This window comes from Piliocolobus tephrosceles, chromosome 15 (genome assembly GCF_002776525.5).
Source record: "Piliocolobus tephrosceles isolate RC106 chromosome 15, ASM277652v3, whole genome shotgun sequence".
Taxonomy (NCBI): domain Eukaryota; kingdom Metazoa; phylum Chordata; class Mammalia; order Primates; family Cercopithecidae; genus Piliocolobus; species Piliocolobus tephrosceles.
The window spans coordinates 103,878,929-103,940,282 of record NC_045448.1 but is presented as its reverse complement, the minus strand read 5'-3'; the positions used below and the strand labels follow the sequence as shown (position 1 = coordinate 103,940,282).

At 45.4% G+C, this 61,354-nt stretch overlaps 1 protein-coding gene and 1 pseudogene across 1 annotated transcript; both read left to right on the top strand.

The window, feature by feature from the left end:
• The first annotated feature begins 21,759 nt into the window (after positions 1 to 21,759).
• PDCL3 (phosducin like 3) lies at positions 21,760 to 35,519 on the top strand. Its single transcript, XM_023211378.2, has 6 exons — positions 21,760 to 21,917; positions 24,920 to 25,046; positions 27,312 to 27,402; positions 27,945 to 28,088; positions 30,232 to 30,440; positions 35,137 to 35,519. Exons 1-6 carry the CDS (start codon positions 21,912 to 21,914, stop codon positions 35,277 to 35,279), a joined length of 720 nt encoding a protein of 239 aa, XP_023067146.1. The 5' UTR covers positions 21,760 to 21,911; the 3' UTR covers positions 35,280 to 35,519.
• Positions 35,520 to 36,237: 718 nt separating this feature from the next.
• LOC111535063 lies at positions 36,238 to 36,328 on the top strand (annotated as a pseudogene).
• Positions 36,329 to 61,354: the final 25,026 nt, after the last annotated feature.

Genomic DNA, 61,354 nt, shown 5'->3' with positions numbered 1-61,354 from the left:
GGCGGGGCGCGGTGGCTCAAGCCTGTAATCCCAGCATTTTGGGAGGCCGAGACAGGCGGATCACGAGGTCAGGAGATCGAGACCATCCTGGCTAACGCGGTGAAACCCCGTCTCTACTAAAAAATACAAAAAACTAGCCGGGCGAGGAGGCGGGCGCCTGTAGTCCCAGCTACTCGGGAGGCTGAGACAGGAGAATGGCGTGAACCCGGGAGGTGGAGCTTGTAGTGAGCTGAGATCCGGCCACTGCACTCCAGCCTGGGCCACAGAGCAAGACTCCATCTCAAAAAAAAATAATAATAAATAAATAAAAAATAAAAAAATAAGAAGTCCAAGATGGGCCTGGAGGACAAAAGGATGATTTACCTCAGTAGCAAGAAATGTAGGCAAGGTTGGCCAGGTGTGGTGGCTCACGCCTATAATCTCAGCACTGTGGGAGGCCAAGGTGGGTGGATCATGAGGTCAGGAGTTCAAGATCAGCCTGGCCAAGATTGTGAAACCCTGTCTCTACTAAAAATACAAAAAAAAAATTAGCCGGGCATGGTGCTGGGTGCCTGTAATCCCAGCTACTCGGGAGGCTGAGGCAGAGAATTGCTTGAACCCGGGATGCAGAGGATGCAGTGAGCTGAGATGGCGCCACTACACTCCAGCCTGGACGACACAGCAAAACTCCATCTCAAAAAAAGAAAAAAAAACAAAAAAACAAAGAAATGTAGGCAGGGTTTTATGCAGGAGAAATGTGAGCTGAGAAGGATGAAGGCCAACTTTTCATTCTAAATGTTAACGCAACTTCTGAGTTGGTCTCAATTTTTAAGCAATTCAGGTTTCAGGTTTTTTTGTTTTCTTTTTTAACATAACTGAAATAATAATATTACATCTTTTAAAGTACCAGTGTTGTGGCCAGGCAAGGTGGCTCATGCCTGTAACCCCAGCCCTTTGGGAGGCCGAGGCATGCGGATCATGGGGTCAGGAGTTTGAGATCAGCCTGGCCAACATGGTGAAACCCTTCTCTACTAAAAATACAAAAAATTAGCTGGGCATGGTGGCAGGCACCTATAATCCCAGCTACTTGGGAGGCTGAGGCAGGAGAATCATTTGAACCTGGGAGGCAGAAGTTGCAGTGAACCAAGACTGTACCACTGCACTCCAGTCTGGGCAATAGAGCAAGACTCCATCTCAAAATAAATAAATAAAATAATGAAGTACCAGTATTTTGGTACATAAAAAATGGTATAAACGGCTGGGCGCGGTGGCTCAAGCCTGTAATCCCAGCACTTTGGGAGGCCGAGATGGGCGGATCACGAGGTCAGGAGATCGAGACCATCCTGGCTAACACGGTGAAACCCTGTCTCTACTAAAAATACAAAAAAAAAAAAAAAAAAAGGTATACACTAAACTGATCTTGCAATCTCTATTAATCCATTCATCCCCTCTTAGAAATATAGTTCCATAAGTTGCTCATAGTTTTTCATCTTAAGATGAAAATTAATTTTGTTTGTTTGCTTTATTTGTAAGTCTTTGGTCATTTGATGAGATGAAATGTTTTTAAAACTCAGATTTGGCAGGGCATGGTGGTTTACACCTATAATCCTAGCACTTTGGGAGGCTGAAGTGAGCAGCTAGCTTGAGCCCAGGAGTTCAAGACCAGCCTGGACAACATATGAGACCCCTGTCTCTACAAAAATTATCTGGGCATGGTGGTACACAACTGTAGTTCCAGCTACTCAAGAAGCTGAGTTGGGAGGATCACCTGAGCCCAAGGAGAAGTGAGGCTGCAGTGAGCCATGATCACACCACTCTACTCAAGTCTGGGTGACAGAGCAAGATCCTGTCTCAAAAATAAATCAATAAATTGGCTGGGTTCAGTGGCTCACACCTGTAATCCAACACTGGGAGGCCAAGGTGGGTGGATCACTTGAGGTCACGAGTTCAAGACCAGCCTGACCAACATAGTGACGCCCTGTCTCTACTAAAAATACAAAACAAACAAACAAAAACTATCTGGGCATGGTGGCGTACGCTTGTAATACCAGCTACTTGGCAGGTTGAGGCAGGAGAATCGCTTCAACCCAGAAGGCAGAGGTTGCAGTAAGCCGAGATAGCGCCATTGCACTCAAGCCTGGGCAACAAGAGTGAAACTCTGTCTCAAAAAAATAAATAAATAAAATAAAAGTAAAATAAAAAGAAATAAAACTCAAATTTGGTTCATACACGTCTTCTGCTAGCCCACCCTCAATATCTCCAGTTGCAGGGCATAGAAGGTTCCCCGTTTCCTGCCCTACCTCTTCAACCATCCCTGAGTTCCCCTCACACCTAGCACATCTGAGTGTGATTAAAAAGCACATAACAGCCTTCTGGCTTGGTTCCTTTGCTCACTGTGCCCACTCCCTCTGCACTGTTGGTGTCTGCCTGGTTGGTACCTCTGATCTTTCACTCTCTTTCTGTAGCAGCACCTCTTCTATGAAATCCCTCCTGCCTCCTGCACTTCCCGCCCCCAACAGGATAGGTTTCTTCATTTCTATCCCCCTACAAATTTCCATGACACTCCATGGCTGGGAGTGCCAAAAGGACCAGAAAATGATTCTCTTTCTTCTGGGCCGATCTCCCTCTCCACCGAGGATTCTGGGCAGGTCCTGTGACTTGCTCTAGCCAATGAAAAATCAAATATGTTACAGAAGATGCTTTCAAAGTGCGTGAGCACTGGGCTTAGTCTCTTGTTGCTTTTCAGAACTCTCCACCTCCCATGTGAAAAAATCCAGGTTAGCCTGCTGGATGATGAGGGACACATGGTCCAGTCACCCACTGTCATATTATTGGTTGAGCCTACCAACCACCAGATATGGGACTGAGGTCATAGGAAATAGTCCAGCCACCAGCCAAGCTGCCAAATGACCATAAGATACATAAGAGAAATCAGCAGAGATCAGTTGAGCTGGCTCAGAACTATCCAACTAATCCTCAGTATCATGAGTTAAATAAAAATGGTTGTTTTAAACCACTAAATTTTGAAGTGTTTGTTACACAGCAAGTGCTAACTGATACACCCTACATAATGTTTGATTAAACTTATTCATTCACTTGTCTTCCTATTCAATAGTGAGTACCTTGAAAGTAGGACTTTTATGTTTCATTCATCTTTGGACCCATAGCATCTACCACTGGGTATAGAACATGGTAGAAGCTCAATAAATGTTAAGCTCAATAGCATTCATTAGGTCCCTAAGTGAATGAACATAAAAATATTTTACTCGACTAGCTTTCTATTGATTAGGTGGGTTATTAGGCAAAGATGAAAGACAGCTCTAATGCTTGCTATTTTTCTCCTAAATTTCTAGATTTTAATTTATTTCCTACACAAGATCTAAGAATTTGAGGGAGAATAGTCTCAGTGATTTTGGTTACGCTTTTGGCCACCCTGCTCCTTATCATTGGGTGTTCCAATGTCACTGGCCAGGGACACCACAGAACAAGCTGCTGCAGTCATTAGTGCATTGGCTCAGAAAGTCCATTCCTCTTCTTGCCTCCTTCAGAGCCCTGGACCCTTCCCAAATACCAGCTCCCCTCAGTTCGCAAGTGCTTCGACTTGGTGCCATTGACCTTGACTCAGACCCAGCCACTCCATAGAGCACTGCCGCCCTGTGTCCCACAGACCATGGAGAGGACTTGATGCAACAGGTCACAAAGTTTGGCCCTGCAGTGCCTCCGATCAAACCTTTGGCTGTTTGGCCCAGCTGGTTAGGACAGGGAAATATGTCACCCCCTTTCTGACTCCCTGGACTTTATTAACTTAAAGAGATGTCAGAAGCAACAAACCCTTGTTTTGAAAATGAGCGATTTTGTTTATTTTATTTATTTATTTATTTTTTGAGACATGGTCTCACTCTGTCACCTAGGCTGGAATACAGTGGTGCCATCATAGCTGACTGAAACCTTGACCTGCCTGGCTCAGGTGACTCTCCCACCTCAGCCCCCCGAGTAGATGGGATTACAGGCGCACACCACTACATCTGCCTGATTTTTGTATTTTTTGTAGAGATGAGGTTTCGCCATGTTGCCCAGGCTGGTCTCAAACTCCTGAGCTCAAGTGATCCCCCGGCCTCAGCCTCCCAAAGTGCTGGGATTACAGGCATGAGCCACCACGCCCGGCTCTTGGTTTTTTTTTATCTTAATCCCTTAGGAGAAAAACTAACTGTTGTTTTGAGTAGTACAGAAATAAGATTTAAGAATATTGCAAAAAGCTTTGAATTTTGATGTGATTAGTTCAAGTGGAGTTTTATTCCTTCATGAAGGGTGCTGAACACATTTTTTTTAAGGACCTGCTATCTGTCATACTGATACTGTATTGTTTGTTCAGTCGTTAGATCTCCGTTTTAATGTGAATGCTGGTCAGCTGTGCCTGAATTTCAAAGGGAGGAGAGAGTAATGAGGCATTCCCAATCCTCCCCCTTTCTTATTGTGGCCTGAGCCAGAATTTCAGATGAACTTTGGAGTGCCCTTGGCCAAAAGGAGCAGTCCATTCGTCGGGTGGGGGACTTAAAATTTTATTTTTGGTTTACAGAGTTTTTCCCAACCACCAAGTAGCAGACAGCAGCTGTGTGCCTTCAATTCAGTCCCCACACTCTCTGCCTAGGGATAGCATCAGATCTTGTTGACAAAAAGAGTCAAACTCTGTACAATATTTGGATAGATTTATTCTGAGCCAAATATGAGTGACCACGGCCCATGACACAGCCCCAGAAAATCCTAAGAACATGTGCCCCCACATTTTTTTATTTGAATCTTTACATATGCTAGAACAAATGAACAAAGATGCTTAAGTGATTTTCCTGGCAACATGTAAATATAAAGCAAAGCAATGGATGTAGTTTATTGAAAATGTTTGCACTAAGTGTGTGTTTTCATTGATTAAAAGTCTTGTCTGAGGTGGTTGGCACGGGGGGAAATAGCTAGGCTATGTTCATCTCAAACATAGTTAACCGCCTCTTCCTTCTTGTCTTGGCCTTCCAAAGTGCTGAGATCAAAGGTGTGAACCACTGCATCCAGCCTAAAATCTCCCTTTGATGGATCACATTAACTCTTTTAAAATGTTTTCTCTAATACATGCTACTTATCTAAATCGGTCTCCAGATTTAGAGAATTCCATTCAAAGAGAAAGGTGTCCCCATAGCCTTACATAGCAAATAGCAAGATTAGACCTGTAAGAATTTCAGTTAATTAAATTATTAACTATAAAATAGCCAGGCGTGGTGGCTCACACCTGTAATCCCAGCACTTTGGGAGGCTGAGGTGGGTGGATCATGAGGTCAAGAGCTCAAGACCAGCCTAGCCAAGATGGCGAAACCCTGTTTCTACTAAAAATACAATAATTAGCAGGGCGTGGTGGCAGGCGCCTGTAATCCCAGCTACTCGGGAGGCTGAGGCACGAGAATTGCTTGAACCCAGGAGGCGGAGGATGCAGTGAGCCAAGATCGAGCCATTGTACTCCAACCTGGGCGACAGAACAGGACTCCGTCTCAAAAAAAAAAAGTTTCTGGAGCTGCTTTAAAATAAACAACTTTCCAAGGACCCCTTTTCTTCTCTGCCTAAAATAATTTCTTAATAACTCATACAACATTACAATAATTGTTGTAACATGATATAAGCTTCAATTATTTTACAACACTGGTCCCATTCTTCTTTCAAAACATCATAGCTGACTCAACACTAGATGGGTAAGAAATGCTATATTTTGGCCGGGCGTGGTGGCTCAAGCCTGTAATCCCAGCACTTTGGGAGGCCGAGACGGGCGGATCACGAGGTTAGGAGATCGAGACCACCCTGGCTAATATGGTGAAACCCCGTCTCTAATAGAAAATACAAAAAAAAAAACTAGCCGGGCGACGAGGCGGGCGCCTGTAGTCCCAGCTACTCGGGAGGCTGAGACAGGAGAATGGCGTGAACCCGGGATGCGGAGCTTGCAGTGAGCTGAGATCCGGCCACTGCACTCCAGCCTGGGCGGCAGAGCAAGACTCCGTCTCAAAAAAAAAAAAAAAAAGAAATGCTATATTTTGCTTCCCTGATTCTCAAAACCATAAAAAAGCTACAATTTTGAAAAGTTTGATAGAGTAGGCTGGGAAACACTGATGTCACGTTGCAGAAAAATCTAGGCTCTGAAATAACACCACGTCCCACCCAACCCAACCCCACCTTGTTTTCCCTTATCTCTGATAGCTGAGCGATTACGTCAGCAAAAAGCAAGAGGATTTTCAAAATGAATGTGCCTCCCAAGAGCTCTCAGTGTACAAGGGTTGATTTTTAATATTATTAAGGCCAGAGTGGTGGCTCATGCCTGTAATCCCAGCACTTTGGGAGGCTGAGGCAGGCAGATCACGAGGTCAAGAGTTCGAGACCAGCCTGGTCAACGTTGTGAAACCTCGTCTCTACTAAAAATACAAAAATTAGTTGGGCATGGTGGTGTGTGCTTGTAGTAATAATATAGACTCCATCACAAAAACCATACATATATATAATTTAAGTATTAATATTTTAATATTAAATTTTCTGAAGATGATTCAGCTCCTTATAGAAAAGGATCCAAGTAAAGCCAGGCTGTTTTCCACCTTCTATTGGGGGACCTCTTAGGAAGACAAAAGATTGTTGTGGGGTTTTGGCTCCATAGTTTGGGGAAGTAGAGTAGGGTGAATGTTTGGCATTGCCCAATTTCACAGATGGTCACAGCTTGTAAGAGCTTGCTCAGATCCTCGTGCATTCAGGTTCTAGCTGGATGTGGCAGAGCATGATTCAGGCTTTCTCCTTCTCACAAACATTATTTTCAGACAAATATAGCAGTTTGGCAACCAGGTATTCACAACTGCTTGATAACTGAAAGGCAAACAGCAGGTTCTCTAAATATGGTTGCCGTTTCTCAAGTGCTTCTGAAACTAGCCCAAAGGAAACTGCAAATCAGCCCTGGTACACTGAGAGCTCTTGGGAGGAGCATTCATTTTGAAAATCCTTTTGCTCTTGCTGACGTAATCGCTCAGCTATCAGAGATAAGGAAAAACAGTTAGGGTGGGGTTGGGATGGGTGGGACGTGGTGTTATTTCAGAGCCTAGATTTTTCCGCAATGTGACATCAGTGTTTCCCAGCCTACTCTATCAAACTTTACAAAGTTGTAGCTTTCTTATCTTTTTGAGAATCGGGGAAGCAAAATATAGCATTTCTTCTTTTTTTTTTTTTTCTGGAGTACAGTCGCCGGATCTCAGCTCACCGCAAGCTCCGCCTCCCAGGTTCACGCCATTCTCCTGCCTCAGCCTCCCGAGTAGCTGGGACTACAGGCGCCCGCCACCTCGCCCGGCTAGCTTTTTGTATTTTTTAGTAGAGACGGGGTTTCACCGTGTTAGCCAGGATGGTCTTGATCTCCTGACCTCGTGATCCACCCGTCTCGGCCTCCCAAAGTGCTGAGATTACAGGCTTGAGCCACCGCGCCTGGCCAAAATATAGCATTTCTTATCCATCTAGTGTTGAGTCAGCTATGATGTCTTGAAAGAAGGACAGGACCAGTGTTATATAGAACCTAACTAGGGTCCGCTTGCCCAGTATGGTAACACCAGATAACTGCACTATGGTTTGCAGCAGAAGAAAGGAGGATAGTTATTTGCAGGGCACCATGCAAGAAGGATGAGGCAGCTAATTCTCAAATCCTGACTTCCTTGATGGCTTGCAGGTGTCCATGTAAAGAGTCAGACTCTGTAAAATATTTAAGGAGGTGTATTCTGAGCCAAGTATGAGTGACCAAAGCCCAAGGCAGAGTCTTGAGAGAACTTGTGCCCAAGGTGATTGGATTACAGCTTGGATTTTATACATTCTATGGAGACAATAAGACACTAATCAATACATATGGGGTAGACATTGCATTGGTTCCATCCAGAAAGGCAGGACAAAGTCTAAGTGGGTAGGGGGAGGGGAGGGTCATAGGTGGATTTAAAGATTTTCTGATTGGCAATTGGTTGAAAGAGTTAAGTTATTGTCTGAAGACCTGGAATCAACAGAAAGAAGTGTCTGGATCAAGATAAGGAGTTGCAGAGGTCAGGGTCATGCTGTCCTTAGACACAATAGATGGCAAATGTTTCCTATGCAGACCCTTAAAAGGTACTAGACTTTCAGTCCATCTCTCTAGGATTTGGAGGGCCTGGAAAGGGGAACAATCTAGTTATATGAACAGAGATTCCTGGGTGGGCATGGTGGCTCACGCCTGTAATCATAGCACTTTGGGAGGCAGGAAGATCACTTGAGCTCAGGAGTTCAAGACCAGCCTGGGCAACATGGTGAAACTCCATCTCTACAAAAAATACAAGAAGTAGCTGGGCATGGTGGCACACACCTGTAGTCCCAGCTATTTGGGGGACTGCAACAGGAGGATCACTTGAACCCAGAAGTCGAGACTGCATTGAGCTGAATTGTGTCACTGCACTCCAGCCTGGGTGAAGAAAAGAAAAAGATTCTTTACAGATGCAATCTTCCCCCACAAAAAAATGACTTTGTAGGTCATTTCAAAATATGGCAAAGAAACATATTTTGGGGTAAAATATTTTTATTACCTTCTTTATCTGTCATGTGATATTATGTAACTGCCCAGTGGGTTCACCCTGTCTGCTGCCTAGACACAGTCAATTTTTCAAGACAGAGGAATTACAACAGAGGAAGAGTATTTCATGCAAAGCCAGCTGAGTGGGAGACCAGAGTTTTATTATTAATCAAATCAGTCTCTCTGAGCATTCGGGGATCAGACTTTTGTCTTTTTTTTGAGATGCAGTCTCGCTCTTGTCACCCAGGCAGGAGTGCAGTGGCACAATCTCAGCTCACTACAATGTCCAACTCCCGAGTTCAAGCGATTCTCGTTACTCAGCCTCCCAAGGAGCTGGGATTACAAGCGCCCGCGACCACGTCCAGCTGATATTCGTATTTTTAGTAGAGACGGGGTTTCCCCAGGTTAGCCAGGCTGGTCTCGAACACCCTACCTCAGGTGATCCACCCGCCTCGGCCTCCCAAAGTGCTGGGATTACCGGCGTGAGCCACCGCGCCCAGCCGGGGATCAGACCTTTTTTTTTTTTTTTTTTTTGAGACGGAGTCTTGCTCTGTCACCCAGGCTGGAGTGTAGTGGCCGGATCTCGGCTCACTGCAAGCTCCGCCTCCCGGGTTCATGCCATTCTCCTGCCTCAGCCTCCCGAGTAGCTGGGACTACAGGCGCCTGCCACCTCGCCAGGCTAGTTTTTTGTATTTTTTTTTAGTAGAGGCGGGGGTTTCACCGTGTTAGCCAGGATGGTCTCGATCTCCTGACCTTGTGATCAGCCCGTCTCGGCCTTCCAAAGTGCTGGGATTACAGGCTTGAGCCACCCCCTGTTCTGGCATTCTTGTTTCATGGTGCATTTGGGGAGGATATGCATGGAGGGGTCAATATTGAGGATTTAAGGACATTTCTTTCTATTTCAGGAACTCTCCTGAAGTCAACCTACAGCTGGTGTTTGGTTAGGACATGGAGGCGAATAGGGGGTGAGAGAATGAAGGTGGCATGATTCAAGTGGGAGAGGGAGAAGTGGGCCAATTTAATGCCGGATTATATGTGGGGTATGAGAGAAACTGAAGCATTCGGGCTGAGCCCCGTGCTATCAGAATGGCAATACTGGAGGGAGTAGATCGGGGTTGAAGTTCCCTGAGCTCTGTGTCTGACATGTTAAACTGACACAGCTGACAGACATCCAAGTAGGCTATTGAGGGGGGAGAGTCCGAGGGTGGAGGCTCCATTTCCAAAGCCTTCAGCATAGTGATGGCACTTATAGCCATAGGGCCTATTGAGATCACTCAAGAAGAGGGTGTAGGGATCAGCGGTATCCAAGGGAGAGAATACAGTCATGGGTTCTTAGTTTCTGTTTCCAGTTGGGCCAATAAAGCCCCTTCCTCATCCTTTTCTTCTGCTTATCACTAGAGACAGAAACTAAAAAGCGTGGTTTCAGGCTGCTAAAACCCTAAAATGAAACAAAACAACAACAACAAAATCAGGCAGGTTGGACAAGCTTGGTAGGCAGAGGAGGGGGCTAAGAACTGAGCCATTGTTCAGTTTAGGAAGAGAAGAAGGATCCAGCTAAGGGGGCAAAGGACCAGCCAGTGAGGTGGGCAAATCGGGAGAACACGATGTTTGGGTAGCCAAGCAAAGAAAGGGTTTCACACAACCTCGGCAAGTCCACTGAGAGTAGAGGAAGATGTGCATAGAGAGTGGGTTATTGCATTTCCCATTGTGGAGGTCAAGAGTGACCTCAACAAAGGCCTATTCGTTGGGTGAACAAAAGCCTAACTCAAATAAGTTGAATAGAATGGGAGGGAGGAGGTGCAGACAATGAGCTCACTGGGATCTTGCTGGAAAGGGGCTGGAAAGGGGGCTAGAGGAATGTATGTGTAACTGCAAGAGAATGTGAAATCAAGGAATGGTTTTTTGTCTTTACCATTGAAAATATTTTAGTATATTCATATGTTGATGAGAATGATCTCCTAGAGAGGAGAAAACCTACAGCGGGCACAGGAGTGGGAGGAGGAATTGCTAGAACAAAGTTTAGCTGTGATAAAAGAGACAGGGGAGGGTGGGTGCAATGGCTCATGCCTTTAATCCCAGCACTTTAGGAGGTCGAGGCGGGTGGATCACGAGGTCAGGAGATCGAGACCATCCTGGCCAACATGGTGAAACCCCATCTCTACTAAAAATACAAAAATTAAGCTGAGTGTGGTGGTGCGTGCTTGTAATCCCAATTACTTGGGAGGCTGAGACACAAGAATCACTTGAACCCATGAGGCGGAGGTTGCAGTGAGCCGAGATTGTGCCACTGTACTCCAGCCTAGTGATAGAGCGACACTCAGTCTAAAAAAAAAAAAAGGCCAGGCAAGGTGGCTCATGCCTGTAATCCCAGCACTTTGGGAGGCCGAGGCGGGCTGATCACGAGGTCAGGAGATCGAGATCATTCTGGCTAACACGCTGAAACCCCATCTCCACTAAAAAAAACACAAAAAATTAGCTGGGCGTGGTGGCGAGCACCTGTAGTCCCAGCTACTTGGGAGGCTGAGGCAGGAGAATGGCATGAACCCAGGAGGCAGAGCTTTCAGTGAGCTGAGATCATGCCACTGCTCTCCAGCCTGGGCGATAAAGCAAGACTCCGTCTCAAAAAAAAAAAAAAAAAGAGAGACAGGGGAGAGCTCCAGTGTGCAAAGAGGGTGCTGCCCTTTCTCAGAAGCACAGACAGGACAAGCACAGGGCTGGAAGACAGTCCAGTCAATGGGTTCAAGTGCAAGGTGATCTGAGGAGCTGGTGGTTGCAGCATGGGGAGGTGATCTGGTAATCTTCTGAGTGCTTTGGTTTTCTCTGTGTATTAATATGCAAGATTCTTTTCTGAGCATGGGGAGAAGGAGAGGCACTGGGATTTTGAGAAGACAGGAGAAGGTGTAAAATAGTTACTTAGGACAGAGCGAGAGTGAATAGAGTAGGGAAGTGTAGTTTGGGGAGCCCGCTGGAGACGTGTGGTCATAAATGTAAAGCAAGACTAGTCAGATTGGTTACGCGTGTTTCTATGGCCATGCTGGGGGCATCCTAAAAGTAAGTGAGGCCTTTTTGGTTGCTGCAGTGATGGGTGGGGTCAGGTGGGTACTACTGGCATTCATTGGCCAGGAAAGGTCAGGATACTAAATGTCCTATAAGACACAGGCCCTTTACTAGGTGTAAAGCCTGCTTACATTTAAATATAAATTTTGTCTAGTTTTAACTGAATTTGTCTAGGTATACACCAAATTTTCTAGGAAAACAATTTTCTTTTACATTGAGGGTAAATTGTACTGTGATTAGAATTTTACCAAGTTGTTCACAATCTTAGAAAATCAAGTCATTCTGTCATATTTCAGTTACCAAAGCAACATAGTGTTAGTCTGCATTAGTACCAGTGGTAGTCACAGTGATTCTACTTGTGTATAGACAAATGTGCTTATTTAGCTCTTATTTCAAAGTATTTGAAGTAAAGAAAAATGAATATTTTCCCTTAGAAATTTATATAATCTCCTGATGACTTAATTGTGTATTCTAGTATAGTTGTGCTATAGGATTTCCATACTGAAAATTTACCATTCTACCTTATAGTTAAGGCAGTATGTTGATTTTTTGCTTTTTTTTTTTTTTTTGACAGAGTCTCACTCTGTTGCTCAGGCTGGAGTACAGAGGCGCAATCTCCATTCACTGCAACCTCCGCCTCCCAGGTTCAAGTGATTCTCCTGCCTCAGCCTCCCAAGTAGCTGGGATTACAGGTGCCCACCACCATGCCTGGCTAATTTTTTGTATTTTTAGTAGAGACAGGGTTTCACTGTGTTGGCCAGGCTGGTCTTGAACTCCTGATCTCGTGATCCGCCTGCCTTGGCCTCCCAAAGTGCTGGGATTACAGGTGTGAGCCACCATGCCCAGCAGCAGTATGTTGATTTTTTAAAAAATGTTTTGCATGTAATTATGGTATCTTTAGACTTCATTTCAGATTAGGATGGAGGGCATACATATTTGTTACCTAGCAGGCAGGAGGTCTGTAGAGTTGAGAACCATGGTGCAAAAGGAAAACCAGGAAGAAAGAGATTCTTGTCATAATTGAGCTGAAGTGGAAGAGTGGTCTGGGAGTTTGCTGGCACAGAGAATCAAGTATGTGATTCAGAGCAAAAGAGAGTACCATGCGAGGGAGGAACCCCTGGAAAAAGATGGGCAAGACAGCTGGGATGCACAGTTGGAAGCCACGACCAAGGAAGCCACGATAATAGAGACAGGTAACACTGTCTTCCATAGAATCTTGTAGGGTTGTTAAAGGCTTGCACGAATGTATGTATTTATTTAATTTCAATAGGTTCTGGGGGAACAGGTGGTGTTTGGTGACATGAATAAGTTCTTCAGTGGTGATTTCTGAGATTTTGATGCACCCATCACCCGAGCAGTGTACACTGTACCCAATGTGTAGTCTTTCATCCCTCACCTGCCTCCTGCTCCTGAGTCCCCAAAGTCTATTGTATTGTTCTTTGGGGCCTCATAGCTTAGCCCCCACTTATGAGTGAGAATATACAATGTTTGATTTTCCATTCCTGAGTTACTTCACTTGTCTCAAAAAATATATACATATCCCAGCACTTTGGGGGGCCGAGGCGGGCGGATCATGAGGTCAAGAGATGGAGATATCCTGGCTAACACGGTGAAACCTCGTCTCTACTAAAAATACTAAAAATACAAAAACTGACAGGCTCACATCTGAAATTCCAGCACTTTGGGTGGCCGAGGCGAGTGGATCACTTGAGATCGGGAGTTCAAGACCAGCCTGACTGACATGGTGAAACCAGATCTCTACTAAAAATAAAATTAGCCGGGTGTGGTGGCGGGCGCCTGTAGTCCCAGCCTCGGGAGGCTGAGGCAGGAGAATGGCGTGAACCCAGGAGGCAGAGCTAAATATACACACACACACACACACACACACACACATACAAACACACACATATATATATATATATATATACACGCACACACATATATATATAGAGAGAGGGAGACAGAGTTTTAAAATATATTCTGGATAGTAGTCCTTCATGAGATAAATGATTTGCAAAAATTTTCTACCATTTTGTGGAATTTCTTTTCAATTTCTCTCCTTTGAAGCATGAAATATTTTGATTTTGTGAGTGTGTTTTGAGATGGAGTCTTGCTCTGTCACCCAGGCTGGAGTGCAGTGGTGCAATCTCAGCTCACTGCAGCCTCCACCTCCCAGGTTTAAGTAATTCTCCTGCCTCAGCCTCCCGAGTCGCTGGGATTACAGGTGCCCACCACCACATCCAGTTAATTTTACTTTTAGTAGAGACTGGGTTTCACCATGTCAGCCAGGCTGGTCTTGAACTCCTGACCTCAAGTGATCCACTCGCCTCAGCCACCCAAAGTGCTAGAATTACAGGTGTGAGCCACTGTGCCCCGCCAATCTTTTAATTTTGATGATCCCCAGTTTACCTAATTTTGGACGAGATCGGGCACATTCAGGTGGTATGGCCGCAGTTTACCTAATTTTGTTGTTGTTGTTGCTTGCGCATTCAATATCATATCTAGGAAACTCTTACCTAACCCAAGGTCATAAATATTTACACCTACATTTTCTTCTAAGAGTTTTATAGCTTTAGCTCTTACTTTTAGGATTGTGATCTAAGTTAGTTTTTATATACTGTATGAGGCAGGAATCTAACTTTATTCTTTTGCATGTGTCTCAGCCTCCCAAGTAGCTGGGATTACAGGCACCTGCCACCATGCCTGGCTAATTTTTTTGTATTTTTAATAGAGACGGGTTTTCACTATGTTGGCCAGGTTGGTCTCGAACTCCTGACCTTGTGATCTGCCTGCCTTGGCCTCCCAAAGGTTCTGGGATTACAGGCGTGAGCCACTGCGCCTTGCCTAGGCTCAAAACTCTTATGATTCAATATGAAAAGTCAAATAACTCAATGTTAAAATGGGCAAAAGATTGCAAAAGACATTATTCTAAAAAAAGATATTCATATGGCCACTGAGCACATGAAAAGATGCTCAGCATCATTATTCAGTGAGGAAATGCAAATCAAAACTATAATGAAATGCCACTTCCCACCCACCAGGACAGCTATACTCAAAAAGATGGACAGTAACCAGTACTGACACAGATGTGGAGAAATTGAAACCCTGATACAATGTTGGTGGGAATGTAAAATGGGGCTTCAGATTTAGGAAACAAAACTCCTCAAAAAGTTACACAGAATTACCACATGACCCAACAATTCCACTTCTAGGCATATACCCAAAAGGATTAAAAACATGTATTCACACAAAAACTTTTTTTTTTTTGAGATGGAGTCTCGCTCTGTCACACAGGCCGGAGTGCAGTGGGACGATCTCGGCACCAGCCATCACATCCAGCTAATTTTTGCATTTTTAGTAAAACAGGCTTTCACTGTGTTGGCCAGGCTGGTCTCGAACTCCAGACCTCAGGTGATCCACCTGCCTCAGCCTCCCAAAGTGCTGGGATTACAGACGTGAGCCACCATGCCTGGCCTCACACAAAAACTTTTACCTGAATGTTCATAGCAACATTATTCATAACAGCCAAAATGCCCATCAACTGACAAATGGATAAGCAAAACATGGCCTATCCAGACAATGGAATGTCATTTGGCTATAAAAAGAAATGAAGTACTGAAACATGCCGCAACATGAGTGAACCTCAAAATATTATTTTAAATCAAAGAAGCCGGATACAAAAAGCCACATATGTATGATTCCATTTTACACAGGATAGGCAAATCCACAGAGACAGAAAGTAGAATAATGGCTGCCGGGGGGAATAATGGCTGTCGTGAGGAAAGGATACATGGGGAGGTGAGATTGCCATGGCAGTCCCCTAGTACAGTTCTGCTGGTTGGAAATTGGGAAGGAGAACAAATGGGTCCATGATTGTCCACCACAAATCTGACACAAGTGAGGTAATGTTTTGTATACTGATTTCATTTGAAGGAGAGACTGTTTTAGGTGTTGTAGTAATACTGTAGCACATCTCCTACTTATACCTGCTTTTTTCTACTTGACGTTATATAATGACATGAACAATGCTTACGATAGATAGTCTTGACTATTTTTAAAAGATCAAATAGAATTCCAGTGAAACAATGAAGTAGTATTAAACATAATGTGGTCTAAAGACCACCAATACCTGAATTACCTGAAATAGATATCCAAGAGGCAGTTGCTGGGCTGTACCCCAGCAACCTGCAGAGTCAGAAACTCTGGGAAAAGGACTTGGAATCTACATTTTTAACACTCTAAGTAATTTTTACATACACCAAGGTTGGTGAACCACTCCTTATGAAAGCTACAAAAGCCTAAATAGTAAACTGCTCTTAAAATCAAAAGCTGGACTGTATTTTCATTTTGTTTCTTTTCCTAGAGGCGCAATCTCAGCTCACTGCAAGCTCTGCCTCCCGGGTTCACGCCATTCTCCTGGCTCAGCCTCCCGAGTAGCTGGGACTACAGGCTACAGGTGCCTGCCACCACACCCGGCTAATTTTCTTTTTTTGCATTTTCAGTAGAGACGGGATTTCACCATACTAGCCAGGATGGTCTTGATCTCCTGACCATGTGATCCGTCCGCTTTGGCCCCCCAAAGAGCTGGGATTATAGGCATGAGCCACTGCGCCCAGCCCAATTTTGTATTCTTAAAGAGGACATTTGTCTTAGTCTGTTAGTGTTGCTGCAAATGAATACCTGAGGCTGAGTAATTTGTAAAGGAAAGAGGTTTACTTGACTCACGGTTCTGCAGGCTGTACAAGAAGCATGGCACCAGCATTTGCTTCTGGTGAGGCCTCAGACTGCTTCCACTCATCGTGGAAGGTGAAGGGGAGCTGGTATGTGCAGAGATCACGTGGCGAGAGCACAGAAGAAAGAGAGAGGACGGAGGTGTTAGGCTCTTTTTAACAACCAGCTGTCTTGCAAACTGATAGACGGAGAACTCACTCTTTCCCACCAGAACAGCATCAAGCCATTCATGAAGAAATCTGCCCTATGACCCAAACATCTCCCATTAGGCCCCATCTCCAACACTGAGGATCAAAATTCAACATGAGGTTTGGGGGTCAAACATCCGAACTATAGCAGCATTCAGGATTGAAAGTGCTTGAAGTCTATTTGCTCCTAAATAAAAGTTTATCAGAAGAATCTCATTTCTATCTCTGTCTTCACCACTTCATCAGATCCCTCCTCAAATAGTCAACCATTTCCAAAAATTCCTGGTTTCCTCTTCTTCTTATGATCCTTTTTATAAAATTAAGCAAATATGAATATACACATAAATGTTTTTTTTTTTTCTTTTGAGACTGGGTCTTGCTCTGTCTCCCAGGCCCAAGTGCAGTGGCACAGTATTGGCTCACTGCAACCTCTACCTCCCTGGTTCAAATTATTCTCCTGCCTCAGCCTCCCCAGTAGCTGGGATTACAGGCATGTGCCACCAGGCCAGGCTAATTTTTTGTATTTTTGGTAGAGACAGGGTTTCACCACGTTGGTCAGGCTGGTCTTGAACTCCTGACCTCATGTGATCCAGCCTCCTTGGCCTCCCAAAGTGTTGGGATTACAGGCATGAGCCACCGTGCCCGGCCGACATAAATGTATTTTATTTCACCTTTTACACAAAAGGCAGCATGCTTATATACATTATTCCTATACAAAAAAACTAAGTAATAGAATCTATCATTGTTTTAATTTTATTTCTTTTAGACTTTGAGTAATTAAAGTTTTTTTCCATTTTTAGGTTATAAAGAAATTATGCCATGTGTTCTCCTAGTACTTTTAGTTTTTACTTTTTATTCTGATATACACTGTGAAGTATGTATCTAATTTTATCTATTTCCAAATGGTTATCCAATTGTCCCAACACCATTTATTTAAAGTCCATCCCAGCAGATTGAGATGCCGTCTCATCTAAGCAAACACTAATGTTTATATGTACTAGGCTCTATTTCTGGACTTGTTCTGAACTTGCTATGCTGCTCCCTTGATCTCTTTGTCTATTTATGTACTAACACCACATTGTTTTAAGGTTTAGTAGGGCTAGCTCTCCCTCCTGCCTTGTGCTATTCTTGATAAAAACTTTGGAGTCAAGCTGCCTAGCCTCAAAAAATAATTTGTTGGATTTTTGACATTGTGTTACATTTCACATATTGACTTGGAGAAAATTGACATCTCTATGATGTTGAGTCATACTATCCAAAAATAAAGGATGTTTGTCCATTTGTTCTGGTCTACTTTTGTATCTTCAGAAAAGTTTTTCAATTTAATTCATGCAGGTTTTGCCTACTTCTTTATTTCCAAGAGCTTTTTCTTTTCTGTTGTTATTGTAATTGGAGTCCATTATATCTTGTAGTTTGTTATTGTAAACACGGATGAAGACTATTTTTATGTTAATTTTATATCCTGCTCCTTTACTGAATTCTCATATTGTTAGTATGAATTTAAGACTCGGTTCCCCTGAGTTTTCCAGGTTTGCTATATCATCCATAAATAGAAATCTTTTTTTTTTTCTAATTCGTATGTCTGTAATCTGTTCTCATAAGCTGTAATTATTTTCTCCACAGCCACAAAGGATGGAAAGATGGAAGAAGTCCCTGAGGAAGGTGAGAGGATTTGGAGCACAGGTGGAAAGAACAACAAAAGAATAATTTTGACAAAGTAAGAGGGATGGGGCCGGGCGCGGTGGCTCACGCCTGTAATCCCAGCACTTTGGGAGGCTGAGGTGGGCGGATCACGAGGTCAGGAGATGGAGACCATCCTGGCTAACACGGTGAAACCCCGTCTCTACTAAAAATACAAAAAATTAGCCGGGCGTGGTGGCGGGCGCCCATAGTCCCAGCTACACGGGAGGCTGAGGCAGAAGAATGGTGTGAACCTGGGAGGCGGAGGTTGCAGTGATCCGAGATCTCCCCACTGCACTCCAGCCTGGGTAACAGAGCGAGACTCCTTCTCAAAAAAAAAAAAAAAAGTAAGAGAGACACCTTTCAAACCGCTGATAGGGCAGTAGGGTGTGGGCGTTTGGTTTGTTAATCCCTGCAGAGGGATTGTTAGCAGAAAGAGGGTCCCAACCCAGACCCCAGGAGAAGGTTCTTGGATCTCTGGCAAGAAAGAATTTGGGACGAGTTCACAGAGTAAAGTGAAAGCAAGCTTATTAAGAAAGTAAAGGAATGAAAGAACGGGTACTCCATAGACAGACAGGGGCATTCCGGAAAGCAAGAGGAGGAATGCATCCACCTTAGGTACAGTGCTTGTGTAGATACAACAGCGAAAATCATGGGCACACGTGCTGTGCTACCAAGGCTTGTGACAAAGGACTTTGGGTGACTGTTACCAAAACACCAGGAGTTAGGTCTAGGTCCTGCTGCTGGCCACAACAAAAGCCAATCACTGAGATGACAAGTATTGCCAAGGAAGAAGCCTTTAACTGGGTGCTGCAGCCCAGGAGACAATGAGATGAGACAGGAGATAAGTCTGGAATCCATTTTCCCGGCTAAAACTAGGGGTTTATACAGCAGGGAAGAAAGGCAACACTGTGTAAGAAAACAAGAGGAGGGAGCGGCAAGGAGGCATCTGGTGCTGGTGATCTGCTGAATTTCAGTTCTTTGATACTTTTTCTGAGAGGCCTGAAGGTCCTTTCCTGAGGAAGAAACTCAGATAAAACAGATACAAGTTTCAAGCTTTAACAGCAGAAGGGTCAATGTCTATGTTTATCCAAAAACAATTGTCTATAGGACTATTGAGCCTTTTTACTGGGAAAACTACTGCCTTTCCCAGTAATCTATATTACTATTAAAACAAAACTTTTAAGAATACTCTTGTTCTTGGCCGGGTGTGGTAGCTCACGCCTGTAATCCCATCACTCTGGTTTATGCCTGTAATCCCAGCATTCTGGCTCATGCCTGTAATCCCAGCACTTTGGGAGGCGGAGCTCAGGAGTTGGAGACCAGCCTGACCAAAATTGCAAAACCCTGTCTCTACTAAAAATACAAAAATTAGCCCAGCATGGTGGTGCACACCTGTAATCCCAGGTACTTGGGAAGCTGAGGCAGGAGAATCACTTGAACCCAGAGAGGTGGAGGCTGCAGTGAGCTGAGATCTTGCCATTTTGCACTCCAGGGTGGGCACGAAAGTGAGACTCTCTCAAAAAAAAAAAAAAAAACAAACAAACAAACAAAACAAAGCCAGGTGCGGTGGCTCACGCCTTTAATCCCAGCACTTTGGGATGCCAAGGCAGGTGGATCACCTGAGGTCAGGAGTTCGAGACCAGCCTGGCTAACATAGTGAAACCCCGTCTCTACTACAAATACAAAAAAAAAAAAAAAAATTAGCCAGGCGTGGTGGCACACACCTGTAATCCCAGCTATTCAGGAGGCTGAAGCAGGAGAATCACTTGAACCCAGAAGTGGAAATTGCAGTGAGCTGAGATCACGCCATTGCACTCCAACTTGGGCAATGAGAGTGAAACTCCATCTCAAAAGAAAGAAAGAAATCTTTCAGGACACCAGGACATTTCCTGGGTCTGTTAAGTGTTAGGTCTGTTTGGTAAACATTATTAATTTTTTCTCTTAAGTGTAAATATTCTGTGACTAAGCATGCGTAACCTTCTGGGAATACAGCCCAGTAGGTCTCAGCCTCATTTTCCCCATCCCATATTCAAGATGGAGTCGCTTTGGTTGGAATGCCTCTGACCGGATCATGTGGGGAAAAGCAACTATGGAATAGTTGAGCCCTGGAAAACAGGCCTCAGGGAAGAGCAAAGGCTGGGGATGAGGAAAGGACAAAACACCACCCGCTCTGTAGCTGTGCAGGACTGAGCAAGAAGCACAGGATCAAACTCAAAGTCCGAGTCCTGATGTTGGTGGTGAGACCCAAGGAAAATTCATTAACAAACATTGTGCTGCCAGATACATTAATAAACAAATCCCTAAAAGGGCCTGTAATTCAGTTGAAATGAGTTAGAAAAATCTTAAGGATCCTTATAAATTAAATAAAAACTCCTTGCTCTCAAGCAATCATTTGATTCACTCTATATCAACGATTGTGCACTTTAGCATCACCTGAGGATCTTTAAGAAAATAGCTGTGCCAGGCCTCATTTCCAAGGATTTAATATGCTGGGGATGGAGCCCCAGGACAGCCGTAGTTTTTGAGGGCTTCCAGGTGACTCTCATGCGTAGCCACAGTTGGAAGCACTGCGCCTATCTCACAGGTGTGTGGGTCTCTACTAGCTGTGTCCGCTTAGTTGCCAGGAAGCAGCAAGTTAGCCCATGTGTACAAGATGCTTCCTTCCATACCAGGTAGGAACAGTGCTCTCTTAAACTTGGAGGGTGCCTGGGCAGAAGCTCTGGAGCCCAATACCTGCATTTTACAAGTCAGATTGCTGCTTTTTGCTCAGTGCCTGTGTGCCTGCATACACGGGTCTCCTGATACTCAGGCACGGCAGATGACTTTCACCTTTTAGTGTTTTGCTCACGGCTGCATCTGCAGAGCCTAGAATGGTGCCTGGTACACAGTAGGCTCTCGGTGTCTTACTAATGAGTTCCCTTTCCCAATACTGAAGTGATCGTGGGCGAATTCCAGAAAACCCTGCATCATTTTAATTAATTAATTAATTAATTAATTAATTAATTTGAGACGGAGTCTCGCTCTGTCACCCAGGCTGGAGTGCAGTGGAGCCATCTCAGCTCACTGCAACCTTCGCCTCCCGCGTTCAAGCAATTCTCCTGCCTCAGCCGCCCGAGTAGCTGGGATTACAGGCAACCGCCACCACGCCCGACTAATTTTTTTGGATTTTTAGTAGACGGGGCGTCACCATGTTGGTCAGGCTCCTGACCTCAAGCGATCCGCCCGCCTCGGCCTGGGATTACAGGCGTGTGCCACCGCGCCCGGCCTAGAGGCAATTTTCTATTTCTGACTTGCTAGGCTAGTCAGAGCAAGACGTCTTTACAGGTCTGGGCAAGCAGCTGGAAAAGGCCCAGGGCCCAGGGCTCCTCCTCCACCCAGCCCCACCCCTCCTCGGCTGAAGACCAGCCCTAATAAGGCAGCGACCGACCAGAATCAGCACCAGGTCAAGTGCACTCCGGGCGGGACGGTGAGCAGATCCACCTCGCGCATGCGAACAGCTTCTGTGCCGGCTCCTTGAAGAGCGGGCGCAGACTCAAAGCTGTTGCTTCCGCCCTTACTCCGCTCAACTCGTCCCTGGGCGGGGCGGAGGCAGGGCTGGGGGAAGAGGCGTGACGGCGCTGTGCGCGTGCACAAAAGGGAACTGTGGTGGGCGCGCCGCGGCACAGCTGGCTTGAGCAACTGGAAACAAGATGCAGGTGAGCTGGGACGGGGCTCGGGTCTGGGGTCTGCGGCCCGTTCGTTTGTCTCATTGGGCTGAGGCCGGCGGTGGACGCCTGCCCTCTGGGAAACTCCGGCGCTGCAGGCACGAGGGAAGCCCGGCGCGTCCAGGCCCCGCGCAGGCGCAGTGCGGGAGGGCGGGCGTGGTCCCACCAGGACCCACGGCCTGGGCTTCCCCGCTTCGGTGTGTCTTGTCCCCCAAACCTCGTCTCCTCCAGGTCTCTCCCCACCCGGGCTTGTTGTGCAGGTCTTGCCGGATCCCGGCTGACAAAAGTTACCTCCTCTCCTGAACTCCCCTAAGGCACACCTGGGCAGAGGAAGCGGCGGGTCCGGCCCAGGGTCCCCCACGTAAAGCGGCGGCGCAGCCCTTGTTCCTGGGCCCGCTGAGGGTTTAGTTACATCCTCTTCCCCCGAGCCCTGGGGTCCATTTGGGGCCCGCTCCCTATCTGACCGCTCGGGTTCCAGAGCCCCTCCCCTCGCGAGGGTCCCTCTGTTTCGTGTTTTTTTTTTTTTTAAATTAAAATAGGTAAAATTATTTTTCTGTAGCTGCAATTTACTAGCGGAATTTGGTTAAAGCCTAAAGAGAATGAATGAAAACACCATGGAAATGGGCACCATTGTCGGCAGAAATCTGTGCCAACTAAATTTTGTCACTGTCCAAGGATCCCGCTGTGGTCAGAAATTCTAACCTCTGTTCAGTGGCAGACGGAGAGGAGATGGTGGGGGTTTTGCTGGGGAGGGAGGCATTGGGGTCTGGAGGGGAGGGCGTACCTGCCAGGAGCCAGACTCTTCTTTTTTTTTTTTTTTTTTTTTTGAGACCGGGTCTTGCTCTGTTGCCCAGGTTGGAATGCAGTGACACTATTCCAGCTCACTGCAACCTCGACCTCCCGGGGCTAAGCCATCCTCCCTTGTCAGCCTCCGGAGTAGGTGGGTCCACAGGCTTGCACCCACCACTCCATGCTAATTTTTTGTACAGATGGGGTCTCCCCGTGTTGCTCAGCCTCAGCCTCCCAAAGATTACGGGATGAGCCACCTCGACTGGCCTAGACACTCTAAATCCCCTGCCCTTCAGGTCCCGTGAGACCTTCCCTGACCACCCAGTGGAAAGGATTCTGCTCTTTTTTTTTTTTTTTTGAGACGGAGTCTCCTCTGTCGCCCAGGCTGGAGTGCAGTTTGCGCGATCTCAGCTCACTGCAAGCTCCGTCTCCCGGGTTCACGCCATTCTCCTGCCTCAGCCTCCCGAGTAGCTGGGACTACAGGCGCCGCCACCACGCCCGGTTAATTTTTTGTATTTTTAGTAGAGACAAGGTTTCACCGTGTTAGCCAGGATGGTTTCGATTTCCTGACGTGATCCGCCCTCCTCGCCCTCCCAAAGTACTGGGATTACAGGCGTGAGCCACCGCGCCCGGCCTCAGTTTTCTTTTGATGTATCTCAGAATTGTTACACAGGGTTGGTGTTGGAGGCCGATTATCCCAGTGCCCTTTTCACAGTGCTCCTGATTTCATATTCCAAAGCAAGCCTGAGCTCCATTAGCTGCACCATGCAAACCGGTGCTTGGGCAGCTTGGTTCTGGATCCAAGAGCCACTTTTACATCAGTCTTTGTGACATTGATCCTTGGTGATTTTGATCCTGGTTGATTTGGCCAGCCGTTCTAGCACGGCAGTGCCTCTGAATGTCGTGCCTCTCCTAGGCTTGTGAAGATTCGGTGACGAGGTACAGGAAAAAGGGCTTAGAAGAGTGCCCTGCATTTTATGAGCTACTCTGAGAAGTCTCAGCTTTTCCTCTCAGGTTTGGCCGTTAGAGAGTTGTCAGCCAAGCCTCATCTGCAGCCTGAGATCCTCAAAATATCACAGTCTCTTTGCTTTTGGGCCCTATGCATGCCGCAGGCCGCTCTGCCTGGAAGATTTTGTTGATTACGGGCGCCTACCTGGCTAATTTTTGTGTTTTTAGTGGAGATGGGGTTTCACTATATTGGCCAGTCTGGTCTTTAATTCCTGACTTCAGATGTTCTGCCTGCCTTGGCCTCCCAAATAGCTGGGATTACAGGCGTGAGCCACTGAACCCAGCCTGGAAGATTATTTTTAAGTCCCCAGACTCCTGTCACAGGTTGCTTCCCACCCTCAGGTGGAATGTCACCTCCTCTATAGGGAACATCCCTGTCTACTCTGTGGAATGTGGGTCCTGGGTAATTCTCTAAAACAGCTTGTTTGTCATTGCACTTGCCACAATTTTATCGATGTATAGTTTGTATATGCACTTGTTTGTTGCCTGTCTCTTCCTCTTGACTGTAACACAGGTGACTCTTGCATTCACCACTCTTCCCCATGGCCTACAGGAATTTACATGTGGTAGATACTTAAATTTTATCTGTTGAATGAATCACTCAGTCATTATTATTATTGAGACTGTCTCGCTCTGTCGCCCAGGCTGGAATGCAGTGGCATGATCTCGGCTCACTGCAAGCTCCGCCTCCCGGGTTCATGCCATTTTTCCTGCCTCAGCCTCCCAAGTAGCTGGGACTACAGGTGCCTGCCACCACGCCCGGCTAATTTTTTGTATTTTTAGTAGAGATGGTGTTTCACCCTGTTAGCCAGGGTGGTCTCGATCTCCTGACCTCAGCCTCCCGAAGTGCTGGGATTACAGGCGTGAGCCACCGTGCCCGGCACTCTCAGCCATTATTAAAAATATTGAACACATTCCACGTCAGAGCCTTGGTATCGGTATTAATGCTGATCTGCACATCCCATCCTAATTTTTACCCCAAGAATAGCTCCTCCATTGGGGGGGGGGGGGGGGGGGGGTAGACAGCAAGAACAAAACAGGGGCTGTGGATCTTTTGACACTTTCTCGGAAATAGTTCACAGACTGTGGTGTGAATTCTTCCCTTCCTGTCACTTTTCCCATTTGGCCCCGTGCTCAGTGTGGCTCCCTGTATGCTAGACTTAGCACTCATGGTAACCTTGGTCCCGCTGTTCTAGGACCCCAACGCAGACACTGAGTGGAATGACATCTTACGCAAAAAGGGTATCTTACCCCCCAAGGAAAGTCTGAAAGAACTGGAAGAGGAGTCAGATGAGGAGCAGCACATCCTCCAGCAGTCAGTGGGTGAGTTCACTGCCTTTCCTCTGCATCTGTCTGGGTTAGGAGATGGCTCCCTAAGCCTCTTGACTGCCCTGCCAGGAGACAGGTTGGAGTGCCAGCATGGACACTGTGTGTGTGGGACCTCAGACGAGACACAGGGCATCTCTCACCTTCACCTTCCTGAGCCACAGACTTAGGGGACTTCAGATGTGTCCCACAAGTCCGTGTCCATGTCACATGAGAACTGCAGAAAATACTTCTTTCTGCTTTCTAGTCTGTGATTCCCTTTGATAATGTCGTGGAAATTTGTTCAAGATTTTAGTATTTGTATTTTTTCCTGAGCATATACTTGATTCTCTGGTTTCATTGAGGATATTAACTAAAAATAGCTTTATCTGGGGAGGCATAAGATGTTTGCAATGTGTAGGAGTCTGAGGGGGTTTTTTTCTCAAAGGCAGTCATACTGTCTGAATTGGAGTCCCTTGGAGTGTTTACTGAAGCAGTCTCTGGAATGAGGCCCAGGAATCTGCATTTTAAATAAGTGCCTTAAAGGATTCTGAGGCTTGTCATAGTTTGAGAAGCATTGGTCACAGGGACTGGTACTTTTGTCCTCTGTTGACACATTAGAGCTAATTTAGAGAAGGATTTATTAGAAAGTATCCAGCGAGTGGTTACTGCATGATTATCATTGTCAGCTGCTTTTCTGGGTTTGGGGATGTAGCTATGCATAAGCCAGACACAATTCTCTGCCCTCAGAGAACCAACATTCTAGTGGGGGAGACAGACAGTAAACAATAAAGAAAATAAGGCAATAAAAGGGACTCGAAAGGGTTGGAGGAGAAGCAGGGTCAGAGAGGGCCTCACCGAGAAGACATTTGCGTGGACCTGAAGGAGGTGAAGCTGGCATTTGGGTAAAGACCTGAAGGAGCTGAAGAACACATTTGAATAGACCTGAGGGAGTTGTTGACCTGAAGAAGACATCTGGGTATTCCTGAAGGGGGTGATATGAGCGAGTGAAACGTGGGCCCTGGCATGGCTGGGAATCCCTGACGAGGCTGGAGGCGCTGGGGGAGAGTGAGTTCAGAGCAGCCTCAGCAGACCCAGTAGCTTCTAGTAAGGACCTTGGCCTTTACACCTAATGAGGCAGGAAGCTTTTGGAAGTTTAAACAGAGGAGTGACATTTTCTTTTTTTTTTTGCTTTTTGTTTGTTTGAGATGGAGTCTCGCTCTCTTACCCAGGCTGGAGCGCAGTGGCGCAGTCTTGACTCACTGCAACCTCCACCTCCCAGGTTCAAGCGATTCTCCTGCAGCAGCCTCCTGAGTAGCTGGGATTACAGACATGTGCCACCATGCCTGGCTAATATTTTTGTATTTTTAGTAGAGATGAGGTTTCACCATGTTGGCCAGGCTGGTCTAAAACTCCTGACCTCAAGTGATCCACCCACCTTGGCCTCCCAAAGAGCTGGGATTATAGGCCACTGCACCCGGCCAAGGGATGCATTCACTTTGAGATCCCTATTAGACAAATAGCCACATTAAGAGGGCGCTTGGGTATGTTTTTCTCCACATTAGAGAAGTCTGGGCTGGAGGCCAATCCTTTGTCAGCATATTGATAGCATTGAACGCCATGAGATGAGATGCAATCACCAAGGGAGTGGGTGTGGATGAAGAAGGAAAGTAGTCAAAGGTTTGAGCCTGGGGAATTTTAATCAGCAAAGGGTTCCAAAGCGTGGCGGTGGCTCACTCCTGTAATCCCAGCACTTTGAGGTGGGCAGATCACTTGAGGTCAGGAGTTCAAGACCAGCTTGGCCAACATGGTGAAACCCTGTCTCTATTAATGATACAAAAATTAGCTGGGCATGGTGGCACATGCCCGTAATCCCAGCAACTCAGGAGGCTGAGGCAGGAGAATTGCTTGAATTTGGGAGGCGGAGGTTCTCAGTGAGTCGAGATCGCACCATTGCACTCCAGCCTGGATGACAAGAGTGAAACTCTGTCTCAAAAAAAAAAAAAAAGCAGGGGGCAGGGTGGGGTGGGTAGGAGAAGAGAGGGGAGGAGGATCTGAGGGCTTGGGAAAGATGCTGTCAGTCAAGAAATTGGGATTACAGGTGTGAGCCACCATGCCCGGCCTCTCAGCTTCTAATGTAGTGTGGTGCCTTAAGTAATTTTCGCTTAGGTGGGCTAAGGATCTAGTGTTGTGTGCATATCTTTAGGAGAAAAGAGGGGACAAAAGAAAAATGTTTGTTCATCTTTTTAAATTTTTGCTTTTTGCCGATGTAACTAAATTCAGTGAAAACATATGAAGATATGACTTTGGAAGAGCTGGAGGATCATGAAGACGAGTTTAATGAGGAGGATGAACGTGCTATTGAAATGTACAGGTAAGTGCCACCCAGGGGTCTGGGTTTTTTTGTTGTTGTTTTGTTTTGTTTTGGCGTGGCAATAAAATGTGTGGGCTGAGCACGGTGACTCATACCTGTAGTCCGAACACTTTGGGAGGATGAGGCAGGCGGATCGCTTGAGCTCAGAAGTTTGAGACCAGCCTGTGAAACCCCGTCTCTACAAATACAAAAATTAGCTGGGTGTGGTGGCGAATGCCTATAGATCCAGCTGCTCAGGAGCCCGGGAAGTGGAGGTTGCAGTGAGCTGAGACTGCCACTGCTCTCCAGCCTGGGCGACAGAGCCCAGACTCTGTCTCAAAAAATAAAAAGAAATGTGTGTCCTTCAAAAAATTTTCAGCTGAAACATTTGGGAGCGACTATTGTTAAATAATAATATTGTGAATTTTAGCAAACTGATCTTAGATTTTTGCCATGAGACCGATAAATAAACCTGGGCTTTTACAAGGATTGCTTTCTAGAAGATGTGTGTGTGCATGTGTTTGTGTGTGGATGTAAGATGTTTCTTTCCTTGTTTTGTGCAGACGGCAGAGACTGGCTGAGTGGAAAGCAACTAAACTGAAGAATAAATTTGGAGAAGTTTTAGAGATCTCAGGGAAGGATTATGTTCAAGAAGTTACCAAAGCTGGCGAGGGCTTGTGGGTCGTCTTGCACCTTTACAAGCAAGGGTGAGCTGATCTTCCACTCCATCTATCAAATGTTAATTTGAATTTATGTCTTCAGGATCTCAGGCCTTACCGATATCAGAGAGTTTAAAAAAATTTTTTCTGGGCCAGGCGTGGTGGCTCACACCTGTAATCCCAGCACTTTGGGAGGCCGAGGCAGGTGGATCACGAGGTCAGGAGATTGAGACCATCCTGGCTACGATGAAACCACATCTCTACTAAAAATACAAAAAAAAAAAAAAAAATCAGCCAGGCGTGCTGGCGGGCACCTGTAGTCCCAGCTACTCAGGAGGCTGAGGCAGGAGAATGGTGTGAACCCGGGAGGCAGAGCTTGCAGTGAGCTGAGATCACACCACTGCACTCCAGCCTGGGCGACAGAGCAAGACTCCATCTCAAAAAGAAAAAAAATTTTTTCTGGTACTGAGTTTTTTGTGTTTTTATTGCTGGTTTGCCCAAACCTTATTACTTAATTTTTTATCTTAAGACTTTCAAATTAATATTTGTGACTAATACGTATGCCTTTGTTAAAGTATAGCAATGGAGACTGTGCTTTTCTGTTTTTGAAAAGGAATTCCTAAGTTATTTATTCCTTTACAGGAACTCTGACATTTCAACATTCTATGTAATGAATTTATTGCATAGATGGCAAGGCTGGCTTTTATAGTAGTGCCTGAACTGTGTGATACTGAGGTCTTCCAATGTTTCTCAGCTCTCCAGTCTTGTCTTAAACTGTAGAGTTCAGTGCTTATTTAGGAATTTCTTTTCTTTTTTTCTTTTTTTTTGAGATGCAGTGTCACTCTGTCGACCAGGCTGAAGTGCAGTGGTGTGATCTGGGCTCACTGCAACCTCCATCTCCTGGGTTCAAGTGATTCTCCTGCCTCTGCCTCCCAAGTAGCTGGGATTACAGGCACCTGCCACCACACCCAGCTATTTTTTTTGTATTTTCATTAGAGACGGGGTTTCACCATCTTGGCCAGACTGGTCTTGAACTCCTGACCTCGTGATCCACTCACTTTGGCCTCCCAAAGTGCTGGGATTACAGACGTGAGCCACTGTGCCTGGCCAGGAATTTCTTTAAAAGCAGGAAACATTTTCTGACATTACATACTTTCTAAACCTTCAGAAGTTAGACCAGCCTGTGAAACCCCATCTCTACAAATACAAAAATTAGCTGGGTGTGGTAATCCCCACCCAGTTTTAGAAAACTTCATGTTTTCTAAACCTTTCTGACATTACATACTTTCTAAACCTTTCTAAACTTTTCTCATTCAACCTTATACGAAAGGTATAGCAATTATCTTTTACATTGAAGCTGTTTTTCTGACTTGTTTTGTCAAATAAATTGGACTTTGGATTTGTGTTCTTCAGTATCCCTCAGCATATTAGGAAGTTTTTAAAAAACGTTAATTCAGCTGGGCATGGTGGCTTACACCTGTAATCCCAGCACTTTGGGAGGCCATTGCAGCTGGATCTTGAGCTCAAGTTTAAGAGCAACCTGGGCAATGTGGTGAAACCCTGTCTTTACAAAAAAAAAAAAATTAGCTGGGCATGGTGGTGTATGCCTGTACCCCCAGCTGCTTGGGCGGCTGAGGTGGGAGGATTGCTTGTGAGCCGAGATCACACCACTTCACTCCATTTAGCCTGGGTGACAAACAAGACCCTATGTCAAAAAAAACAAAACAAAACAAAAAAACAAAGTTGATTCATCTTAGCTAGCAGCAGAATTACTTGGCGGGGCGCGGTGGCTCAAGCCTGTAATCCCAGCACTTTGGAAGGCCGAGACGGGCGGATCAAGAGGTCAGGAGATCGAGACCATCCTGGCTAACACGGTGAAACCCCGTCTCTACTAAAAATACGAAGAAAAACTAGCCGGGCGAGGTGGCGGGCGCCTGTAGTCCCAGCTACACGGGAGGCTGAGGCAGGAGAATGGCGTAAACCTGGGAGGCGGAGCTGGCAGTGAGCTGAGATCCGACCACTGCACTCCAGCCTGGGTGACAGAGCGAGACTCCGTCTCAAAAAAAAAAAAAAAAAAAGAATTACTTGTGAAACTGTTACAAGGTTTTACATAGGGTAGAAGGGTCATTGAGCTTTGTTCTGCATAAATGTGGGCTCCTAATTGCTTCTGTTTTCTATGTGTGTTTTACAGAATTCCCCTCTGTGCCCTGATAAATCAGCACCTCAGTGGACTTGCCAGGAAGTTTCCTGATGTCAAATTTATCAAAGCCATTTCAACAACCTGCATACCCAATTATCCTGATAGGAATCTGCCCACGATATTCGTTTACCTGGAAGGAGATATCAAGGCTCAGTTTATTGGTCCTCTGGTGTTTGGCGGCATGAACCTGACAAGGGATGGTAAGGGCTCTGGGAGCCAGGCGGGGCTGTGAGAGATGGGAGGCGCGTTTCTGTTGGAGAGAGTGTCTGTTTCCTGGACTCCTGTTACGATGGTGGGTCAAGTTCACCTCAGCCTGTGTATGAGTGACTGTTAGGAGGACAGAAGCACATTTAATCTCTCATCTTAGTTGCGTAATCAAGAACAGTTACAACTGGGCTCTACCGATTCATAGTTAAAGGAAGATATGATAGACTTAAATATGAACATTTCTTATTTTGGTGTGGAATATATTTTGTCTCTACAGTTGGATGTTTTTGTAGCTTGAGATCACAACATTCACTTTGCTTTAATTCACATGAACAGAGGGAGATGTTAATGTATATATTTGTATTTTTCTATAGAAATATTCTCAGTTGAGTATCTTAGTAGCTTTTAAATTTATTTACTCATTTATTTATTTATTGTTTGAGACTGAGTCTTGCTTTGTCACCCAGGCTAGAGTGCAATGGTACGATCTTGCCTCACTGCAACCTCTGCCTCCCAGGTTCATGTGATTCTCCTGCCTCTGCCTCCCAAATAACTGGGATTACAGGCGCCCATCACCACACCCAGCTAATTTTTGTATTTTTAGTGGAGACGGGGTTTCACCATGTTGGCCAGGCTGGTCGCGAACTCCTGGCCTCAAGTGATCTACCCACTTCAGCCTCCCAAAGTGCTGGGATTACAGACGTGAGCCACTGCGCCCGGCTAGTAGCTTTTATTTATTTATTTTTTGAGATGGAATTTCACTCTTATTGCCCGGGCTGGAGTGCGATCACGTGATCTCGGCTCACTGCAACCTCAGCCCCCCAGGTTCAAGCAATTCACCTGCCTCAGCCTCCCTAGTACCTGGGATTACAGGCATGCGCCAACATGCCCGGCAAAGTTTTTTGTATTTTTAGTAGAGACGGGGTTTCTCCATGTGGTCAGGCTGGTCTCGAACGCCTGACCTCAGGTGATCCACCCGCCTTGGCCTACCAAAGTGCTGGGATTACAGGCGTGAGCCGCTGCTTCCGGCCAGCTTTTAAATTAAATTAAAATTTTATTTAATTCTGCCTGTTAGCCCGGAAGGATGTGGGGTTTTTTGTTTGTTTTTTTGAGATGGAGTTTTGCTCTTTCACTCAGGCTGGAGTGCAGTGGTGTGATCTCGCTTGCTTCACTGGAACCTCCTCCGCCTTCTGGTTTCAAGCAATTCTCCTGCCTCAACCTCCCAAGTAGCTGGGATTGCAGGTGCCCACCACCACGCCTGGCTAATTTTTGTATTTTTAGTAGAGACAGGTTTTCACCATGTTGGCCAGGCTGGTCTTAAACTCCTGACCTTGTGATCTGCCCGCCACAGCCTCCCAAAGTGCTAGGATTACAGGCATGAGCCACTGTGCCCGGCTGTATTTTTTAATTCCTTTTTACCGGTTAAACATGGAGGTATCAAAGTACATATCCTCACAGAACCTTAGCCCAGCAGCATTCTTGCCAAGTGAAACTCTCTATCTCATTATTAAAATAATATTTCCAACTATGCTTTACTAGAAAAACATTTTTAAACGTGACTTTATATACTGTACCACTAAGATACTCATCTGGCAGCCGGGTGCGGTGGCTCACGCCTGTAATCCCAGCACTTTGGGAGGCCGAGGTGGGCGGATTGCCTGAGGTCAGGGGTTCGAAACCAGCCTGGCCAACATAGTGAAACCCCGTCTCTACTGAAAATACAGAAAATTAGCTCGGCGTGGTGGCAGGCACCTATAATCCCAGCTACTTGGAAGGCTGAGGCAGGAGAATCACTTGAACCTGGGAGGCAGAGGTTGCAGTGAGCCGAGATCGTGCCATTGCACTCCAGCCTGGGTGACGAGCGAAACTGTCTCAAAAAAAAAAAAAAAGATGCTCAACTGGAAAGTATAAATATATAAACACACACATATAAGAGATACATCAGTTACATATCCAGTGTTCAGAGGTGTACAGCATTTCAAACTACATGTTTACATCTTATTTTGACCTTTTTTGAATGTAACAGGGGAGAAAGAAGTGTGCAATTGTCTTTATTTCTAAAAAAAAAAAAGTCTTGAAGTCTAGTGAACTTACATATGATTGTGTAAGTGAACAGTAACATTAAATACACTTATGTACGTATGTGTGGATATATAAAGATATATATATATATTTTTTATTGATTGATTTTTTTAAAATTTTTGAGACAGGGTCTTGCTCTGTCACCCAGGCTGGAGTGCAGTGGTGTAATCTTGGCTCACTCCGGCCTCTGCCTCCCAGGTTCAAGTGATTCTCGTGCCTCAGCCTCCTGAGTAGCTGGGACTACAGGCATGCACCACCATGCCCAGCTAAGTTTTGTATTTTTAGTAGAGATGGGGTTTCACCATGTTGCCCAGGCTGGTCGTGAACTCCTGACCCCAAGTGAGAAGTGATCCAGCCGCCTCCCAAAGTTCTGGGATTACAGGTGTGAGCCACCACGTCCGGCCGAATATAAATTCTTGAGTCAGGAATTCGAAGTCTTTTTTTTTTTTTTTTTTTTTTTAAAGAAACAGGTTGAATTTCCATAACATTCAACCAAAGTACCTAGAGCTGCAAATACTGGTGTTACTCATCTTCATGGAGCACTTTTTTTTAAACCCAGCATGACTGAGGTATGATTGACCAAAACAATTGAATATATTTAAGATATACAACATGGAGATTTAATATAGGTACAATGTGAAATGATTACCACAATCCAATTAATTAACCACTCATCATTTCACGTGGCTACCCTTACTGTGGTAAGAATCCTTAAGATCTACTTTCCTCGCAAATTTCAGGTATACATTATTATTCACTGGAGTTACCATGTTCTACATTAGGTCTTCAGAACTTACCCATCTTATAACTGAAAGTTTGTATCCTTGGCTAACATCTCCTATTTCCACTCCTGCCCCCGATAACCACCATTCTATTCTCTGTTTCATGGATCACTTTAAGTTAATAAGACAAGTAAAATTCGACTGAGCACATTGGCTCAAGCCTGTAATCCTAGCATGTTGGGAGGTTAAGGCTGGAGGATCACATGAGGCCAGGAGTTTGAGACCAGCCTGGGCAACATAGCGAGATCCCATCTCTACAAAAAAGAAATTAGCCAGGTGTGGTGGTGCACACCTGTAATCTCAGCTACTAGGGAGATGGGCGGGAGGATCATTTGAACCCAGGAGTTCAAGGTTACAGTGAGCTATGATTGCACCACAGCACTCTAGCCTGGGTGACAAGTGAGAGCCTGTCTTTTTTTTTTTTTGAGACAGAGTCTTCGCTTTGTTGCCCAGGCTGTAGTGCAGTGGCACGATCTCAAGGCACCCGCTACCACGCCCGACTAATTTTTTGTATTTTTAGTAGAGATGGGGTTTGACCATCTTAGCCAGGATGATCTCGATCTCCTGACTTCATGATCCACCTGCCTCGGCCTCCCAAAGTGCTGGGATTACAGGCGTGAGCCACCACACCCGGCCTGGTTTTCAAATTTTAATTATGTGTCCAATTATAGAACTCTCTGCCTTGATGTTCTTTAAGCAAAGCCATTTGTTGTAGAATCTCTTGGGTAGTCCTTTGGTTCTGCCTGGGCTCTTCTCTGAAGTAGGCAAATACGTCACTTGATTTTGCTTCACTTGGTCTCAGACCACAGGAATTTCACTGATTTTAAGAGTGAAGTATTAGAGCTGAGTCTTCAGTTACTGATTGTTTATTATCTGGTGCTTTACTTTTTTTTATTAGTTGGAACAAATGTGTAAGTTCTAGGGTATTCACCATTTATTCTTTGACCCCAATAGATTGAGATACTGGACATGAGGCTGAAGAGTTTATTAAAATTGGATTTAATGGTTAGATTGCCAGCAGGTTTGTGGAAATTATTTCCTTCAAATTTTTCATGCTGATTTCCTTCCTGGGAAATTGTCCAAACTGGGAAATTGGAGTCATCAGAGGATAGGTTTATTCTTTGTATTTTTGAGACAAGGTCTTGCTCTGTCTTGTAGGCCGGAGTGCAGTGACATGATCGTGGTTCGCTGCAACCTTGAACTCCTGGGCTCAAGCGATCCTGCCACTTCAGCCTCCCAAAGAGCTGGGATTATAGGCACACACCACGACTGTACCCAGCAAATTTTTATTTTTTAGTTTTATTTTTATTGTTGAGACAGTCTCACTGTTGCCCAGGCTGGAGTGCAGTGGCGTGATCTTAGCTGTCTGCAACCTCTGCCTCGCAGACTCAGGTGATCCTTACACCCCAGCCTCCTAAGTAGCTGGGACCACAGGCACATGCCACCATGCCTGGCTGGTTTTTCATCATGTTGCCCAGGCTGGTCTGGAACTGCCGGGCTTAAGCAATCCACCCGCGTTAGCTTCCCAAAGTGCTGGGATTACAAGCGTGAGCCACAGCACTTGGCGTACCCAGTTTAAAAATTTAAAAATTTTTTGAGATGAGGGTCTCACTGTATTGCCCAGGCTGATCTTCAACTCCTAGCCTCAAGTGATCCTCCTGCCTCAGCCTCCCAAAGTGTTGGGATTACAGGCGTGATACATTGTGCTGGGCCAAATTTTGATAATTATATTTTCTACTTAGAATAAACTAGCTTGATGGCCTTAGGGTGAGGGGACCTTTGCAGCACAATGCCCTAGGTGATTTGCTTTTTCTTTACCACGTAGAATTGGAATGGAAACTGTCTGAATCTGGAGCAATTATGACGGACCTGGAGGAAAACCCCAAGAAGCCGATTGAAGACGTGTTGCTGTCCTCAGTGCGGCGCTCTGTCCCCCTGAGGAGGGGCAGCAGTTCCGAGGGTGACTGAGGCTACAGCTGCTCTCACATGCCGAACTTTCTTGTGACACATTGTCTGGATTTTTTAAAAAAAGAAAAAGCAAGAATGAATCCTTCTGTTTTTTAGTTTTGTATAAATTATGTTTCAAATCTTTACATTTTAGAAATAATCATTGCTGGAAATTCTGTTAAATATTTTGGAACTCTTTTTTTTTTTTTTAATTACAGTATTTCCTCTAAAAAAATTAAAACCAGCCATTTGTATGGCAAATGTCTGTTTTCCTCATTTATATTTTAAGCCATAAAACCTAGTCACTATTTTTTGACATATAACTATAAAAAAATATAGTTTTAAATGTGAATAAATTATGCAGTGGAAAATTGCAAACTAAGCCTTATAGATACAATGTTTATTTTTATTTTATAAAGAGAGCAATGAGATTCTTAACGCAAAATACAGGAATGGTCTCTAGGACAAAAGAATCTTAGTATTTATTGAAGAAACAGACAATTTTTGTGAAACATTCCTGTATCGAAGCAATAACTGAAAGGTTCCAGTTTACTGCCATATTTGGTTAAACGTGTTCTCTTGCTAAAATAGTTCATCTCAGACTGTTAACTAATTTTTTTTTGAGATAGAGCTTTGCTGTGTTGCTGAGGCTCGAGTGCAGTGGCACAATCTCAGCTCACTGCAACCTCCGACTCCTGGGTTCAAGCAATTTTCCTGCCTCAGCCTCCTGAGGAGCTGGGATTACAGACGTGCACCACTATGCCCGGCTGATTTTGTACTTTTAGTAGAGTTTCATCATGTTGGCCGGGCTGGTCTCAAACTCCTAACCCCAAACTCGGCTTCCCAAACTGTTGGGATTACAGGTGTGAACCACCGTGCCTGCCCTGTTAACTAATTATGATTACTGTAAGAGGACATTGAATTAATTTTTGGAAATATATAAGCATACATATAAATAAACTGTATCTCAATCAATAAACTCATTTTGTGGCTCATTAGCATGATCACGTGTGTGTGAGATGTGCCCCCCTCAAATATTGTTAGGCTGTTGGCACATTACCCATATAACATGAGAAAAACCACATACCAAGATGTTTTGTGAACCAGTATTTCTCACTTAACGAACATTGATACTGAACAATTAGAGGAAATATTTTCTGATATTTGTGTTGAATGATGTAGTGCTGGTTTGAATCTTAAATAAGAATCAGCATGGAGTTCTTTTAGATTATGTTGTAAAATTTATTTTTGCTCTAATTCAATGAATGACAAGCAACTTGGACCCATTTTATCTGTCAGAAGTGTCTGAGATATTTGGATTCCTGACCCCCTCCTTTTTTTCTTTTTATAGAGATGGAGTCTCCCTGTGTTGCCCAGGCTGGTCTGGAGCTCATGGGCTCAAGTAATCCTCCCATCTCCGCCTCCCAAAATGTGGATTACAGGTGTGAGTCACTGCACCCGGCCCACATACGCAAGAGCCAGCACTGCCAATAACATATTCCCTGGTGGTGTACTTTGAAAGTGCTTCATGGAATTTTAATTGCAGGGTTGGAGCAAATTTGGTCAGTCCTCTTACTTGGATGCTGGTTCCGTGGGGTTTGTAGGAGAGCCACCTTCTTAGATTTTGGTCTTGGTAGCTGACATTATGAGATCTTGAGGGAAGAACAAAGGTGGAAAGTTGAATGCTGCATTTGCCTGACAGCCTTAATGTGCATATTTACAAGGAAAAAAAGGTGGTGCTTGAACATGGGGCAGCGTCCACAGTGACAGATAACAGCTTGAGTCCACTGAAGCCCACACAGGATCTAATTCTAAATTATTAGCTCTGCCACTTCAATCAAAGTGTGAAAGCTGCGCCTCATAATTTAGCCTGCACAGCAGATGAAGGCATTTAGTTTGAGCGCAGCAAAAGCTCAGGTGCCTGTGGCATTGGCAGATGAGCCCTGATTAATTCTTGAGACTTCCCTGTAATACTATTATCTTTCTAATTCCTTTGGCACATTAGTGATGTGACAGAGGTGATAAGACTTGGTGCTTAAGCACTGAGTTCCCCCAGTTCCACAGCAGGAACACAGCAGTGACCGGGAGGGGGGACACAAGGACACCTGGAAGCTGTCTTCTGTGCTTGGAGGAAAGGGTTGTGGGGAAAGGTTAAGCAGGTGCTAAGTAGCCCCCCACTCGCCCCCACTGTGTTTTTTTTTTTTTGAGACAGGGTCTCCAGTTGCCCAGGCTGGAAGGCAGTGGCTTGATCTCATCTCACTGCAGCCTCAACTTCCCAGGCTCAAGCAATTCTCCTACCTCATCCTCCTGAGTAGCTGGGACTACAGGTGAGCACCACCACCCAGGCTGGAAGGCAGTGGCTTGATCTCATCTCACTGCAGCCCCAACTTCCCGGGCTCAAGCGATTCTCCCACCTCATCCTCCTGAGTAGCTGAGACTACAGGTGAGCACCATCATACCAGGCTATTTTTTTTTTGTATTTTATGTTGAGATGGAGTTTGACCATGTTGGCTGCCTGGTCTCGAACTCCTGGGCTCAAGTGATCCACCCACCTCAGCCTTCCAAAGTGCTGGGATTACAGTTGTGAGCCACTGTGCCTGGCCTAGGTAGCCCTTTCTTGAGTGATTGGTGGGAAATGATTCCAGAAAATTGGGATAATAAATGATTGGGAATATGAAATTGATAAGATTATATAATCAAATACTTCCTTCTTTTGTGGAGGAGAGAAAGAATGTGGATGGATGACATACACCTCCTTCATTGCACACCTAACTTCACCTTCTCACACCCTGAAGGGGCAGTCATTGCTTCTGCAGAGACCTACAGGAGAGCTGCTTCCTGGTGGTTCAGAAGGACTTCAGAAAGTTGTGCTGGACTGGGCGAGGTGGCTCATGCTTGTAATCCCAGCACTTTGTGGGGCCAAGATGGGCAGGTCACCTGAGGTCAGGAGTTTGAGACCAGCCTGGCCAACATAGTGAAACCCCATCTCTACTAAAAATACAAAAAATTAGCAGGGCGTGATGGCACAACGCCTGTAATCCCAGCTACTTGGGAGGCTGAGGCAGGAGAATCACTTGAACTCGGGAGGTGGAGGTTGCAGTGAGCCAAGCACGCCACTGAACACTCCAGCCTAGGTGACAGAGTGAGACTCCATCTCAAAAAAAAAAAAAATAGTTGTGCTGGCTATGAAAGGCATCTATGAGAGAGATGGAAGGGCAATTTAGAAGGGTGTCCCTCTGTCATCACGGAGGGCCAAAAGTTGTTTTTTGTTTTTTTTTTTTTTCGCATTTATTACCTCCAGCTTTAAACTCAACCTTCTCATGTAATCCCAAATCTTGACCAACTACTTTTTAGGTATGGCAGGCAACAAGTGTGACTGCAGCGCCTGCCTGAGAAACATGCTCCCATGAAAGGGGCCGGGTGTGGTGGCTCACACCTGTAATCCCAGCACTTTGGGAGGCTGAGGCTGGTGGATCACCTGAGGTCAGGAGTTCCAGACCAGCCTGACAAACCCCATCTCTACTAAATAAAAAATTAGCCGGGCATGGTGGCGTGCTATAATCCCAGCTACTTGGGAGGCTGAGGCAGGAGAATTGCTTGAATCTGGGAGGCGGAGATTGCAGTGAGCCAAGAATGCACCACTGTACTCCAGCCTGGGCAACAAGAGTGAAACTTTGTCTCAAAAAAAAAGGAAGTGCTTTTGTCCTACTTAACAGAAACCAGCTATTACTCACAGATATAACCTTGGAGACAGGTGGCTTTCAGTCTCAAGTGAAGATGTGCCTGTTTCCAAGTTCCCTCCCTCCCTCTCTGCTTTTGACCACATTCTCTACCCCATTCTTTGCTCCAGTCATCATCCATCTTGACTTCCGCTTCTCCCTGGACATGGGCCTTCAGGTAGTAACAGTGTTAAGGTCCTGTGGCAGAGGCTGCTGGTTGCCCACCAGTATCCAGGATTCTAGCCCCCCTGCTCCAGTAGTGGCAATGGGACCAGCTGAAAGAGTAAACCCCGGCGTCTCTTGAGCTGTGGGTGGTTGGCTGGGAGTTCAGCTCTGGGCAAGCTGCCACAAGGGACAGACAACTGTCATGTGCCCTTTGTGGGCTTAACCCCCTTCCTTCTACTTTCTTTTTTTTTTTTTTTTTGAGACGGAGTCTTGCTCTGCCGCCTGGGCTGGAGTGCAGTGGCCGGATCTCAGCTCACTGCAAGCTCCGCCTCCCGGGTTTCCGCCATTCTCCTGCCTCAGCCTCCGGAGTAGCTGGGACTACAGGTGCCGCCACCTCGCCCGGCTAGTTTTTTGTATTTTTAGTAGAGACGGGGTTTCACCGTGTTAGCCAGGATGATCTCGATCTCCTGACCTTGTGATTCGCCCGTCTCGGCCTCCCAAAGTGCTGGGATTACAGGCTTGAGCCACCGCGCCCGGCCTCCTTCTACTTTCTGACAGAAGTGTGGGTGCCACTGCAGCCTACATGGGCCGTGAGGCATTTATATACAGAGACAAAGCAGTAAGGACAATATTCCCGAAGATGTTGTGGAGCCCCTGTATCCCACCCTTGACTGTCCTCTCTGGACTTGTGTCATTCGGAAAGACATAACTTCCATCTTGGTCTCTGTTAGTAGCAGCTGATGCATTTCCTGACCAAACCACCGGTCAAAGAAAACCTCAACCAAAACCTTCATTCTAGCTTTCTACTGCCCAATGCTGAATTACTTGACATAGCACAAGAGGACCTGTATTCCCTGCCACTAGCTGTCACTATTGCCTTTCAGTAACTTCACGAGCTCGGCTTTTGGACTTGGGTTTCCAATGCTTGAAGAACACTGAACAACCCACCTGATGATGACTCAAGCTGTTGGATAAAACTTATTTTTAAATTTTATGTTCGTAACTGTCTCACTGAGTTGGTAAGAAAGGAAAACACTCTGAGAGGCCAAAACCAAAGTGAAAGCAGGACTCCAGAAAGGTAAGAGGGTGTTCCACTTTCCCCCTAGGGACACACGCCAAATCTTAGTGATGCTGTGCTTCTGTTAGGACGGACTTGTGCGGCCCAGGTGACAGGGGGTTAGCCTGGGGAGTGTCCACGTTGGGGGTTCTGAATAGGAGGTCTCCCTGCAAACAGCTGGAATCCCAGAAGATTGCATTCAGTGTTACGGGAAACTGGCACTAGTTGGAAGAGAACATAATTGTCCCTGAGATGCCAACTACAAGCCTTCCTTCATGCAGGTTTGTAGTTTGAATTCTCATGCTACATCAAGTCTAAAAACCTCTCAAACCATGTTCTCAGAGGCCCTAGGCTGGGTGTGGTGGCTTACACCTGTAATCCCAACACTTTGGGAGGCCGAGGAGGGAGGATCACCTGATGTCAGGAGTTCGAGACCAGCCTGGCCAACATGGTGAAACCCCATCTCTACTAAAAATAAAAAATTAGCTAGGTGTGGTGGTGGGCGCCTCTAATCCCAGCTACTTAGAAGGCTGAGGCAGGAGAATCGCTTGAACCTGGGAGGCAGAGGTTGCAGTGAGCCGAAATCGTGCCATTGTACTCCAGCTTGCCCCCCACCCCACCAAAAAAGGCCGGGTATAGTGGCTCACACCTGTAATCCCAGGACTTTGGGAGGCCGAGGCAGGCGGATCACGAGGTCAGGAGATCGAGACCATCCCGGTTAACACGGTGAAACCCTGTCTCTACTAAAAATACAAAAATTAGCCAGGCGTGGTGGCGGGCACCTGTGGTCCCAGCTGCTCCGGAGGCTGAGGCAGGAGAATGGCATGAACCTGGGAGGCGGAGCTTGGAGCTTGAAGTGAGCTGAGACTCCATCTCAAACAAAAAAAGAAAAAAAAAGGGTGCGCTAAGCTGGTAGTACCTCTGAGCTCAGGGCCAAAACAACTGCATTATCTATGCTAGAACACACCTTTGATTTAGCCTCAAACTCTCTCCACTGATAAAGCTCCAAGGAACATGAGCTTCTAGTAAAAATATCACAAACCCACAAAATCACAGGATGCCGCAGATAAGGCATCCTGAATGAAAGCCAGCAGAAAACAGCACAGCCAGACCTGCAAAGACAGGAGAGTGGAATTTTCAGACATAAAATATACGATGAATGTTTTTTATATGTTATATAAAAGTGTAAAAGAAAAAGCAGAGTACCTTATATAAAAATGAATTCCTTTAAAAAAAAACAGAAGAGCGAATTAATGAACTAGAAAGCAGAGCCAGTTCCCCCGAAGCACAGGGACAAATGGGTGGAAATACAAAAGTTACATTAAAATACGTGATCCTGGCTGGGTGCAGTAGCTCACACCTGTAATCCCAGCACTTTGAGAGGCTGAGGCAGGTGGATCACTTGAGGTCAGGAGTTCGAGACCAGCCTGGCCAACATGGTGAAAGCCCGTCTACTAAAAATACAAAAATTAGCCAGGTGTGGTGGTACACACCTGTAGTCCCAGCTACTCTGGAGGCTGAGGCAGGAGAACTGCTTGAACCTGGGAGGCAGAGGTTGCACTGAGCTGAGATAATCGTGCCACTGCACTCCAACGTGGGCACAGAATGAGATTCCATCTCAAAAAAAAAAAAAAAAAAAAGTGGTCTTGTGTTAATTTGCTTAAGAAATACAAAGATGTGGAAGACTGAGGTGGTCTGGCATGTCTCAAAGAAATTTAGGAGAGAACTGGAAGTAGAAAGTATTTGAAAAGATAAAGACATTTTCCAGAATTGATGCAAGACACCGATTTGCATATTTGGAAACTTACACAAATCCCAAATGAGTTAAATAAAATAAATCCATACCTCCATATATATTGAAGCTGCAGGATATCAGGGAAATTTGTAAAGACAGCGCCGAAAGTCAGATGACCTATGAGATAGTATCGATGAGGCTTACCGACCTCCCAACAGCAGCAAGGAAAGCCAGAAGACAGTGAAATAGTGTCATCAATGGCTTAAGGAAAAAAGCACCTCTTAATCCAAAGTTGTTTACAGCCAGTGAAGCTGTACTGTAAGAATGAACTAGAATGAACTAGATGAAATAGACATTTCCGACATAGAATAGATGTGTTTGTCACCAGTGGACATTCACTAAAGGAAAGTTAAGGAATTTGCAGCCAGGAGCTGTGGCTCACACCTGTAATCTCAGCACTTTGGGAGGCCAAGGTGGGCAGATCACCTGAGGTCAGGAGTTCGAGACCAGCCTGGCCAACATGGTGAAACCTCATCTCTACTAAAAGTACAAAAATTAGCCGGGTGTGGTGGCGGGCACCTGTAATCCCAGGTAATCTGTAACCTGTAATCCTAGACTGAGGCAGGAGAATCGCTTGGACCCAGGAGGTGGAGGTTGCAGTGAGCTGAGATTGTGCCACTGCATTCGAGCGTGGGTGATAAGAATGAAGCTCCATTCAAAAAAAAGGAATTTGCTTTGTGCAGAAGGATGATGAACTGATGAAAGTTCTAAGGTTCAAGAAAACATGTTGACCTAAAAAAGGGGAGTGGAAATCTGAATGAACATTGACTTCACGTAGTAATGCAAAGAATGTCTAGTTTGGGACATAAAGAACAAAATACAACTAAAAAACAGGACACAGAGTACACAAGCTGAAGGAGGATACATTGGAGTTCAAGCATTCTTAGACCTTTACAAAGTATTCAAGAAGTTGGCAAACTTATGCATGTTAAAAATATTTTATTCAAGGTCACAGTAAAAGAAAAAAATTTGAGTGTGTAACTTTTAAAGTAATGGGGGAAAAAAATCTCAGTTAATTCAAAAGAAGACCAGATGGAAGGATAAAAAGAAACAGAAAAGCAGGTCTTAGAAAGTCCAACATAAGATTTTAGAAGGAAATCTAAAACAGTCATCACAGTAAACATAAATAGATAACACTCTTAATAGTCTTACCATATGATCCAGCAATCATGCTCCTAGGTGTTTCCCCAACTACTTGAAAACTTATGTTCACACAAAACCTGCACACAAATGTTCATAGCATCTTTATTCATTATCACTCAAAACTGGAAACAATCAAAACATTCACCTATTGATGAATGTATAAACACACTGTGGTATATCAAGACAATGGTATATTTTTCAGCAACAGAAGGAAATGTGCTATCAAGCCACAAAAAACACCAGGGATGTTAAGTGAAATGAGCCAGTCTGAAAGGGGAGGTGGATATTTATCTCCCGATCCTCATGATGAAACTCGACCCCAATGTTGGAAGTGGGCCCAATACGAGGAATTTAAGTCACGGGAGTGGACCCCACATAGATAGATTAATACCCTCTGATATGGTCTGGATCTGTGTCCCCACCCAGATCCCATGATGTTCAATTGTAATCTCCAGTGTGGGAGTTGGGGACTGGTAGGAGGTGATTATATCACGAGGGTGGATTTCTCATGAATGGTTTAGCACTATCCGCCTTGGTACTGTCCTCACAATTGATAGTGAGTGAGTCCTTGTAAGATCTGGTTGTTTAAAAGTGCATAGCACCTCTCCCTTCACTCTTGCTTGCTCCTACTCCTACCATGTGAGGCGCCTCACTCCCCCTTTGCCTTCTGCCATGATTGGAAGCTTCCTAAGGCCTCCCCAGAAGCAGATGCCAGCATCATGCTTCCTGTACAGCCTGCAGAACCGAACTATGAGCCAATTAAACCTCTTTTCTTTATAAACTACCCAGTCTCAGGTATTTCTTTGTAGCAATGTGAGAACAGACTAACACCCTCCCTGAAAGGGAAGGGGGTATGTGCAGTGGAACAAGTACTCACTCTATTAATTTCCGTGACAGCTGGTTGTGAAAAAGAGCCTGGCACTTCCCTCCCCACTCTCTTGCCCTGTGATCTTCACACATTGGGCCCTTTCACCTTTCACCATGAGCGGAAGCAGGCTGAAGCCGTCGCCAGAAGCAGAAGCTGGTGCCATGCTTCTCATACAGCCTGCAGAACTGTAAACCTCTTCATAAATCACCCAGCCTCTGGTATTTCTTTCTAGCAACACTAAATGGACTAAGACATAACATTTTGGAAAAGGCAAAACTATAGAGACATTAAAAAGATCAGTAGTTGCCAGAGATTCAGGGGAGAGTGGAAGGGTTGAATAGGTAAAGCACATGGCACTTTTAGGGAGTCAAACTATTCTGAATGATACAATAATGTTGGAGAGATGATAATAGGGGTTTGTCAAAACTCATAGAACGTAATGGCACAGAGTGATTTTTTTTTTCTTTGAAACGGAGTCTCACTCTGTCGCCCAGGCTGGAGTGCAGTGGTGCAATCTCAGCTCACTGCAAGCTCCACCTCCTGGGATCACGTCATTCTCCTGCCTCAGCTTCCCGAGTAGCTGGGACTATGGGCGCCCACCACCACGCCTGGCTAATTTTTTGTATTTTTTGTAGAGATGGGGTTTCACCGTGTTAGCCAGGATGGTCTCAATCTCCTGACCTTGTGATCCATCAGCCTCAGCCTCCCGAAGTGCTGGGATTACAGGCATGAGCCACTGCGCCCAGCCGAGTGAATCTTAATATATGCAAATTTTAAATCTTTAGAGGGTTGGGGACCCCCGGGATGAATGCAGAATGGGACAAGACAATCTAACTGCATTACAAATGTATGAAACAACCTCACAGAAGGGGTTGCAGGAAATGTGCTAATCTAAGCAGCACTGGAAATGAGTGGCGTCCATGAGGGGAAGGGCAAGAGAAGCTGTACACAAGCACTGTCTCTAGTTGATAAAGTCATTTATCACATGGGTTTGAATTAACAGTTTTAACACTGCTATACATATACAGAGAATCAAACAATTAAATACATAGATGGCAGATGGTGGGAGCCAGGTTTGTCACTGTTAGCGTGAGAGGTTACAGATAAGTGGGGGGCAAAGGCGAGTGTAAGTGAGAATAATCCATGTGGTAATAGATTAGAGTTGGAGTCATCACCATGAACTCCTGTTTAGGTTTTGTTTTGTTTTGTTTTTTGTTTTTGTTTTTGTCTTTGAGACAGAGTCTCACTCTGTCACCCAGGCTGGAGTACAGTGGAGCGATCTCAACTCACTGCAACCTCCACCTCCTGGTTCAAGCAATTCTCCTGCCTCAGCCTCCCAAGTAGCTGGGATTACAGGTGCCCACCACCATGCCCGGCTATTTTTTGTATTTTTGGTAGAGACAGGGTTTCACCATGTTGGCCAGGCTGGTCTCAAACCCCTGATTTCAGGTGATCCACCTACCTCTGCCTCCCGAAGTGCTGGGATTACGGGCATAAGCCACCATACTTGGCCACTCCTGTTTAGTTTAATATAGATACAGATGCTTATGAACAGAATTATTTAGGTAATGTATATGCATGGAGTAGTATATACACACATATTTCCTTGTTCTGTCAGTTGAGGGAGGCTTAAAAAGAATGCCACCCCAGTAGCAAAGAATACACCTGCCACTCAGATCTTGATTTCTATTCTCATTCTCCAAAAAAAGAACCAATGCTGTTTGAAGAAATGGCTGATTCTAAAACTGGAGCAGGAAATACACAGGATAAGCCTGGAGCATCTTGTATTTCCAGAAAGCAAAACACTGCTAAACAAATAAACACAAAACCAAAATGATGCGAGGTCCAGGAGCCAATTGACAGATCTCCCAAAAGCTAATGCTGGAACAATTTGAGCAACTAAACAAATGATGGATTATTACCCAAAATATAAAGTACATATCTATGAGTTCATACTGATAAAGAAATGATTGAATAAATAAGTTGCCAGGCACGGTGGCTCACACCTGTAATCCCAGCACTTTAGGAGGCTGAGGCAGGCAGATCACCTGAAGTCAGGAGTTCAAGACCAGCCTGGCCAACATGGTAAAACCCCGTCTCTACTAAAAATATGAAAATTAGCCAGGTGTGGTGGCAGACGCCTGTAATCCCAGTTACTCAGGAGACTGAGGCAGGAGAATTGCTTGAGCCCGGGAGGCGGAGGTTGCTGTGAGCCGAGATCATGCCTTTGCACTCCAGCCTGGGTGACAAGAACGAAACTTCCTCTCAAAAAACAAAACAAAACAAAACACACACACACAACATATATATATATATATATGAATGAAAATAAATAAATAAATAAATGGAGGAGAAGAGACCATCACCCAGGCAACATTCCAAATAACGTATACTCTGTACTTAAAATATTCCACTCTTGAAGGAGTGGTTGTCCACAGTAACTTCCTTCCAAAGTGTACAGTATGAAAAGGAAGGTGGGAAGAGTACCTTTTTTTTTTTGAGTTGGAGTCTCACTCTGTCGCCCAGGTTGGAGTGCAGTGGCTTGACCTCAGCTCACTGCAAACTCTGCCTCCTGGGTTCAAGTGATTCTCTTGCCTCAGCCTCCCCAGTAGCTGTGATTACAGGCACCCAACACCACCCCCACCTATTTTTTTTTCTTTTTAATTTTTAGTAGAGATGGAGTTTCACTATGTTGGCCAGGCTGGTCTGGAACTCCTTACCTCAAATGACTCACCCACCTTGGCCTCCCAAAGTTCTGGGATTATAGGCATGAGCCACCGCGCCCCACTGGGAAGAGCATCTTTACAGTGTAGAATCCTAACACTATCTCAGCTGGGTGATCAAGGTAAAAATCAACAGTGATGAGTCATATTAGTAGTATGGACCCTGGGTATGATGTAATGAAAATGATGCTTTACTTCTTTGGTCTTCCTCCAAAAAGCCAAACCACAATTAAGACAAAAACATCTGACAAGTCCAAACTGAAGAACATTCTACAGAATAGCTGACCAGAAAAACTATCAAGGTCGTCAAAAACAAGGAAAATCTGAGAAACTTTTATAGCCAAGAGGTGCCTAAGGAGACCTGACTAGTAAGTGGAATGTGGTGTCCTGGATAAGGTCCTAGAGCAGAAAAAGAACCTCAGTCAGAAACAACAGAACTCTGAAAGCAGATAGACTTTAGTTACTAATTATGTATCAATACTGATTCATTAATTGTGACAGGTGTACCATGCTTATGTAAGATGTTAAGAGGAGAGAAAACTGATGCAGGATATATGAACACTCACTGGACTAGCTTCTGAATTTTTCTGCAAATCTAAAACTATACTAAAAAATAAATTTATTTTAAAATATGGCAGTTCATGAATCACATCAAAATGGAAATTGTGCCAGGCATGGTGGCTCACCCCTGTAATCCAAGCAGTTTGGGAGGCTGAGGCAGGTGGTGGATCACTTGAGGTCAGGAGTTCGAGACCAGCCTGGCCAACATGGTGAAACCCTGTCTCTACTAAAAATACAAAAAGTAGCCAGGTGTGGTGGCATACACCTGTAATCCCAGCTACTTGGGAGATTGAGGAAGGATAATTGATTGAACCCAGGAGGCGGAGGTTGCAATGAGATGAGATCACACCTCTGCACTCCAGCCTGGCTGAGAGAGAGAGACTCTGCCTCGAAAAAAAAAAAAGAAGAAGAAGAAATTGTAACTCCTGTAAGAAAGGTGGTACTCCGTTCTTGACTGTCATGTGTCTATAGTAAAGTGCCAGAACTAAAGGGACACATAGGTGTTAGTTTGGGTTTGCCCAGATGCAGAGCCTGAGTGGGGACTTGGGTACAGTTTGTTCGAGAGGAGATCCAAAGATGCAGGCATGTGGCTGGGTGTGGTAGCTCACGCCTGTAATTCCAGCATTTTGAGAGGTTGAGGCAGGCAGATCACCTGAGGTCAGAAGTTCGAGACCAGCCTGTCCAACATATAGTGAAACTCCATCTCTACTAAAAAATACAAAAGTTACCTGGGTGTGGTGGCACACGTCCGTAGCCTCAGCTACTTGGGAAGCTGAGGCAGGAGAATCCCTTGAACCCGGAAGGTGGAGGTTGCAGTGAGCCGAGTTTGCACCACTGCACTCCTGCCTGAGTAACAGACCAAGACTCTGTGTCTCAAGACAAAACAAAACAAAAAAACAAAGATGAAGGCATGAAGGCTTTGAGAGACAGGCAGGGAAAGGGAAGAGCTGACAGAAGGGTGGGAATGTGAGGTCAACGCTGGTGGCAGTGGAAACTCAATCCCTTTGAGACTTCTAAGAAGCATGGAGATGACCTCCCAGAGTTGTCCACCCACGGATAGGATCTGGCTTTATCACCCAACCCTGGCCTCCACCACTTGAGGGTGCCCCAAGGGAGTGAACTGTCTTGCACTTCTGGGCTGTCCTTACTCAAAGGCTGAGCAAGTGTCTGTGCCTTGGAGAAGGACTTCACAGATGACCCAGTGTGGATGCTGGTGGTGCAGCATGAGTCCGAACTTGCATGGAGCTTGGTTTTTTGTTTTTTGTTTTTCTCAAGCCAAACTGTATGCAGCTTTATTAAAGATACTTTCCATAAACAATCATGATACTTCAGGCAGGACATAGGTAGACAATTGTTAACAGTATACAACAACTTTCAAACTCCCTTCTTCAAAGGACTACCAGAAATCAGAAAGACACTGTGAAGCCCAATGAAGTCTTCAGCTGATGCTCTAAACAGGGAAAGTGTGGAGTGAGGGTTGACATTTCACATTTAGCATGCTGTTTAACAACTTTTCACAAGCCCACCCTGACTTTCTGGAAGTGAAATGAAAATGGTAGAATGTATCTGAAGATCCACACTCTAGAAGTGGAACCACTGCTCTTTTGACAGGTGCCATCTCAGTGGCATCACTGGAAAGTCCACATTGCCTGACACACTGGTAACCAATGACTAGGGGTCAGGTCCCAACAGATGTCTGGGCTTAAGGGGGTTAAGTGTATGCTGAAAGGTGGAAAGGGAGAAGAGGACGTAAAAACGAATTTGTTTTCCATACCACAAGGCTTTTGTGCCAAGGTGGCCATGTGTGTCAAAGTCAGGGACTCCCTCCTGCTGGGAGCCAAGAGGAAGTCTCTCAGAACTGGAAAGGAAAGATGTTTTCCCCACATTAATCCAGCTTCGGAGACATCCTACTAGTGACATACGCCCCTTCCCCGAAAAGCAACAATGAAGTGTTCTGTGTGCTAACAACATAGCTTAAAAACAACAACAGGCCGGGCGCGGTGGCTCAAGCCTGTAATCCCAGCACTTTGGGAGGCCGAGACGGGCGGATCACGAGGTCAGGAGATCGAGACCATCCTGGCTAACACGGTGAAACCCCGTCTCTACTAAAAAATACAAAAAACTAGCTGGGCGAGGTGGCGGGCGCCTGTAGTCCCAGCTACTCGGGAGGCTGAGGCAGGAGAATGGCGTAAACCCGGGAGGCGGAGCTTGCAGTGAGCTGAGATCCGGCCACTGCACTCCAGCCCGGGCGACAAAGCGAGACTCCGTCTCAAAAACAACAACAACAACAACAACAACAACAACAAAATTCTGCATTTTTCTAAAACATGGTAAAAAATAGTATTTCAAACTGTACAGTCACCAGAAGTACACAGTTATCAAAAATGTACACGCTTCATTTGGCATCTGCAGCACCTTCAGCTTTCTGTGCCTGCTCCGTTTTGGCATCTCCATTTCCTGCAGGGTTATTCCCCTCCTCGCCAGCATCCGCTTTTCCCTTTTTCCCTTGGGTATCTTCTCTCCCTTCTTTGCAGAGGCCTTTTTAGGCTTGGGCTCTGGCTTTGGAGGAGCAGGTTTAACAGACAACCTCGTGGATCTTCTCTGTGGTTCGTCCTTTACCTTGGCTTTATCTCCTTTAGCATCTCCTTCAGCCTTTCTCTTGGGCGTGGTGGTGAGGGCAGCAGCAGTGGCAGGACACAGGCGCTGGGCGCAGGATGCAGCAGCACGTGGGCTTGGTCGGTCGGGAGTTGTTCTCGCCTCTTCTTCACACTGCTCCCTTGGTTCTATTTTATATGTTTAAAAGATCTTGCTTGGACAAAATGAAGTGTAGATTTTTGTTATATATCCCTCTTGTGCATACATTTTTTTAAAGGTAAAATACAGGCATAAGAGAGAGATTGTAGGCTCAGTCCCGGACTCATTATTACAATAAAGCAAGTCACACAAAGTTTTAGGTTTCTCAGTATGTGTGACAAATATGTTTACATTATATGATTACTGTAGACTATTAAGTGTGTGTAAAAAAGTGTATACCCTAACTAAAAAACACATTATTGATTTAAAAATGCTAACAATCATCTTGCCTTCAGCAAGTTGTAATATTTTTTCTGGTAGAGGGTCTTGCCTCAATTTGTGTGTATATGTGGTGTGGTGGGGGGGGTGGGGGACAGAATCTTGCTTTGTCACCCAGGCTGTAGTTCAGTGGCGCGATCTCAGCTCACTGCAACCTCAACTTCCCGGGCTCAAGCGATTCTCCCACCTCATCCTCCCGAGTAGCTGGGACTACAGGTGCGCACTACCATGCCTGGCTAATTTTTTTTTTTTTTTTTTTTTGTAGACATGGGGTTTTGCCATTTTTGCCAGGCTGGTCTTGAACTCCTGACCTCAGGCAGTCTGCCCACCTTGGCCTTCCAAAATGCTTGGATTACAGGCATGAGCCACTGCACCCAGCCCCTGCCTCACTGTTGATGGCTGCTGACTGATCAGGGTGGTGGTTGCTGAACGTTGGGGTGGCTAGGGCAATTTCTTAAAATAGACAACAATGAAATTTTCCTCATTGATTCCTTTCATGACAGATTTCTCTGTAGCATGAAAGGCTGTTTGATAGAATTTTAGCCACAGTAGAACTTCTTTCAAAATTGGAGTGAATCCTCTCAAACCCTGCTGCTGCTTTATCAAATACATTTACGGAATATTCAACAGCAGAATGTGTCATTTCAGCAATGCTCACCGCATCTTCGACAGGAGTACATTCCATCTCTCAAGAAACCACTTTCTTGGCTCATCTGTAAAAAGCAACTTCCTGTTTATTAAAGTTTGATCATGAGATTGTAGCAATTCAGTCCCATCCTCAGGCTCCACTTCTAACTCGAGTTCTCTTGCTGTTTCCACCACATCTGCAGTGACTCCCTCTACTGAAGTCTCGAAGCCCTCAAAGCCATTCAGGAGAATTGGTATCAACTTTTTTCACACTCCTATTGATGTTGGTGTTTTGACCTCCTCACATCAATCATGAGTGTCCTCATGGCATTTAGAATGATGAATCTGGCTGGGCACGGTGGCTCATGTCTGTAATCCCAGCACTTTGGGAGGCCGAGGCAGACAGATCAGTTGAGGTCAGGAGTTCGAGACCAGCTTGGCCAACATGGCGAAACCTCGTCTCTACTAAAAATACAAAAACTAGCCGGGCGTGGCGGTGGGCACCTGTAATCCCAGCCACTCACATGACTGAGGCAGGAAAATTGGTTGAAACCCGGAGGCGGAGGTTGCAGTAAGCCGAGATCATACCACTGCACTCCAGCCTGGGTGACAAAGAGAGACTCGGTATCCAAATATATATATATATTTGGATATATAATGAAGAGCATCCTTTCCAGAAAGTTTTCAATTTACTTTGCCCAGACGCATCAGAGGAAACACTATCCATGGCAAGTATAGCCTTATGAAATAAATGTCTTAAATGATAAGACTTGAACATCAGAATCGCTCCTTGACCCTGCGCTGCTGAACGGATGTTGTGTTGGCAGGCGTGAATACAGCATTCATGTCCTTGTACATCTTCAGAACTCTTCGGTAACCAGTGCACTGTCAACAAGCAGTAATACTTCAAAAGGAATCTTTTTATCCTGAGCAGTAGGGCTTCACATATTTTGTAAACTATGCTGTAAACAGATACACTATTATCTGGGCTTTGGTTTTCCATTTATAGAGCACAAACAGAGTACATTTAACCTAATTCTTAAGGGCCCTGGGATCTTTGGAATGGTCAATGAGCATTGGTTTCAACTTAAAGTCAGTAGCTGCTTTAGCTGCTAACAAGAGAATTTGTCTCCAAATAAAAGAGTATGTCCTTTGAAGTTCGAAGCAAGGCATTGACTTCCCCTCTTTAGCTATGCAAGTCCTATATAGTGTCTTCTTCCTACAGAAGGCTGTTTCGTGTACACTGAATATCTGTTGTGTAACGTAACCACCTTCATCAATGACCTTAGCTAGCTCTTCTGGATAACTCGCTGTAGCTTCCACATCAGCACTTGCTGCTTTATCTTGCACTTTTGTGTTATGGAGATGGCTTGCTTATTTATTTATTTATTTATTTATTTATTTATTTATTTATTTAAGACAGTTTCACTCTGTCTCCCAGGCTGGAGTGCAGTGGTATGATCTCGGCTCGCTGCAACCTCTGCCTCCTGGGTTCAAGTGATTCTCCTGCCTCAGTCTCAAGAGTAGCTGGGATTACAGGTGCCTGCCACCACACCCAGCTAATTTTGTATTATTAGTAGAGACAGGGTTTCTCCATGTTGGTCAGGCTGATCTCAAACTCCTGATTTCAAGTGATCCACTCACCAAGGCCTCCCAAAGTGCTGGGATTACAGGTGCGAGCCACCATGCCCAGCCAAGATGGCTTCTTTGCTTACACTTCACGAACCAACTTCTGCTACCTCAAACATTTCTTTTGCAGCTTTCTCACCTTTCAGACTTCAAAGAATTGGAGAGAGTTAGAGCCTTGCTGTGGATTAGGCTTTGATTTAAAGGAATCTTGTGGCTAGTTTGATTTTCTATCCAGACCACTAAAACTTTCTCCATATCAGCAATAAGACTGCTTGCTTTCTTATCCATCACGTGTTCACTGGAGTAGCACTTTTAATTTCCTTCAATAACTTAACCTTTGCATTTACAATTTGGCTGACTGTTTGGTGCAAGAGGCCTAGCTTTGAGCCTATTTCAGCTGTTGACATGCCTTTCTCACAAAGCTTAATCATTTCTAAATCGTGATTTAAAGTGAGAGATGTCTACTACTTCCTTTCACTTGAACACTTAGAGGTCGTTGTAGGGTTACCAATTAGCCTAATTTCAATATTGCTGTGTCTCAGGCAGTAGGGAGGCTCAAGGAGAGGGGGAGAGATAGGCAAACAGCCCATCTGTGCCGCAGCCAGAACATACAACATGTATGGAGTTAGTTTGTTTATCTTCTATAGGTGTGGTTTGTGGCGCCCCAAACCATTGCAGCAGTAACATCAAAGATCACTGATCAGATCATCCTAACAGATATAACAATAATGAAAAATTTGGAAATAGTGCAAGAATTATCAAAATGTGACAGAGACATGAAGTGAGCACAAGCTGTTGGAAAAATGGCCCTGATAGACCTGCTTGATTCAGGGTTGCTGCAACCCTTCAATTTGAAAAAAAAAAAAAAAAAATACAGTATATGTAACGTGCAATAACGCAAGGTCTTTCTGTAAGTTGGTGAAGGTATTCCTAAAAATGTCCTTCCATTAAGAGTCCAGCTCTAGTGTCTTTTCTGCTAGTTTTGATGCTGGTGCTTTCTTGATCCCACCAGAAGGTGGCATGCAGTGACAACTTTTTATTTTATTTTATTTTATTTTATTTTTTTGAGACAGAGTCTCGCTCTGTCACCAGGCTGGAGTGCAGTGGTACTATCTCGGCTCACTGCAACCTCTGACTGCCCAGTTCAAGCGATTCTCCTGCCTCAGCCTCCCAAGTAGCTGGGATTACAGGCATGCATCGTCACGCCTGGCTAATTTTTGTATTTTTAGTAGAGACAGAGTTTCACCACATTGACCAGGATGGTCTGGATCTCCTGACCTTGTGATCCACCCACCTTGGCCTCCCAAAGTGCTGGGATTCAGGCGTGAGCCACCACGCCCGGCCTGTGACAACTTGATCACAGCTGCCACCTGCCACAGTAACCATAAGATGCACACTGACCTCAGAGATATTAATAATGAGGGGAGGATGCTTAGAACCCATGAAATGTTGTAGTTTTATCCCACAATGGATGAAGGTATGTTAGGTTATTTTAACTTGACCATTCTAGCTTTCAATTTTGAAGGCAGATCTTCAACTCTCTGAATCTGTTTATTGACATTTAAAATATTGAATATACTAACTTCCTGAAAAGAAAAAGGCTAATATCCCTGGAATATATATAAAATACATTTAATTTATTTAAATAAAAATTAAAAACCAATACTTTTCTTTGGTAAGTAACTTTCTCTGAGATGACAATTAGAAAAATTTAAAGAAACATTGCAAAATACATCTACATGTTTTACATGAAAATTATAGTTAATAAAAAGTTGAATAATTAACAAATCAATCCTTTATCTTTTAGCAAATGTTACAGAAAAACATCACAAACTTGCAACTTTTATTTATTATTTACTTATTTGAGACAGAGTCTCACTCTGTCACCCAGGCTGGAGTGCAGTGGCGCAATCTCGGCTCACTGCAACCTCTCTCTCCTAGGTTCAAGCAAATTTCCTCCCTCAGACTTGCAGGTAGCTGGGATTACAGGTGCACACCACCACACTCTGCTAATTTGTGTATTTTTAATAGAGATGGGATTTCGCCATGTTGGCCAAGCTGGTTTCAAACTCTTGACCTCAGTTAATCCACCCATCTTAGCCTCCCAAAGTGCTGAGATTACAAGCATGAGTCCCTGCATCTGGCCCTAAAAGGTCTTGTAGGCAGGTTTTACATCCAGAGAATACTGGTTTTTTTTTGAGATGGAGTCTCGCTCTGTTGTCTAGGCTGGAGTGCAGTGGCACGATCTCAGCTTACTGCAAGCTCCATCTCCCGGGTTCACGCCATTCTCCTGCCTCAGCCTCCCGAGTAGCTGGGATTACAGGCTCCCACCACCATGCCCAGCTAATTTTTTGTATTTTTTTAGTAGAGATGGGTTTCACCGTGTTAGCCAGGGTGGTCTTGGTCTCCTGACCTCGTGATCCGCCCACCTTGGCCTCCCAAAGTGCTGGGATTACAGGCGTCAGCTACTGCACCCGGCCTGAATATTGTATTTTCAATTGGCATTTGATTGAACAAAAGTCACATGTAAGTGGATCCAGGCAGTTCAAACCCCTGTTGTTCAAGGGTCAACTGTATTTCTTTTGACTTAGGGGCACAATGAAAAAAATACTGAGCCATGAACCAATGGAAGTTTAGGAACTGCTGAATTAAAAATTTGGTATTCTGATTTATAATTAAATCTGAACCTATGTTAATTGGTACAATTCTCGAGACTCGATTACCTCTGAATTAACAAAGGAGCTTGTTGAATATGTCAGGCTGAGGACTAGAGCCTGAAACCCAGGGTGACTCCAAATTACCCCGAAAGGACCCATATTCCTGGAGAAGATGGCTTCATCTTTGTCTTTATGATCACCTACAGCAGAGCTTGGCAGCTTCTCATAGTGCCAGGTGAGTGTGTTTAACCTCACTATGTCTCAATTTTCTCATCTGCAAAAACAATCCAACTTCTATGATTGTGTGTGGATTAAATGAGTAAAGATTTCTCAGTACTTAGCTGCGGTTTCGTTTACTTAGAAGAGTTTTATTGTTGTTGCTCTTGTAATAATAGTGACCATCGTCGTCATCACTGTCATTAGCAGCAGTGTCTTACTATTTGAAAGCATTGAAGCTTTGACATCATGAAAGATTTGCTAATTCGAGATTAATTGCTTGGCCTCGAACTTGCAGTTACAAATGGACTTACATGACTCATAACTCTTAAGGTAGGTTTTTAGTACAATTTGGGGAGACTCTTAAATGACATCTTTTAATGCTCTTATTTAGAGAATTTCATATACTTTTCTTCCTTTTATGTTTCCACCATTACACCATCCTCCCTGTATAATCTATTTTTTCTAATAGTACTCTCACAGTTTTCTTAGGATGTTAAAAAACACCCATCTCTGCCTCTAGATCATCCTTTTACCTTTTTGGTCTCTTAGCCAGAGGTGGGTCTTGCAGTATAAAGCAGAGGAGGGCTTTGTGTTGTCACAGTGGGACCTTTATCACTTTCCAAGATAACTCTCCTCCACCTGTATTAAATTCTGGGTTCTTTGACTTTTTAAAATCTACAACCTCTACTGCATCACACTCAACCAGGTTATCTCAGAGTATTCATAAACTCGTGTAATGGACCCACCCTCTAAGTTACAGGCAGAGCATCAACATGGAAAGAGGCGTTTGGAGCCACGTTAGTCCACGTGCTGAGCTGTGTTGCGTCTGAGTTACTCTTTATCCTCAGAGATCCCAAGAGGTGAATTATTTTAGAATAATGTCCAGCCCATAGAGGCATGTGACCACATTCAAAGAGAGCGGATGAAGGTCACTGGAGTTCAAGGTACATTTTCCACTTCTTGTGGGGCTAGAATGAGTATGAGAAAAACAGAACTAGAGAGGCACAGGCCATGAAGCAGAATGGAAGTCTCTGAACTTGAGGACTCCCTCCCACGCTCCTTGCTTCACCTTCCCTAACCTGCCTCAGCAGATCCAGTGGCTTATATTCCGCCAAGCATAATCTGGGCCGTGAGAAGTTTGGGGAGAATTAACTTTATGTTAGTGGATATGTTTTTATGCTTCAGTAGGCAAGTAATAATACATAGGGAGGGAATCTCTTCAAAATGAATTTGGAGTCATGCAGGATGGGCTTGAGATGATTGATAGAGCTTGGCTTCTATCAAATAGATGCAATTTCCTCCCAGAACTTTCCCAGTGTTCTCCTGTATTTGTGACTTCTCACAGTTCTTACCCTAAAACTGGTAAGTGATTTGTTTTTCTAAGACCAGCCGAGCGGGCACAAAAGAACCAGCGGGTAGGCAAGTGTAGGAGCAAAACTGCACATTTATTTTTGGTAACCTAAGGTGTGGGGAAGAGGTCTGTCGGCCTCCGGCAAAGAAGGCTGGCAGAGTCCCCCGGTGGGGCTCTCTGATGGAGTTCCTGCAGTCCCGACATCCCGACAGGAGTGAAAGACTCAGGAAGGCCGTGTGGGACGCTGGCCAAGAGCGGCTTTTCTAGGAGTGGGAGGGCAATAGGCGGGGCATGGGCGTGTCAGGGGGGCGTTCCACAGGTGCGACCAGGTAAATCTTGGTCTCTTCGGATTGACGTCACCTGGCGCATGCCCAGTTGGTCTGCACCCTCCCTGGGCGCTGGCTGCATTTTCGCGCGCGCGCGAAAAGCTAGTGAAGAAGAACCCAGAAGTGCGCCATCCTGCCTCCGTTCATCCAAACAGTCCAACCTTTTATTGATAATAGTGATAAAGGGGCGCCGTGGTCTGTCTGGCTACTTCCTGCTGTTAAGGAGCGTTGTTAAGGTCGGGGCCTATGGTTGGTATTTGGACACACGGATGAAAAATAAAATAAGGCACAGTATTAGTATAGGAATGAGGAATGGAAGCATTTGTTGGAATATGGGCAAAACCCAGAAGGAAGGTCCTGGCAAGGTTGGGGAGTATGAGATAGTTAAGAAAATTTAGTAAGTTTGAGGCGAGTGGGGGAAAGCCAAACTGATTTCCACTGATTGCTTTCGGTAGGGGCCCTTTTTAGCTGGGAATGAGGAACAACTGTGCAAAGTAGTTGTTGGCCAGGCAGCAATTAAGGAGTGGAGTTTTTCGTGGAGTGGATGGCTTTCCCTTTACTCCTGCTACAGAGATATTGGATGGAAGGCTAGGTCCAGAGAAGGACGGCAAAACAGAATAGGTAGCCTCGCTGTCGATTAAAAAATTAATTGTCTTACCCGCTACCAGGAGAGTTGCCCGCAGCTCGGCGAGGGTGATGGGGGTCCCCGAGTCTCGGCACCTTCATTTGTCATCGTCCAGATGTAGGAGCTGGAAGGAGCTCCCAGGATCCTGGGAAAGGAGGTCATATGGAGACGCAGCACCTGTTCTCAGGGTGGGGCAATCAGACTTCCAGTGTCCTCCCTGCTGGCAAGCAGGGCAGGGGGTTGCTGGTGGACGAGGGTTAGGACATTCACTGGCCTAATGTCCTGATGCCTTGCACATATAGCAAGGCTGCGTTGGGGCTCGGGGACCTTGCGGACACCTGTTGGCCTAGTGTCCTGCCTTGCTGCACTTATAGCAGGCTCCTTTTGTAGCTTTGGAGTCTGTGGGGTGTGTGCTCTCTGGTCTGGGGTTACGACTGGGCTGTAAAGCCGCTGCTAGGAGCTGTAACTTCTGTTTGAGGCGAGCCTGCCATCTCCTCTCTGGAGTTATAGACCTTAAAGGCTAATTTAACTAGGTCTTGTATTGGTGCCTGAGGACCATCCTCTACCTTTTGAAGTTTTTACGAATGTCAGGAGCTGATTGAGAAATGAAATAAGACGCCAAAATGGTGGCCCCTGTGGGGGAGGCCGGATCTAACCGGGTATATTGGGTTAGAACCTCAGTCAGTTTAGGGTAGAGGTTAGGATAACCTGGAGGTCATGCCAAGTTAAGTCATAGGCCTGACAAAGGTGTCTAAATTCCTTTATGTATATGGTAGGATTAGCTGAGAAATCACCTAAATACTTCTCAATTTTGGAAAGATCGGCCAATGAAAAAGGGACATGTACTCTGACTACCCCCTCTGCCCCAGCCACCTCTCACAAAGGTGCTAATGCTGTAGGAGGGTGTGGGCAGAGATAGGGGACTCAAGACAGCCAGTTGGGGGCCTTGAAGGAGGCACAGGACCAAGTGGATTACTAGTAGATAAGGAGGAGGAAGGAGGAGTCTGATGGGGGGAGGAGGAGGAGTCTGGGCAGGAAGGGAGGGGGTGGGGAAAGCGGGGAGAGAAGGAGGAGTATGGGGATGAGAGCTTAAGGCCCAAAAGCCTTGTACGTAATTAATTTTGGACCACTTCCTAGCTGCTGGCAGAAATTGCTGAGGTCGATCACGCCACAGTGGAAAGGAAAATTAACTGCTTCCTCCTAAGGTCTTGTTCAAGCTGTAAGGTTTTTAAATGGGCTAGGAGGCACCCTAAGGGGGTGCTCCTTGGAAATTTGGACTGGGGGGTTTCCCGTTTGTTTCCTCTTTACTTACACAATGGACACAATGGAAATGGAAGTGGATCTCTGCCTGGCTTCAAAGCGTCCTTTGGAACTAGCAGAGAGAGACTGGAGGCTCATGGAGCCAAAGTGGAGATTACCTTCAGGCGGACATCTCCATCCTGAACGGGTCTCCTGAGCCACTTGGTGGCTCAAAATGGACCTCGGACCTGTGCAGGATTTTTGGCCAAGGGAGGTAAAGAGGAGACAAGGGCACTTACCCCAGAGAGGCCATGAGAGTGAGGGAAGTGGGTCTCAGGTCCTGGTCCCTCTGCGGTGTGGAAGCAGGAGGAGGTTCCTCAATCCTTAGAGGCCTGAGGAGGGGTCTCCTCCCGGGTCTTCGGCACCAACTGATTTGTTTTTCTAAGACCAGCCGAGCGGGCACAAAAGAACCAGCGGGTAGGCAAGTGTAGGAGCAAAACTGCACATTTATTTTTGGTCACTTAAGGTGTGGGGAAGAGGTCTGTCGGCCTCCGGCAAAGAAGGCCGGCAGAGTCCCCCGGTGGGGCTCTCGGACGGAGTTCTTGCAGTCCCGACATCCCGACAAGAGTGAAAGACTCAGGAAGGCCGCGTGGGACGCTGGCCAAGAGCGGCTTTTCTAGGAGTGGGAGGGCAATAGGCGGGGCACGGGCGTGTCGGGGGGCGTTCCACAGGTGCGACCAGGTAAATCTTGGTATCTTCGGATTGATGTCACCTGGCGCATGCCCAGTTGGTCTGCACCTTCCCTGGGCGCTGGCTGCATTTTCGCGGGCGTGGGAAAAGCTGGTGAAGAAGAATCTGGAAGTGCACCATCCTGCCTCCGTTCCTCCAAACAGTAAGCACATAATTTAAGGAAAAAAAGGGGCAAGGAAGGGAGGGATGGAAGGAAGGAAGAATCAATGATGTTTGAAGGCCCTCTCTTGGCAATTACGTTTAAATTAATGTTTGTGTCTTTTATTCTGCAAGTAGAACAGTAGGTGGGTAAGAAGCTACATCATTTTTATTCAGACTTTTATTTGTTTAAAAAAGACCAACTGGGCCTGGCAGAATGGCTTATACCTATAATCCTAGCCCTTTGTGAGACCAAGGAAGACAGATTGCTTAAGCTCAAGAGTTTGAGACCAACCTGGGCAACATGGTGAAACCCTGTCTCTACAAAAAACAAATACAAAAATTAGCCAGCATGGTGGTACGTGCCTATAGTCCCTGCTACTCAGGAGGCTGAGGTGGGAGGATCACCTGAGCCTGGGGAGGTCGAGGCTGCAGTGAGCTGTGATCCCGCCACTGCACTTCAGCCTGGGCAATAGAGTGAAAGCCCATCTCAAAAAAATAAAAAAATAAAAATGAAAATAAAGATCAACCAAAGGGAAGGATTTATTTTATTTTATTTTATTTTTATTTTTATTTATTTATTTATTTTGACAAAGTCTCCCTCTGTGGCCAGGCTGGAGTGCAGTGGTGCGATCTGGGCTCACTGCAACCTCTGCCTCCCGGGTTCAAGTGATTCCCCTGCCTCAGCCTCCCGAGTAGCTGGGACTACAGGCGCCTGCCACCATGCCTGGCTAATTTTTTGTTTTTTAGTAGAGACAGGGTTTCACCATGTTGGCCAGCATCGTCCCTATCTCCTGACCGCGTGATCTGTCCGCCTCAGCCTCCCAAAGTGCTGGAATTACAGGCACGAGCCACCACACCGGTGGGAAGGATTTTTAAGTATCTAGAGTGGAGGAGACTTTTGTAAGTGATTTGTACATGATCTAATGGCACTCTAATCAGGATCTGACCCCATGGCTCTGGGAAAAACTTTTAAGTGGCGGAAGTAGAGTTAGAAAAAAGAGTTTCTGCTAGAAGGCCACAAAGCACTGTACTTCATTGATCAGGATGTGCCAGTGGGTGTGTATGAATGTTTACAGAAGCAGACACATCCAGTCCCTAAGAGCTCCTGGAGGCTCTTGAAGGCCACTAGCATGCAGTGTCCTCTTCTGGAGACAGCAGGCCTGCTGAGTAGCTCACAGAAACTTGGGAACTCAAAATGTACCCAAAGAAAACGACTGCTAAGTGGGAGCGTGCCGCTGAAGAAGCGATCTCGGGCTGCAGGCACGGCTGCAAAGATGTAAATTAGCCCCTGCCTGGGGCCTCCAAGAAATCAGGTCAGGACCAGAAGTCATCACGAGGCTGATCTGAAAGATGCAGAATGAACTTGCCCTTTCCTAGGGAGATGGTACCTTTTTATTAGATTTTTTCTCAAGATATGCAAAATAGATGG

Excerpts from the sequence above, each read along its gene's own strand:
- PDCL3 (XM_023211378.2), top strand. Across the intron at positions 25,047-27,311 it reads CATCCTCCAGCAGTCAGTGG|TGAAAACATATGAAGATATG; the intron begins GTGAGTTCACTG and ends AACTAAATTCAG. Across the intron at positions 27,403-27,944 it reads CGTGCTATTGAAATGTACAG|ACGGCAGAGACTGGCTGAGT; the intron begins GTAAGTGCCACC and ends TGTTTTGTGCAG.